At 38.8% G+C, this 72089-nt stretch overlaps 1 protein-coding gene across 1 annotated transcript; it reads right to left on the bottom strand.

The window, feature by feature from the left end:
• Positions 1-37659: 37659 nt before the first annotated feature.
• On the bottom strand, positions 37660-62742 carry mlt (tubulin folding cofactor E like protein mlt). The gene is made up of 6 exons (XM_067155927.2): positions 62686-62742; positions 53364-53619; positions 50840-51018; positions 47436-47889; positions 43047-43216; positions 37660-38775 (listed from the first exon to the last, which is right to left on the bottom strand). Exons 2-6 carry the CDS (start codon positions 53607-53609, stop codon positions 38439-38441), a joined length of 1386 nt encoding a protein of 461 aa, XP_067012028.1. The 5' UTR covers positions 53610-53619; positions 62686-62742; the 3' UTR covers positions 37660-38438.
• Between the last annotated feature and the right edge of the window lie 9347 nt (positions 62743-72089).

Genomic DNA, 72089 nt, shown 5'->3' with positions numbered 1-72089 from the left:
TATCCCTATGAAGGTTGGCGATCGAATTAATTGATTACGATTTCTTGTGAAACAGCAGCTCAAAATATTTCATACCAGCAGAAGTCGTTATGCCAGGAAATGCAAGCAGCCTTTGAAACCAAAAGCAAAAAGCTTAATTTCCTGGAGAATCAGAGTTACAAACTAAATGACCTTTCTTGATTCAAACAGAATTTTCAGTCCACATGCTGGGCTATGTTTTGCGACAGGACTAATATTTGCCTATTATGATGATCTGCATAACATCAGAGGGAGTAATTGGATATTTGTGTTCTGTCTGTTCTCACATGCGATGCTGAGACATGGCCCACAATTAAAAAACAACACAACCAACTTCCAGTCTGTCAGTGAAGGATGAAAAGAAGGTTACTGGGTATTTTGCTGACGGATTGTCTCTGTAATACTGTTGTATGACAAGCCCAAGAAGTGGAGCTGGGCTGGGAATATAGGAAGATGTAAAAGCAAAGCCATATCAGTGCAGGCCAAGGTGGCCCTTGGAGGAGTGGAAGGAAAAAGCTCCCACCATCCATAACCTTGGCACTGAGTGGAATTAACTTGGTACTCATTTTTTAATTTAGGTTGCATGGGCTTTACGAGCCATGTGCTTCTCCAGAAGTTGAATTCTTGTTTCTGAATTCTTTTAACTTCCTGATAGGAAATTGAACCCACATACAGGGTGTGACAATTAGGTATGCGCAGACTTTCACAACACATTCCTCACATGTAGCAGAAGAAAATATGTTGTATGCGCATGGCTCTGGAAATGCACATTAACAGAACATACCAACATACCAGATGAAACTCTCTCTTACATGAAATGTACAAAACACCCTCCATTAGCATTGATACATGCATCAACCCACCATTGCATTGAATCTCGGATGTGCTGATGTATCTCTCGACTACTTTGTTTGCATGGATCGGTGTTAGCGGGAACATTTCATATATAACAAATGCCAACTTGTGCGTTTGGGAAGTTCCACCTTTCCACCACTTTAAAATCTTACGATGTTCTTATATTACAATAACATGAATTTATTTTTAAAATTTTTGTTGGTACATGTTTCATTTTCCATGGAAAACATCTTCAGCCATGATCTTGAATGATAGTTAAAATATACACCTAAACACAAATAACATAAGTAAAATGCGATATTAAAAGCAACTTGTCCATAACTACATAAAAGGTTTAAATGTCTAAAGAGTCAATGGTTTTCTCTTTGTTGTTACTGTTTGGCACCTCTTGATGTAAAGGATGTGTTCATGAAAAACTACTACAAACAATCCGAAAACAAAGGGATCTTGAAATTTCTTAATAAATAATTAAAACAGTAATGTGTAGCTATGCAAGTTCTTGTACCATTCAACCTTTTACAGACTATGAATCTCATAATTGTGGAAAACAACTCTTTGTGATATTTAAAGTTAAAAACTTCATGATCGTTCCGTATTGAATAGAGAAATAAGAAGATGTACAATATTAGAAGGATCCACCTTTCAATACTTCGTTGTAAGTTGAACTAAAAAGAAGTCACAACTTGTTTATTGGGACCGGTTTCGACACATTACAAGTGTCATCATCAGCCAAATAGTAAAGTAGGGCAAGATATAAAGATCTTAAAACAACTAATACATTGAACACAGGCAAAAAATTAACATTGATTCATATCATAGCAATTCAGTTAATGTCCAAAACACAATAATCACCACCACCACCACCACCCTCTAATAAACGTTCCCCAACCTTTTCTTTATCATCTCCCATTCATCTATCAATTACTACGGCAAGTTGTTTCGAGCTGAACCTCACATTGCAATTTTCTTTTATTATTTCTTCCTATTTTTAATATATTTTAATTTGGCTTTATTCTTTTTAATGTTTTAAATTATTCTCAAACTGATATATCTACTTTGAATTTGACGAAATTAAATCCTACACTGTTTTCCTAAGACTTCAATTACGTCACCTTTTACTCTTCGGCCTGAGAAACAAATGCCTACAAGACCTGTCTAGCAACGACTCTACATAAGTGCATACTTGACCTGCTTGTGAACTTCAACTATATTTGTTTTCAGCGCAAGACAATGATGTTCTGTTTACTCTCTTGACTGCGATCATTGTGTTTTGGACATTAACTGAATTGCTACGATATGAATCAATGTTAATTTTTTGCCCGTGTTCAATGTATTAGTTGTTTTAAGATCTTTATATCTTGCCCTACTTTACTATTTGGCTGATGATGACACTTATAATGTGTCGAAACCGGTCCCAATAAACAAGTTGTGACTTCTTTTTAGTTCAACTTACAACGAAGTATTGAAAGGTGGATCCTTCTAATATTGTACATCCTCTTTGTGATATGGTTGTGTCCAAATCACCTGACACCCCTCATGACTGACTCACACTGGGCCTCCTACTGTGCTCAACGCTACTTTGAACACAATTAGGTCTAGTCCATTTCATCTGGCAAGAAAATTCCCCTTTCCATCACACCAAGGTTGAATGTTACAAGAACTTGCATAGCTACACAATACTGTTTTAGTTATTTATTAAGAAATTTTAAGATCCCTTTGTTTTAGGATAGTTTTAAAGTGGCTTTTCATGAACACATCATTTACCTCAAGAGGTGCCAAACAGTAACAACAAAGAGAAAACCACTGACTCTTTAGACAATTGAACCTTTCATCTAGTTAAGGACAAGTTTTTAATATTGTGTTTTACCTATGTTGTTTGTGTTTTTGTGTATATTTTAACTATCTTTCAAGATAACCGCTGAAGATGTTTTCCATGGAAAACGAAACATGTACCATACAAAAAAATTTAAAATAAATTAATATTATTGTAATCTAAGAAAATCTTAAGAATTTAAAGTGGTAGAAAGGTGGAACTTCCCAGATGTATAAGTTGGAATTTGTTATATACAATAACTCCACCATGGATCAAGATGAAATTTATTACTTGTAACATTTCATATAAAAAAAGAGTTTCATGTGTTATGCTGGTACGTTCTGTTCCTGTGTGTTTCCCCATGATTAATGTACGGTGTTGAGTTGTATGAAATGAGTTATGGATATAAAGTATTTCTGGACCCATGTCTATACAACATGTTCTTCTTCTACGTGTGAGAAATGTGTCCTGAAAGCTTGGTCATACCTTGTTGTTATACCCTGTATTTATCACGTCAACTTGGTGGCCCCTTTGTAGCAAGATCTAATCCCCAGAGATGGACCGCAGAGAAAAGGACATCCATTGTCAGTGGAGTCCAATATAGCGAGGCAAACAGTGGAGCCATTGCAGATGTGAATTGTCCAGGACAGAAGAACCTGGAAGATGATGAGATAGACCTTTGCTACAAAAGGCGATGATGATGTTGATGATTTATTATTCTCATGATGGAAATATAATACACAGTTGCAACAACCTTAACATTATACCATCTTAATATTGTACTATTTTGAACCAAAATTTGGCTACATTCAGTGTATCCTGTCTGGTTTGAAATAGCCCTTCTTCTGTGTGAGAAAATGGAGGCAGTGAAGACCGAAGCATATGCTTGGTGGTTGGGTTTTCTGCATATTCACTCTCGATCATGTCGTCAAATTCATTTTAGACCTAACCACTCCAGACCTCTGGCTCTTCAGAGATTTCCAAACCATTCAACTTTCCTCCCAATCAAGTGGCAAGGTTTCACCTTATGTCTGCCAAAATGAAAGTTGGGGGAACTTTGTCTTCCTCAGCCAGAATCTAACCCTTTCACTGGGACTTTTAGTCGTGTAGATCTTTGAAGGTAATTCTTCCTAAACTTCTCTGCAAAGAAGGTTAATGTCTGACTAGCAAATGTTTGCAGCGACTTCCCTTTGAACACAGGGTGATGGTATTTCTGCAAGATAGTACATCCTTTCAGCTGGAGTTAACATTAAGCTCCTTAGCATGAGATGAATTGTAGCATACTGGACAGTGCTCAAATTTGAACAGTTTGTGATTCGCTCCCCCATTGCGATCCAACCATTTTTTTCAGCAGATTATTCCTCATGAAAACTTTCAGCCTGCAGATCATACAGTGCTTTTTGAAGGTGAGGGCATTGTCAAGTATAACTCCTAGTGTTTTAGTTCAGTGATGATGGTAATCCTTGTCAATACAGTCTGGCAGTCAGGTTGAATCGACTTCTCTGCATATTCATATAGGGGGAAGTGCTTATATTCACTGCTTCATTGCTTGGTAGCTATCAAGTTACACCTGATCTGATAATCATTTTCATAGCAAAACCGTCCGGCTCCATGGCTAAATGGTTGGCATGCTGGCCTTTGGTCCAGGGGGTCCCGGGTTCGATTCCCGGCCGAGTCAGGTATTTTAACCTTCATTGGTTAATTCCAGTGGTGTGGGGTGTGTGAGACACACACACACACACACACACACACACACTGTCTCTCACACTCATACACACACATTATTAGAATTAATCACATTGCCGGGCTAAGTGGCTCAGACGGTTGAGACATTGGCCTTCTGACCCCAACCTGGCAGGTTCGATCCTGGCTCAGTCCGGTGATATTTGAAGGTGCTCAAATACGTCAGCCTCATGACAGTAGATTTACTTGCACGTAAAAGAACTGCGGACTAAATTCCGGCACCTCGGCTTCTTCGAAAACCTTAAAAAGTAGTTAGTGGGACGTAAAGCAAATAACATTATTGTTATTAGAATTAATCACCATCCCCATCCTCATAGGCTCGCAGGTCGCCTACATGGCGTCAGCTGGAAAGATCTGCACCAGGCCTCTTTGGAGGCCACATGCTGCTATTATTATTGTTATGTTTGTAGCAATTCTATATGAAAAATATAACACTATTAAAACCTATTTAAAATAGTGTTAGGTCACTTTTTATAATTGAAAATTATTTATTCATACATGTTTCAGGAACATAGTACATTCTCTGTCCGGCTCCATGGCTAAATGGTTAGCGTGCTGGCCTTTGGTCACAGGGGTCCCGGGTTCGATTCCTGGCAGGGTCGAGATTTTTAGCCTTTATTGGTTAATTTCACTGACACGGGGGCTGGGTGTATGTGTCGTCCTCATCATCATTTTATCCTCATCACAACATTCAGGTCGCCTATGGGCGTCAAAGCAAAAGACCTGCATCTGGCGAGCCGAACTTGTCCTTGGACACTCCTGGCACTATAAGCCATACGCCATTTCCATTTCAGTACATTCTCTTCATCAGTGAAGTCCTCTCCTTGTTTGCAATGACTTCTCTTTGAACACAGGGTGATGATATACCTGTGAGATAGTACATTCTTTCAACTGGAGTTGACATTAAGCTCCTCGAAATGAAATGAATTGTACCATACTGCACACTGCTGAAATTGAAACAGTTTGTGATTCGCTCCCCCATTGTGATCCAACCAATTTTTGCAGCAGATTATTCTTCGTGAAAACTTTGGACTTCACTGATAAAGGGAATGTACTATACCGGTAATTATAATTACAATAATTACAATTACAATACAATTACAATTATAAAAATATGTTGACAAGGTGGACCTAAGACTTAAATTTTAAATAGGTTTTAATAGTGTTAGACAAGTCAGTACAGGATCAAATCAAATACCTATTATGGTTAAGTTTATCAACAGTGAAAAAGTAATGTAATTTTGTCATTAAAAATGTTAACATATCTCTATGAAGCAAGTAAGGAATTCAAGATATATTTGAGCTTCAGAACACGCCAATTAAATAAATAAAATAATTTAATAAAGAACCAAGGACAAATCTGTTTTACAATCAACTTTCAATTTTTTTTGTAACTTTCTAACTATTGAGAATAGGACACTGGCTCTTCTGATATATTTTGCTTAAACTGTCTTGAGAAATCAGATCCATAAGTGGCAATAACTCCTTTTGAATCACTCTGTATGTGTGTCAGGACTGAACTTGAAGTCTTGGAGTTTTACTGGGAAATACCCTCTCATCCTTTTGTTCGTTTGTCATTTCAAGATGCAAGCCAAAGGTGATGCAGGGCCTTCTATGTTTTTGAGGAGGCGAAGTGTTCCCAACACATTTTAAATTTTTTTTACAAGTTGTTTTATGTCGCACCGACACAGATAGGTCTTATGGCAACGATAGGACAGGAAAGAACTAGGTGTGGGAAGGGAGCAGGCATGGCCTGGTGTGAAAATGGGAAACCACGGAAAACCATCTTCAGGGCTGCCAAATAGTGGATACTGGCCGCACTTACGCGACTGCAGCTATCGAGCTCGGTAACACAATATTGTTTACAGTTTACAATTCTAGGTGTTTCTTAGAGAACAGTGAGCACTTCTCTTGTATAACTTGGAATCGTATACAAATGCATCCATCTCTGAACAAGCCTTCTTTTTCCTGTTTATGTCGCACCGACACAGGTCATACGGGGCTAGGGATGGGAAGGAAGTGACTATGGCCTTATTTAAGGTACAGCCCCAGCATTTGCTTGGTGTGAAAATGTGAAGCCTTGGCACTAAGTGGGGTAGAATGTTTAGCTGTAGGACCCCAGGTATCCTGGTACTCATTTCTATTATAGGCTGAGTGGCTCAGACGGTTGAGACGCTGGCCTTCTGACCCCAACTTGGCAGGTTCGATCCTGCCTCAGTCCTGTGGTATTTGAAGGTGCTCATATAGGTCAGTTCCGTGTCGTTAGATTTACTGCCACATAAAAGAACTCCTGCGGGACAAAATTCCGCCACCTCAGCGTCCCCAAAAACGGTCAAAAAGTAGTTCGTCAAATTAAAAACAATAACATTATTATTATTATTATTATTATTATTATTATTATTATTATTATTGTTGTTGTTGTTGTTGTTGTTGTTGTTGTGGTGGTGGTTGTTATTGTTGTTATTATTATTATTATTATTATTATTATTATTATTATTATTATTATTATTATTATTATTCTACAGAAGCGGAAATTTCATGTCTAAGATTTTCAACTTTCTGAGGGGAATCAGCATTTGCCTAGTGTGATAATGTACAACCATGGAAAGCTCATGGCACTAAGAGGGATGGAATGGTTATCTGTAGGACCCCAGGTTTATCCTGGTACTCATTTTTGTTATAGGCTGAGTGTCCGACTCTGTGGCTAAATGGTTAGCATGCTGGCCTTTGGTTTCAGGGGTCCCGGGTTCGATTCCTGGCAGGGTCGGGAATTTTAACCATAATTGGTTAATTTAACTGGCAAGGGGACTGTGTGTATGTGTCGTCTTCATCATCATTTCACCCTCATCATGACACGCAGGTCGCCTATGGGCGTCAAATCGAGAGACCTGCATCTGGCGAGCCGAACTTGTCCTCGGACACTCCCGGCACTAAAAGCCATACACCATTTCATTTCATTTCATAGGCTGAGTGAACCTCAGAGTCCTGTGCTTCAACAGAAGTGGAAATCGCATTTCTAATTGTTTTGGCATCCTAGTGGGGATGATATATATGTTGAGGAAAGCAACGGGAAACTACCTCACTCCTCATTTCCCTAGTATGTCTCTTCAGTGATGCCTAGGCCATCTATGACAGCTAATGGCGGAGCTGTTGAGGATCCAACCAGCCTTAAGGCTGAATACCCAACAACAACATAGGGAACTTGAATTATTTTTCCCGAATGAGCAAACCTATATTGGTGTTTCCTGGTGGGGAATCAAAATCCATGCCCTGTTCAGTGAATCAAACACACCTTTACTGGCTCGGCTAGGCAGTCCTAAAAAAAGGAATGTTACTGAAGGTAAAAAATATTGTTAACAAAGATCAGCTTAAAAAGAGAACAAGAGAAAGGAGGATTAATTTACCAATGCAAGGATGTAATAGAAATGCTTATCTTAAAATCTTCCCAACAGTCGCTTGTACTTTCGTTAACATTTTTTGTCTGGCACCTAGGCTGAATGGTCAGCATTGAAGTCTTTGGGTCCCGGGTTCAACTCCCAATGGGATCTGGGATTTTAGTCGCGTACGGTTAATACCTCTGACTCGGGGACTGCTTGTGTAAGTGTTTGTCCCAACATACTCCTCTTCACATTCACATAAAACACCACACTACACTCATTAGTGAATACATCCCTCCATATAGGGTTGGCATTAGGAAGGGCATCCAGCTGTAAAACCAGGCCAAGCTCACAAGTGCAACACTTGCTTGCTAAGCATGCGTTTGATTCTACTCATTTGTATGATTAACTGTTTTCACAATGGAATTGTGCCAAGTCAAAATACATATCCTGTTTGACTCGCACACATCTGTTGGCACTGCTAAAAAATAGTCGTTTAACTGAAATAAACACGGAGTTTAGAAATATAATTTGGAAATGTAAAAGTACAGTCATTGAAGGTAAAATCTTGTAGCGGGGCTGAATGGCTCATACGGTTGAGGTGCTGGCCTTCTCACCCCAACTTGGCAGGTTCGATCCTAGTTCAGTCCGGTGGTATTTGAAGGTGCTCAAATATGTCAGCCTAATGTCGGTAGATTTACTGGCACATAAAAGAAAGAACCCCTGTGGGACAAAATTTCAGCACCTCGGTATCGCCAGAAATCGTAATTGTAGTTAGTGGGACGTAAAGCAAATAACATTGTTGTTGATGTTATTATTGTTGTTGTTGTTGTTATTATTATTATTATTATTATTATTATTATCTTGTAATTTAAAATGTGTTTACTTAGTCTAAAGTGTATATAAACCATAAGCAGTATTTGTCTAAGAATCAGCAGCCGCCACTTATCGTCCGTTTGTGCCTCCATCCATCAGCTCGAGCCGAACTATGTGTTGGCTGACTTTGCTCATTGCTTATCTAGTGGTTCGGAATTTGCTTATACATGCATTGCTTCTTCAATCTTGACAGTAATTGGTCTTTAGTAGTTAGTCTTACTCCCCCCCCGTTTTGACGCCTGTATTTTCGTTTTAGTACAGAGCTCCACAGTAAAAAAATCTGTTTGTCCCGAAGAAGTGTACACCAGACTTCCTTTAGTAATTTTAAAAACTTTATAAAAACCAGCAACCTGTAACAGCTGGCATAAAAGGAGGAAGGTCCAAAGAATCTACCCAACTAGCTTTCAAGGTCAGATGGTGCAACAGTGAGCAGTGCACACATCTGACATTGTATGATGTATTTGGAGTTCAGGGCATGCAGGGAAAAGTTACATAATTCGGAACCACAACATGATAGCACGTATCACAAAGTTCATTCCGTCAATGTGAGATCTAAAAGAAATAATTGACAAGAGGGTCCAACTCAAAAATACAATATACTTTATCAAGTAAACAATATTACATTAATCTTAAGACTAGTTTCAGCCACTTAGTGGCCATCTTCAGCCAAAATAAAAATTAAACAGATCATGTGATAACTAAAACAAACGTATACAAGATAAAGACAATGTTGCAGGAATAATTCTAACATTAAAATACATATAACAACAAAAATTATGGTTGTCATAATATGATGTCTTTAAGTTGAGTTAGGACCTCAGGCAATGAAGTAAATCTGGAAGTGATAGCCAGAATTAGGAATGAATAAACAATATAAATACTGTATTTCACTCTAGAGGTGATTCTCATAAATAATTGTTCTCCTTTTTTTGTTTTCTGTTGTTTATTCATTCTTAATTCTTCCTATCACTTCCCAATTTACTTCATTGCCTGAAGTCCTAACTCAACTTAAAGACATCATATTATGACAACCTTAATTTTTGCTGTTATATGTATTTTAATGTTATAATTATTCCTGCAACATTGTCTTTCTCTTGTGTATGTTTGTTTTAGTTATCACATAATCTGTTTAATTTTTATTTTGGCTGAAGATAGTCACTAAGTGGCTGAAACTAGTCCCAAGACTGATGTAATATTGTTTACCTGATACAGTATATTGTATTGAAAAAGTGGACCCTCTTGTCAATTTATTTCTTATAATTGCACTTCAGTATGGAACAAAAATTAAATTTTTAGCTTATAATTATGTGAGATCTATCGGTATTTGTGAGAAACTTTACTGGGCACATGAAAAATTGTGAAATAGTTCAGAATTATGGTAAAATTTCTCAAAAATCTCAATATCTTAATTTAAAGAACATCCAGGTCTACTGCATTTGAAACAAAGAGAAAAAATTGAGTCAGAGGGAATCAAACAAGACTAAGACACTGGGTGAAAGGGAGCATATAGACAACGTAAAGAAAGCCAAGATGACCGTGAGCCGCAATCAAGCAAGTCTTAACTTACTGCTCCCATCTAGCCCATGAAAGTAGATAAGCCCATAAACGAACAATTAGACGTAATAGAGCCGATGGAGATTAGAAATAGTTTGATTTCACAACATTTGCAAGAGGAGAGTCTAGTCAGAAAAAAAAATTAAATCTCTCTAAACTTGGTGCATTCGCTTATTTCTAACACCCTCGTAATGTATTATACACCCTAAAGAACTGTAGCTGTGGCTTCAACGCAGCTTTCATACATTTTTTTCTTTTATGGTCCTTCATATTTTCTGCCCCCGACACCTAGTACTGTTTTCACTCTCTGATAGAAATAAACTAGATAGCCTTAAACCTATGCATTAAGCAATCAATCACCTGTGTCCTGGGTCTGAAATTATCCTTTAAATATATACTCAACTTTGTAGTGGTGGCCGTAGACAGCATTTTATGGCTCACAGTGTGTTCCCACATATCACTTTTATTATATTTAAAAAATTGAAGTTTGAGCGCAGTATTTAATTTTTATTATATAATTAATTTGTTTTAAATCATTTATAAACTGTTGCACTGTGTGTTAGTATCTTGATAGTGCCAATGTTGTGCAATAAAATTTATCTTTTTCTCTCCCTGTCCCACAGTGCTTGCAAGTAAATTAACAAAAGGTAATCTTGTTAATTTCTCTCGTTTTGTTCCGAAGGTTTTGTACTACTACTAATGTTAAATGTTGTGAATAAGATAAACTTTTAAATGTACAGGAGGAGGAGTAATAGGAAGCAGCACAATCTATTTATTTGTCATGGATATAATAATATGCAACTTATTGACTGTTTTTCGTAGCAGAATTTTTTTCTTAATGACTCGGTGTGTAGTGGTGTAACATTGTATGTATGCTTTAGGATGGCGAATATCAACTTACTCTTTCTATGAAAGATATTTGTAGAATGACTTTTGTATTGTCGACAATCTTCTTTAGTAAGAAGATAATGTACATAATTATACTATGTAACTTTTTTAAATGGAGCAAATAACGCAATAGTACAAAACTAATTGGGAAAAAACATATTAAAACAAGTAATTTTTAACAGCTATTTAAAAAATGTGTATTTGATTTTCTTTTTAAAACCAGTGAGAGTGTTTGATAGTAATTGTTATTCTATTACAAGAAAGAACGCATGTTTATGTGTGTGGTTTTTTTTTTTTTCAATCACCGACGCATGTTATGTAAATTGAAACATTAAAACGTGAGTGAGTGAAGAAGGTTGTGTTGTATTATTTTACTCCCTAGTCTCTTGTAAGTTGATATTGATATGTACAGGATCTTTACGGATATTTTTCTTCAACAGGTTATTTGATGATGTACCACCTGCTGTGTGACGTACCCACTCTTGCCAACAGATGTGCAACAATATGTGACACGCCAGGTCGCCTTAATTTTAATATAAATACATACCTGCTCATATACTTCTCCATAAGCAATATCCCATGGGCGCCAGCCTTCAAACTTATGACTTGAAGACAAGTTGATAAATAATAATAATAGGTAATGAGACTGTAAATACTCCCGGAGGTAGGGTGACGGAACACTAATCATTAAGTACACGTTAACTTGGAAATTAAGGATCATTAATAAGAATATCTGCAATAACCTATTAAATAACTATTTATCAGGATGAAAAACGTGACGGCGCATAATACGAACTCTGAACTTGTGGAAGCAAGAGAAAAATTGAATGAAATAAAATTTAATAAACTGAACTGTCTTGCAGTAATTTATGCCATTAGCTCACCATTTGTAGACTCTGTTATCTGGACACGATCTATGCAGCAGCTGATGTTTGATGGATCTCTCGTTGTAGGTACCAGTCCTATTTCTGATTCATGCATAGCTCACTAACTGAACAATGACTTTCCTGACTTTTAACACTGCCTACAGTACTCCTTACATAAAGTTGTAATGAGCCCTAATTTCAATAGTGAAACCATCTTGGATTACATTCATGGAGAGAATACATTTGTATTCTTCCGTATTACAGAATTGTAGCGTTACCAAATGCATAACAAAATTTCTCCTTTCCTATACCAGTCAAAACCGGTCTCTCGTTGACTTTAACTCTCGTCAGTGAGATAATCAGGTCTCAATGAGAGTAATTTTGAGTTGTGCTCTACTCAGATGCGAAGTGAACTAAGTTAAGATCTTCAGCAGTTAAGACCTTCTCTGATGTCAAGACGTACAGCCCTCCTCTGATGTAATGATAGAATAGATTAGAATTGCCTGATGGAATTGACCGATAGACCCTCTCCAGCTCTTGTTGTTGATGTATATAGGCTCCAAAATCTCCCTCCATGTACCATATCACATGGTCCACTAACATCTGATGTACTATCCCTTCTTCTATCCATCGTATATCCATCATCTTGTTCTATAACGTCCATTCACATAGGTTGAACTTTCCCGGGCAATCAAAGCGTCGTGTAGTGAACTTCGAAAAGTAGGCGTTAATAAGGCTTTAACTGTCTCTTCAGAGTATGGAAGGGGTAAGGACTCTTGCAAGCTTGATGACGTCTTTTTCTTGGTAATAGGCTAAAATTAGCATGGTGAGTCCGGTCACCCGACCTCGGCTACTGGAAATTTACTGCAAGCTATTAATACTATTGATGTTGTAATACCTTACTCAAGAAGCCGTTCGTTCAGAATATGTTATAGCCGTGATACAAAGAAATGAGATGATGATGTGACATGGATGACTGAAAACCCTATATATAAACATAATAATTAAAAATGACCTACCACCAATTAAATATATACATCTTTCCAATTAATTACACATTCGATAATTTTGTACATACTGTGATGTTCCAAACATCACAACTGTTGTACTTAAACAGTAAGATGGTAGGCTCTAACCCAATAATGTTCAGTCATGCAAATTTGTGCTCTATTTTCTCAGGGACTTGGCATGTATTTTTTTGAAATAGCCAGTGTTAATTAAATTGTGTATGTCCAGCCTACTGATCCTCAGCAGAATGATGCTTCCACTCAAAAGCCATATACAGTGGACACCCTCTTAACTGGCCTGCTCGGGACCAGGGCAGATAATGAAATGGCCTGGTAGACCAACTAGAGAAACTAGAACGGTCATTCAAATTTTTAGACACTATATTCTGTCTTAGACTATCTTACTAAGAATAGCTAAAGATGACAAATTCAATTTTTAGATGCTATGTTCTATCTCACTAAGAATAGCTAAAGATGACCATTCTGGATTGAATTCCAAACCTCTTTGTAGTGCTCATGTGAAGTTGGGGCATATGACGCTGTTGGTGATTCATCTTGGTCAGTTGTATGTAGCTTTTTTAATGACCAGGGCCACAAAGAGACTGTTTACTTTCGTGCGTATCAGTGGAGATAGTGTGCTTTCATACTGCAGAATGGAAAAAATTATTCATTTATTTTACTGAAAGCATTTTTCACTAAACGATAACTATAATGATCAGTGTACCTATGTCACCGCGGCACCCTTTGTGCTGGGCAGATACAAGTTGCAGTCTAAAGAGGTCAAGATAGTTAAAAGGTTAAGTTACAAAAATTTGATGGGCTGAAAAATTTAACCAATATTGAAGATCAAATACCATATCTTCCTTTATGTGCTCAGTGATTTGCTAGAAAATGAGTTGAAAGCAAATATTTCTATCGCTTCCACATAGTGCGAAATGCTTATTTTTGTGTTTGCTTTTCATAGGGATGAAACCAGATAAATTAATACTTAAAGTGAAACATATCATTCGGAAAGGTTTTATTATTTTATAAGACTATAAAATACAAGTAACTTAAATACTTTTCAGAATGTACAGTAGTTATATTGTAATTACTAGCTGATGTACCTGTGCTTTGCTACGGAATTCTACTTTGTATACAGAATTGTAGGTTAGGTAGAGTACACGTTGTGAGCAGGACTATTAAATTGCATAGCTCTTAACATTACCCTAGAAACGCAACGGAGAAATCACAAAACGTCTTTTCTCATCTGAAGACTGGGTTAGGTAATTTTCATTGTAATGGTAGGCCCGCTTGCATACCACCAGTCACAATCAGGTTGGGGAATTGCATTATAATGGCAGACACTCACTCTCCATCTGGCTTGTTACATCCTCAGAAAGACTGTCTTAGTTCCCAGGGCAAAAACTATCCCCATTTGCTAATCTGTTTTCTAGGAGTACCCAATAAGTCGGGAAATCTCAATTCACTACACTGGCGGCGGAAAAATCTATCTGACTTGAAGCCAGAGGAGAAACCCTCTCTTCTCTGCTAATTTTGAATAAAATGAATGTAGAAATGAATAAAAGTGAAGAAGAAGAAGAAGCTCTTTTCAGGGTTGAATTTTGAGTTAGTGAATTGTGGTGCTATAATTAGGAATATGCCTAAGTTGTAATTCTAGACCAGGTCATAGTATTACTACTGCTACTACAAAGTAAGCTTCTGCCTTAAGAGTGCACACTGGTTATTCAAAACAGCACATCAAAGTAGGGATCGAATAGCTGGAATACTATGATGAACCAGTGAGTTACGTACCAGCAGTACGGTATCAGAAAATATATGAACCAGAGGAATGGCATGCTAAAGAGGAAAGTTTTCTAACTCCCCAGCTATTTCCCGTCAATATTCAGTCAGGCTGTTATACTCAGTACGCAGCAATAATCCAATCTATCGGAGTTGAGGGGCAGCATAAGATAAAAAGAACATCACCACAAACAATGGTCAATGTAGTGTTATTGCTTTCGATATTGTAGGCTTTCACATTTAGTTTTCTTCCGACTCTGAAATACCACTCTTATCATAGTCGGTACGGTAAAATTGAATAAAACATAAATGATCGGAAATTGTATTTTCTATAACTTTTGTTATATAGTACTTTTCGATAGGACCAATAACATAGGTATTTAACAATTAAATTTTAGGCGTCTTGCCCTAAACTACAATTTCATACCAGGCGAATAAAATTGCTTGCAAGTTAGAATGTAGTTTCTTATTCCCCGACTCTATATACCGCCTTTCATTAAATTCTTTTAACCCGTTTTCTCGTGGCTCGCGTTGATATGGACTTGGCAACAAAAATACAAATTCATGAATATCTGTGTTATCAAAGCTGGTATGGTAACAATGTATGACATAAATGATTGGAAATTTAATTCTATATAACTTTAGTTATTTAGTATTTATCGACAGGACCACTGATAACAAATATTTGAGAATTAAATTGTAGTCCTTCCCCTAAACTACCATTTCACTCAGCGTGAGTAAAATGATTTATAGCCTAGATTGTAGTGGTTCATCCCCCGACTTCACATACCGATTTTCATTTTTTTTCCCTTCAGCCGTTTTCTCGTGATGCGTGTACATACATACATACAGACAGACAGACAGAAATTACAGAAAAGTCAAAAGTCCATTTCCTTGTTACTATGGACATGACCAATATAGAAATACCATTCTTTTCAAATTCTGAGCAATGTACAGACAAAACTCTTATTTTATATATATAGATAACTGTATATTAGAAACTGTTTGTTGTTGAAGAAATGATATCAAAACTAATGTAATAAGTCATAATTTTTTAATCTCACATTACCTGTATAAATAAAACAATAACATCTGTTTGTCCTTTTGATTATTTTTGCAGTAATTTTATAGTTCTCTGCATCTTTCAAACCTTTTGAAACTGAATGGCGAAAAGAGTTGTTTTGCATTTATATGTATATACGGCTAAGTCATCACTGAACACATAGTGAAAGGAGGACATGCACATGTAAAGTATATAATAGAGAATTTCCAACATAGGATAAGCTCAAGAACTTAAGACACATCTACATCATTCTGAGGGGAAGCTATGGAAGAACAAAATGTGCAGGGGTACGCTTTCACCAAGAAGGAATCTCAACCTTCCCTGGGGAAAAAGTGTCAATAATGTTACAATGCGTTTTCGCGAATTGTTGCTCTCGAAAAACACAATTTCATCCACTCGGAGGTGAGACGACACAAGTGTACAACATGCAGTAATACGTTCTCGCGAAACAAACTAGGAAATAACCAATATAATAATGCTCTTCAGGACCTGCTCACCTGATGAGTTAAAATTGAGCACTGTCCCTGCATTGCAGGAGGCCATAGCCCTTAGGGGAGTTACAAGGCTATTTATTTCATTTTTATGTTCCAAGATCACGTAGGAACCACTAAAGATATTTTGTTGAATCTGGTACTGTATTTAGACCAAGGTAGGCCACAATTAAAGTTTAGGGTACCTTTTATTTTGAACTTCGAATTTGAACACTACCTTATAAGAAAGCATGAAATACAAACTTTGAAATAATATTGGGTTTAGGAAGAAATGTTGAGGGAGAAAAAATACTCAGAAATTAATTTGCAGTAACTTTCATCATATGAAAAATGTCAATAGGATGAAACTTACTGAAATCCTGTTTCCTCCCTAACTGTCCTGCAGTGATAGCAGCCCAGATGCTTTCGGCCATTAGCGGCTATAAGTTAATTTATTGTTATTATTTCAATCAAATATCATCAATACGGATCAAAAATGATATTTATCACTTGTAATAACATTAGCGGCTAACCACACGATATATCCTAGCTACAAATCTCTCGATTTAACACATTTGTATTATGGCTTATTAAGTTGTCGCTAATCTTTTAAAATTTATTTACCCATGTGTGTTGCACAAGCTTGAACTTCAATCTCTCTAGTACATAAGCCTGTCTTTTATAGTCTAAATTCCTATCTATAAAGTAATTGGTAATTCTAAATGGACTGTTAATATATCTTATGAATAAAAGTTAAACTTTTCAGGTTTTATACATCATTTGAATGGAATTAATTTCCTTACAAATCATATTGAGTCCAGTTGTACTTTGACGTCTATGGATCTGCGTACTCTTGAGAAAGCTACCTCAGGAACGTAAGGAATTTCAAGTTACCCAATTGCAACAGTTAAGTTTTAGGGAGGAAGGGGGTCTGAGATTGTTCTTGGTAAACTGTCAGAGTGTAGTATATAAACAATTAAAATTCGGTACATTGATGGAATCTTATGAGACTGATGTGGTGATAGGAGTGGAATCGTGGTTGAGAGAAGGGGTGGGTAATAGAGAAGTATTTCCAGAAGGGTACAAGTCTATCATAGAGACCAAGGAGATAAAAAAGGGAAGGGGGGGGTGTTTATTCCAGTGAAGGAAACTTATTGTTCACATGAATTGTTTACCGATGAAAGGGATGAAATATTAGGGACAAAATTAGTTTGTGATAAAATGAAGGACGTGGGAATTATAGGAACATACAGGCCTGGAAGAGGGGAAAGAGACATGGAAATATTTGAGAAAATAATAGATTATACTCATAAAAATAATAATAATGATATGGTAATAATTGGGGGAGATCTAAACTTGCCTGAAGTTGAATGGAATGGAGCTGCAAGTGAAGCCCATGAACAGAAACTGGCAATTAAGATAATTTGGGAGGGAGGATTTACACAAGTAGTACAAGAACCGACTCGTCTCAATAACTTACTAGATGTATTCTTGGTTAAACCATGGGAAATTGTTGCTAAAACTGAGGTAATTGAAGGAATTTTTTTTTTTTTTTTGCTAGGGGCTTTACGTCGCACCGACACAGATTGGTCTTACGGCGACGATGGGATAGGAAAGGCCTAGGAGTTGGAAGGAAGCGGCCGTGGCCTTAATTAAGGTACAGCCCCAGCATTTGCCTGGTGTGAAAATGGGAAACCACGGAAAACCATCTTCAGGGCTGCCGATAGTGGGATTCGAACCTACTATCTCCCGGATGCAAGCTCACAGCCGCGCGCCTCTACGCTCACGGCCAACTCGCCTGGTAATTGAAGGAATAGGTGACCATAAGGCTGTAATAATGAATGTAGGACTAGTACCAAAAAGGCTTAATAAGAGGGTCACACAAAACAAGAAATTGTACAGAAAAACTAAAGTTGATGAATTTGGGACTTACATTAAATCACAATTCAGTTGTTGGATAAGTGAAGGGAGTAATGTGGATACACTTTGGGCTAAATTTAAAGGAATCATTTGGGAAGGAGAGAAGAGATCTGTACCTGTTAAGAAGGGTAAAATGACCTCAGACCCTGTTTATTATACAAGGGAAATAAGAAAATTAAAAAGTAAAATGTAGAATAGTAAACAGGAAAATCAAACAGGGTAGGGAGAGTAGAGAAACTAGAAAACATCTAATGAGGGAACTGAATAGAGTGAAAAAGGAAGCAAAAGAGAATTATATGAATGGCATACTTAAAGACGGTAATGACCACAAAGGGAAATTGAAAAGGCTGTATTCATATATCAGGAATCAAAAAGGAAAAGGAATCCAAATTCTTACAATGGTGGGAGAAGGCGGTGAACACTATTTAACAGATACTGAGAAAGCAAACCTATTTAGAAGGGAATTCAGAGATTCAGTAGATGATTGTCAGAAGTTGGAAACCAAAACAGAAGATAAGGAGAGACACAGAGAGAAACAAGAAGCTTCTCATTCACAAATGAAGATATTTTCAGAGAAATCCAACTGCTTCAGCAAGAAAAAGCAGCAGGAAGTGATCAAATTACTGGGGAGGTATTAAAGACAATGGGGTGGTACATAGTGCCTTATTTAAAATTTCTCTTTGACTATGTCATAAATAATAGTGTAATACCAAAAGAATGGAAGGAATCTATAATAATACAAATTTATAAAGGAAAGGGTGATAAAAGGAAACCAGAGAACTACAGACCAATCAGCCTGACCAGTATAGTTTGTAAAATACTGGAGAGTTTTATAGCAAAGTACATCAGAGGGATATGTGATGATAAAAATTGGTTCATGAGGAGCCAGCATGGATTTAGAAAGAAATTTTCTTGTGAGGCACAACTGGTGGGATTTCAGCAGGACATATCAGATCAATTGGATTCAGGAGGCCAGTTAGATTGCATAGCCATAGATCATTCCAAAGCCTTTGATAGAGCGGAACATGGAATATTATTTAAGAAATTGGAGGGAATAGGATTGGATGTAAGGGTTACACGTTGGATAAAAACATTTCTAAATTCAAGGATTCAGAAAGTCAAAGTAGGAAATAATGTATCGCAGGAAGAGGAAGTTTGGAAGGGAATTGCACAGGGTAGTATAATCGGTCCGTTACTTTTCTTAATATGCGTAAATGATTTAGGGAATAATATAACATCAAAAATAAGGTTGTATGCAGATGACATAATTGTTTATAAGGAAATAAGTAACATTAAGGATTGTTCAGAATTACAAAGGGACCTTGAGAGTATCCAAGAATGGGTTGAAGAGAACAATATGAAGGTTAATGGAGGCAAATCAACTGTTACAATATTTACAAGTCCGCCTCTGTGATGTAGTGGTTAGCGTGATTAGCTGCCACCCCCGGAGGCCCGGGTTTGATTCCCGGCTCTGCCACGAAATTTGAAAAGTGATACGAGGGCTGGAACGGGGTCCACTCAGCCTCGGGAGGTCAACTGAGTAGAGGTGGGTTCGATTCCCACCTCAGCCATACTCGAAGTGGTTTTCCGTGGTTTCCCACTTCTCCCCCAGGCGCATGCCGGGATGGTACCTAACTTAAGGCCACGGCCGCTTCCTTCCCTCTTCCTTGCCTATCCCTTCCAATCTTCCCATCCCTCCACAAGGCCCCTGTTCAGCATAGCAGGTGAGGCCGCCTGGGCGAGGTACTGGTCATACTCCCCAGTTGTATACCCCGACCCAGAGTCTGAAGCTCCAGGACACTGCCCTTGAGGCGGTAGAGGTGGGATCCCTCGCTAAGTCCAAGGGAAAAACCGAACCTGGAGGGTAAACAGATGATGATGATGATGACAATATTTACAAACAGGAGTTTTAAAACTGAATTTGAATATACTTTGGATGAGGTAGTTATCCCAAAAGATGGCAAGTGCAAATATTTAGGTGTGAGATTTGAAAGTAATTTGCACTGGAAGGGTCATGTGGATGACATTGTTGGGAAAGCATACAGATCGTTTCATTTCAATTCATTTCATTTCATTTCATGAGGCTACTTAAAGGATGCAACAAAGAATTAAAAGAGAAAAGTTACTTAAGTATGGTTCGTCCATTATTGGAATATGCAAACAGTGTTTGGGATCCTCACCAAGAATACCTAATAAAAGAAATAGATAGTGTGCAGAGGAAAGCAGCAAGATTTGTAAAAGGGAGTTCAGGAGAAAGAGTAGTGTATCAGAAATGTTAAAGGAACTTGGGTGGGAAACTTTAAGTAAGAAAAGGGAGAAAACTAGACTTATAGGATTATATAGAGCCATGGGTGCCCATATGGCAGTTTGTAGAAGGGGACGCAGACCTGGGGGTACGTAGTATTTTTAATATTTTGGAAGACAAATGGCGACTTGTATTCTGCGGTAGAATAACCCATGGTATCCGCTGCCTGTTGGTGGGGGATGGTACTACCACTTCTACGCAATACTGACTTTTAAATCATTTTCTTGAAAGGGAAACACCTGACTACACTAGATTTTTGCCTTTCCCTGAGAGCTAGAGGGGGGCCGCGGCCTCACCTTGCCCCCGGATATGGGCGCCCTTGTATAGAGCCTATACAGGAGAAGAAGCATGGGGAGATATCCGTGAGAGGCTTCAGTTGGAAAATAATTATATCGGCAGGACTGACCACAAATATAAAATTAGAAGGAATTTTATTTCCTACATCACCTGCCTTCGTTCGACTGCACTCCATTACTTTTGTTTTGGACTTATTTATTTTCATCTTGTACTCCTTACCCAAGACTTCATCCATACCATTCAGCAACTTCTCGAGATCTTCTGCAGTCTCCGATAAAATAATATAATCAGCAAATCTCAGGGTTTTGATTTCCTCTCCTTGGATTGTGATTCCCTTTCTAAATTCCCATTTCCTGTACTGCCTGTTCTATATAAATGTTGAAAAGTAGGGGGTACAAACTGCAACTTTGCCTCACTCCTTTCTGGATTGCTGCTTCTTTTTCAAAGCCCTCAATCTTATCACTGCTGACTGATTTGTATACAGATTGTAGATAATTCGTCGTTCTTGGTATCTGATTCCGATCACCTTCAGAATCTCAAATAGCTTGTTCCAATCAACATTATCAAATGCCTTTTCAAGCTTTATGAACGCCATGTATGTGTGCTTGTTCTTCTAATTCGATCATCTAAGATCAGACATGAAGTCAGGATTGCTTTACGTGTTCCTATGTTTCTTCTGAAGCCAAATTGATCTTCTCCCAACTCAGTTTCAACTTGTCTTTCCATTAATACGTGTTGATATTTTGCAGGCGTGAGATACTAAACTAATGGTGCAGTAGTTTTCACACTTGTCAGCACTGACTTTCTTGGGAATAAATATACTAACATTTTGCCAAAAATTGGATGGCACTTCTCCTGTCTCATATATCTTACACATTAAATGGAATAATCTTACCATGCTGGTTTCTCCTAAGGCAGTCAGAAATTCAGAGAGAATGTCATCAATTCCAGGTGCCTTGTTCCTACTTGGGTCTCTTAAAACTCTGTCAAATTCTGACCTCAAAATTGTGCCCCCCCCCCCCATTTAATCAGCAACAACAGCCTCTTCTTGTTCCAGAACCATATCATCTACATCTTTACACTGATACAGCTGTTGAATATGTTAGTGCCATCTTCCTGCCTTGTCTTCTTTCCCTAGAAGTGGTTTTCCATCTGAGCTCTTAATATTCATACACCTAGTTTTCCTTCCTCCAAAAGAACTTTCCTGTATGTGGCATATACCTTTCCTAGGATCATACAACCTTCAACATCTTTGCACTTCTCCTTCAGCCATTCTTCCTTAGCTGTCCTGCACTTTCTATCCACTTCAGTCTTTAATCGCCTGTATTCCTCCTTGCCCTCTTCATTTTTTGCAATCTTGTAGTTTCATCGTTCATCAATCAGGTCTAGTATCTCTAGTATCTTAAGTGAACTTTCTTTTCTTCCTGTCATTTCTTCAGCAGCCCTAGAGACCTCATTCTTCACGACTGTCCATTCTTCCTCTATTATGTTTCCTTCAGCCTTTTAATTTAATCCTTGTACAACATGTTCCTTGAAACAGTCCCTCACACTATTTTCTTTCAACTTGTCTAGATCCCATCTCCTTGGATTCCTGCCCTTCTTCAATTTCTTCAACCAGCCAACTTCCTCTTTCATTCCTTTGTCCCAATCCAAATTCTCCTACTGTATTACCTTCTTTTCCTTGGCCTACCACTGCATATCAGTCTCCCATCATAATTAGATTCTCGTCACCTTTTACATTTTGTATCAAATTTTCTATCTTTTCATATATTCTTTTGATTTCTTCATCATCTGCTGAACTAGTAGGCATATAGACCTGCACTATTGTGATGGGCATTGGTTTGGTGTCTATCTTGACAACAATAATCCTTTCACTATGTTCATAGTAGCTCATCCACTGCCCTATTTTCTTATTCATTATTAAACCAACTCCTGCATTTCCCCTGTTTGATTTTGTGTTGATAATTCTGTAGTCACCTGACCAAAAATCCTGCTCTTCCTGCCAACGTACTTCACTTACACCGACTACATCTAACTTTAGCCTATCCATCTCCCTTTTCAGATTCTCTAATCTACCACAACGATTCAAACTTCCAACATTCCATACTCCAACTCACAGAATGTCAGTATTCATCTTCCTGATGATTGCCCCCTCTCGTGTAGTCCCCACCCGGAGATGCAAATGGGGGACTATTTTACCTCTGGAATATTTTACCCAGGAGGAAGCCATCATCAGTACATCATTCAGCTGCTTATCTTCGGGAGTTAGTTTCGACTGTAGTTTCCCGTTGCTTTCAGCCATGTAACAGTATCAACACAGCTAAGCCATGTCAAGTATTATTACAAGGCCGCATCAGTCAATCACCGCACTGCCGCCTTGCAACTTCCGAAAGGCTGCTACCCCCCTTTCTATGAAACATTCGTTAGTCTGGTCTCTCAACAGATACCCATTCGATATGGTTGCACCTGCAGATCGGCTATCTGCTTCATTGTTACACGTAAGCCTCCCCACCGTGGCATGGTCACATGGTTCGCAGGGGAGGCAGAGGTAATTACACTAACCAAATAGGAGAATTCTGTGACTTGTTCTATCGGTGTGTTATTTAATTTTAAGTGTTTTATTCTTGTAGGCTTCTTTGTGTCTACTATCATGAATTTTTTCTTTATATTTATTTTTAGTTTAAATTTTTCTAATGATTTGTGAAATGTTCTTAGCATCTTACTCGTATCCTTTACATTATTAGCTAAGATAGCAATATCATCTGAAAAGCAGATACTGTGCACCTGAATACCATTAAAATTCACTCCTTTAGTATGCTCTTTCATTTCTCTAACTGCATTTTCTATGAACAGATTAAAGAGATATGGTGACAGTGGACAGCTTTAACATACTCCTCTTCTAATTTTTGCTTCTCTTGTAGTACCATTAATATTACCTTCCGTGGTTTGAGCTTTATAGATTCATAATAAAGCACCTGTCTTTCCAGTCAAGTCCTATATTCCTCATTACTTGAAAAAGCAATTTCCACGCAACATTATCGAAGGCTTTTTCCAAGTCACTAAATGCTACATAAGTTTTCTTGTTGACTTCCATCCTTTCCAAAATTTGATGTAATGCTTATATAGCCTCCCTAGTTCCTTTATGTGTTCTAAAGCCATATTGATTGTTATCCAGTTGTTGTTGTTCTATTATACTTCTAATTCTGTTTTTAATGATGATAAGTAAAATCTTCGAAACGTGAGAAAGGATCGCTATAATGTTCTATCATTCGAACAATTGCATGCTTTTTTTTTTTTTTTTTTTTTTTTTTTTTGAGAAGTGTAGTTGTTCTACTTTTAATAAAATCAGTTGGTAATGTTCCTTGTTTGTAGCATTGAATAATTACTTCAAACATACTGCTTTTCTTGGTATCATCACAGTTTTTCAAGAGTTTTGCTGGAATGGCATCCACACCAGTGGCTTTGTTCTGTTTTAGTTCAGAGAGTGCTGCATTGTACTCTGCTGTAGTGATGGGCAGTCCTCTGTCGACTTCTTGAACTGATTCCACATCCTTCAAACACTTATAAGATTAAAAGCACATTAGCATATAGATGTATGAAACGATTTTAACATAAATACATTTGAAAGAAAGATCATGAATGCAGTATTGGTACTTGAGACAATTCAAAACAATCTATATGCTTTTAATCTTATTTAAGTGTTTATGTGTTGAAGATGGCTCCATGAACCAAAACATGCCCACTTTTGTTCCATAAATAATCTTTTTTAGATTATAATATTGTGTATTGATTAGTTGGTTAAACTATATATATTTTTATTTTTCTCAAGTTTCTATACTTACACCATGAATCAGGGGTGGAGTACGGTGGAAGAAAGGTGGCCTATACTGATTTTTTTTCTCCCCAATCTGCAAATTTCCATAATACTCCCTAATGGTGTTCCCGAAATATTCTTGCAGTTTGTTGATAATTCTTTTGATCAACCTGTACTTCACAGAATTGCTATTAAAAAAATTGTTCCACAACCAACTAGCTATATTTTTGCACATAAATATAGCCTTTGTTTAGAAATTCAAGTCCTGTTCTGCTACCAAGATGCACACCGAAAGCTTCACCAATATATGAAGCATAAATTCCTCTCCAAAACAAAACCTCAACAGAACCAGACATTTTATAATTGAGTAAAAGGGTGCAGAATAATATTTGAGGATAACACCCACCACCACCATCACAAATTGATTTTCAGCCCAAAGGCCTGCAGATTATGAGGTGATGCATGGTCAGCGCATCAAATCCTCTCTGCAGTTATTCTTGGCTTTCAAGACCAGGGCTGCTATCATACCATCAACCATCTCAATTGTTTTTGTGTAGGCTGAGAGGACCTTGAATCAGCCCTCAGATCCAGGTAAAAGTCCATGACCTGGACAGGAATCAAATGCATAGCTTTACAGTAAGAGGCAGGCTTGTTAATCCTATACCGTGGGGCCGGCTGTTTATAAAACATTATAATAAATATTTTATGGACTTATAATTGGAGGACAGTAAGGTGGTGATTATTGTTTTAAGAGGAAGTACAACTAGGCAACCATCCTCTATCTAACACTAATCAGAGGGAAAATATGGAAGGGGTCCGACACTTCAAAAAATGAAGATATCGGCCAAAGGCAGACAAGGGCCACGAAGGGCGTGAAAATGAAAGACTCTAGCCCTCGCAAACCTAATAGCGTCGGGGTCGGAAAAGAACAAGAATTGACCAAGAGAGGTCGGATAGATTGGAGGACAGTAACAAGTAGTACATAGGAATGTTCAGAAATCAATGTACAGGGTGACCCAAAAGCCCGTTAACATTTGACAAGGGCATACTTAACAGGATATTTGATGTATAGAAGTATAAATTGACACACATCCTTGACATGACATGGGGTTCTATTGACACCGAGTGCGCAAACAGGCCAACAAATGGTAATGGACAGCAACATGTCATTGATGCCTCACGAGACCTTTGTATGCTATAAAAGGAGCTGTCATGAAAGAGGGCGTCAGATGCGCCTGCAATCGCGGCATGTCGTGCCTGGCCTCCCCAGTTCCCCGACCTCAATCCGTGTGATTATTGGTTGTGGGGTTGTCGGAAGTCTACCGTGATCATCCAACCTCCTTAAGGATGTTAAAAGACAACATTCGACAGCAATTTCTCACCATACCTGCGGATATGCTGTACAGTGCTGTTTACAACATTGTCCCTCGACTACAGGTATTGTTGATGAATGACGGATGACATGTTGAGCACGTTTTATAAAGAACATCATCTTTGCTAAACCTCGATTGTTATCCTAATTATTGCTTGTGTATCGTATGAGGCGCCATCTGTTGGTCATTTTGTGTACTTTATCTTGGTGTCAATAAAACCCCATGTCATGCCAATCATGTGTGTCAATTATTACCTCTCTACTTCCAATATTCCATGTATTGCCTCAAAAAATGTTAATGGACTTTTGGGTCAACCTGTACTATTTGAAAATGAAAACCTACAACCTGTTTTCCAGTCTTTGACCGGGTCAGGGATGTAATGAATTTAATCTTTTGTTGGAGAAATCTACCAATCATTTAGATAAGTCTTGGTTTCTCATCAGCAAGTCTTATCCACATGTGCGTACATCCTGCTACTCTTTGATTCTGCAAATAAATGGAACAGCATAGGTTGCTGCAGCATCATATACCTAGACATAGAATTTTACTGTGCTTACTCAACTTTTCCATTTTTCAGAGGTTATCCACTACCTAAAATTGGTTGCTAATATTTCTAGCTGCCTTGTTGGATCAGCAGTAGAGTGGTCATCTTTCATAGCCCATCTCTACTCACCTCATTATCAAGGAGATAACTGTCACTAGCAAATGGGGGATGGGTTGTGGAAAAGGTATTTAATCTTCCAACATATTTAACAAAACAAAACAAAAACTGAAATATCAGCTTTATTGAAATGATGAAGTGCAACACACAACAATACTGTGTGCTTTCTAGTAACATCAAATAAGAAATAGAATTTGTTCAACAAATTGCATCATTAAAAGACAGGAAATTAAAACAACAGCATAGTTTGTGCTTTTAGGTTAAAACGCTGTTCATTGTGAACAGTAATATATATAGCTATTATTTAAAATAAATATATAAGGATTTAAATAAGCTAGTTAAGTATATAGAGATCATCAATTAATTCTACTAGAATAATATCTGTATAAAATAATAATAATTATTATTATGGTGAAGAACCAAGTTTGTTTTCATATCTCACTAAAACAGACTAGATTACGAGTTAGTGTTTGCCTTTGAAAGGCATCATCCTAGCTATAAAATTAGGACAACAACAATCATCCTTTATCAGCCAGATAAGATAAACCATTCACCAGGGCATAGCAAACTAGTATCTACAACAGTACAACGTAATTACAATACACATTCAAAATTCTGAACATATGAAATATATTAACATTCTTGATCCCCATTTAGGCTTCAAACTGAGGGAGAATTATATGTGTAAAATGGAAACCTTTAAATATACTGAATATTGATGCTTGAGGTAGATATTTTAAAAAGAGTGAAAACTTTTACATATCAACTACTGCACATGGGCAGAGCATAAGTGATATAAAGATCAGAATTGCCATGCCAAAATGGCATTCTAAAAGAAAAGTACCCTTCTACCAACCCATCCAAAGAAGTGGAAATTTTTTTTAAGTTACATCTGGAGTGCTGTTCTTCCTGAATCGAGACACGGACCGCTGATAAAAATTAACAGAGAAGATTACAGACATTCAAGCTATGGTATTGAAGATGACTGAAAAAGAGTATTCGTGGATGGCTTACCAAAGTTACAGATAGGAAAAGTCTTTGGAAGGAGCTATTAAAACAAAGATATGGACACTTATATGCCTTTATGGTTAATGTTTTGGGGAGAAAAGTAGAGGAGTAAAAAGAGACAGGCTAAGATTGCAATTCATTAACCAAATCACTGATGATGTGAATGCAAAATCCTATGATGGAACGATACGACTAACAGAAGAATTGCCACCCACCAATCATCAGATTGGGGAGCCAAGAATAGGTAACTTCCTAAGATAATAGCTGGCAACGGATATATGATGAGAGTAGGTTACATTTTGTAAGTGCTTCTACAATGATGTAATAAAAGGAAGACATTTTTGCCATATTTTTGGACAGAAGACTCTGTTAAGGAAGACATACAAGTTTTATGGAATCTCTTGTCAATCCTCTAAATCTACTGTTACAAAATGACTGCAGTGAAGCATTCAACAGACCAAAGTGACGATCACATAAATAAACTTCCAAAACTGATTGGAAGAATTAAACAAAGATCTGACATTTTAGTAGCAACAACAGTATAACAGACTTTGGAAGTGATTTTGAGTGAATTAGAAATTGAAATAACAGTTTTTGTGTCCAAATCCCCAAGCTTCTATCTAAAACTGTTTTAAAGTGTTCAAAATGCAAGAGTTTAATCAAATACATGAGATAAATGGAGATGAGAAAGGTTTAAAAATTTGTAAATGAGTTCTGTACAACATTATTAAACGTTCTAAAAATGTATGAGACTGCAAGCCGTGTAGTTCAGCTTGGCCCACAAAAAATGGGTGGGTACAGATCTCATTGAAATTCACTGCCCAACTGGTATTGCTCCACCTGAAATAAGCAAGAGGTTGCAGCAAGGTCCGAGAAGACAAAGGTGGGGTCACAATGGGACCCAGCATTGTTTGGACATTGTCCTCCATGTATGCGACTGAAGTCAAGGGTTTTCTCAATACTACCACTGCTCTGAATAATCGACCAACAACAGTTTGTTGGGACCAGCAGTGAGCAAGAACACACCATCTCTCAGAAGAGCATTAGAAAATCTAGGGACAATCTCAAGAAATGGGGGTATTTGGGAGTGAAGTCCCAACTCTGTGATTGCAAGTAACCACAAACTACCCCACAAACATATGAGTCTCAGCTCTGTCCAGCCAAGTGCATAGTTCAAGACCTCATCCAAGCCAGTGAAAAGGGAATTTACATTGCTCAGTTCTGGGCAGAAGACAACAAAAGTCATGAATGCTCCAACATGAAATAAGAAGAATGATAATCAATACTGTATAAATGTTCTGTTGATTATGTGCACATTCCCCAGATTGTGATGTGAATGCAACTTTCAGTACCGTAAGAAGTTTATTGTGATCTAGACAAAATAATCGGGCCACCATTTTCTAGTGTGTCCTGTTCAGTCGAGGCTAAATTAGCATAACTTTTAAAAAAGAACATGAAATCAGCCTCAATATCGAGGTGGTGCAACTCTTTTCAAGAACATCCCTAATGGAGGAGAACTGCATGTACCTATTTAACCACTTAACAGCCATCCGGCCAATCTTACATTTTTGGCAGTACCGGGAATTGAACCCGGGTCCTCGAGGATGGCAGCTAATAATAGGGCTGTTACACTATGGAAGAGGACATCTTTGAATTTAACATATCTGATATTCCAGCCTGTGAAAATGGACATATCTTCCTTAGCTGTATTGCTCGACTTTCCTGACAGGTGGTTTAAGGAGTGGTTAACGACAGACACAGAACAAAACAAAATTGTTGTGTACTAGACAGAATTATAATATGTTTAAATTTTTTTCACAACTACCTTACTACTAGGATGTAAAAGTATTTTTGGTAAAACTAATATAAAAGTATTTAAATTAGAAACTTATAACAATATTTTCAGAAAAACAAATATCATGTTAAGCCCATATTGTCAGTTATATAAGCATTATAAATCTTGAGTGAAAGATTTATAACGTTTATATTTACAACAGTTTAAAGCAAAACTGACATAAAAAAGTGACCACTTTTGCGGTCATCTACCTCAAGCATCATTGATGAAAACTATTATATGACTAATACGTAGCATAAACTTAGCTTTCTTACAAGCAGAAGGGAAATGGCTATGGAAAGAGACATAATAACATTTATAAATTAATTGTAACATTAGCTCTCATACGATCAGTTAAATGATGCAGATCTTAAGTGAAAACAAGATTATGATACACAGTAGTCAGGAGTGCTGACCTTTTCCCAAAAAATAACATTAAGTTTCAGCTTAGCTCTGTATGAAATTTAATCCAATATTGCTCTATGCTCAAAAATATAACCAGATGCTAGATCAAACAACATAAGGTTAAATAGAGAAATTATTTTATCTCCAAATCCGTCAAAGACAAAACAAAGACAATACAGTAAAAGAATAGAGAACAACTAAACAAAGCAATCACAATCTGTTAGAAACAAAAATTAGAGAGTTATTCATAAAAAGAAATATAACGTCTCAAGTGGGGAAGAGCAGAAGAAAACGAAGTGAAAGGGTAGAACAGTATACACTAAAGAGGAATAGATAAGGGGAGTTCATAGTAAGATGAAGAATAAGGGATGTTCAACGAGAAAGCTGTCAGAATATACGGGCTTCAATTTTCCCTTGATTTGATCATGAGTTGACGTTGCACTGCACTACCCAAATGGCTCACTGTCAGTAATACATGCATCATATCTATGTACATTGGTCTTGGTTTTCTGTTTCTTGCTGTCACCTAGCAATAAAATAAAAGATTCTGCTTGGGTGAGCAGCTGCGATTGGACTGGTGTAATCCATACAGACCAAGCACTCAGTTCTAAATTCTCCTATAAAGAAGACAAAGCTTGAGGAGAATTTCAATATTATATGGTCTATTTCCACATTTCAGTACCTGAATATAAGATGAGCATTTTGTTGAATTCTCAAATTCAAAAATCTGGGATGGTCTTAAAATTGCAGAAAAAGAATACCATTGCACCTAGTAAAGACCAATTTCTTTACATTGCATACTATGCAACCGCTGGGGAAAAGATCACTCATGGAAAAATGGCCATGTAGGCAGCTCGAAGTGAAATGTACAACAGCTTACAGAATATCATAAAATGTATGGACAATGAATTTAATTTTAAATGCAATCATAAGGCAGTTAGCAAGAAAATGTAGAGAATTTTACTGCAGAGTTCTCTGTGATAAAATGAATCCAAACAATCATAATTCCTCGAAAGACATGGTTTTGGCAAGTTTGCAGTTTCCAACTGGTTCTCATAAACATTTATGATCCACACTGCACTACCCTGTTCTCTTCTGCTCTTCTTGAAGTAAACGTAGTTTATATCCTCTGTCTTCCTTCAGCATGTGTTTCTTGCCTTAGTATATTGTTCTTCTTTACTCTTCGTTCTCTAACTTAATTTTCACAAACTACAACAATATCAATTTTGAAATTACAATATTTACCAGTGGACAGGAAATTTCAGGATGATCCCCAGGAAAGGTATAGGGTACAGGTCTTCAACTCTGATGTTACAGATACGATTGACCTGAAATGAACTATGACATTAATAACTAATATTGATAAGGGAAGCCAATTCAACGAGCCATTTCCCACTACCCAACAATATATATCAATTAGAGCCATCAATGAGTCAAAATACAACAAGGATGAAAAGAATTAAGCATAAATCTATTTATCACTATTCACATTACATTTACAAAAGAAAGACATTTTAAATCATTGAACCGTCAAACTCTGAGAGAGGAAATATCACTAGGAAAAGTGACTTGCAAGGCAAGGACTAAATGTCTTCAACACAAAGGGTTAAAAAGATCAACTTTTATTACGTTGCGTTGCTTTCATATCAGTGCCTGTGCAAGTCATTTGGTATTGAGAAATATAATGGTATTCCCAAAGTTTGACCATAATCTATCTCACCTGATAGAAGAGGAATACCTTTCAGGCACAAGTACTTTTTGCTATAAATATACATAGGGAGACATCACACTGAAAATATACTATTATTCAATATATGATCAATATTTAATGTACTGGGACACTGATATATATCACTGTTTTGATCCATTCTATTGCTGTAATTGATATTTCCATTCTCATTGTTCAAATTAAAAACATAGGTGGGTTTGCATCTAAACAATATTAACATAAAGATTATTGCTGCTTCTCTGACATGAAAAGAATACAGCCTGGCAAATGAAACCTATCTACTAGAAACAGAAAATATATTACATTAAGTAGTTTTGAACTGAACAATAGTTTCTACATACAAAGTAAATGTATACTAAACTGGAATGACATGGAAATAAATACAGAGAATATCTAAATTCCTTTGAGCGTTTTTAAGGAGGGTTGAGTAGATGATATTTTAAACAGGAACACATGTCCGTCTCCCTGTCACAAGCAAAACACCAACATGCATTTAAACGAGCGGAGTACATAAGTTGTTGTTACAGAGCTTTTGCATCCCCTAAAAAGAACGGCTTGACCTTCGATTCAAACAATGTACCTGCGTATCATGTTCCAGTACACTCGCTCACAAACACTTGGCAGTCGAACATCTGGCATCGCCATAACTGGCGCCGGCAGATCTTCCTTTGATTTCAGCGGGGTCTCCTCCTGTGTGTTGGGACAGTAGAATGCATCCACAGTATCCCCTACCTGCCATAAAAGAGGGCTTTCATCCTGGGAGCATGGGATGGCAATCATGGGCCTCCTAGCTGAGTCTGGTTTGCTTCCACTTACCGTATTTTCTCGCATAATTAACTCCCTTGCATAATTTACGCATCCCAATATTTTTGGGTCCAAAGTGGAGAAAAAGAAATGTTCACGTATTTGACGCACCCACTTCTTCGAACATGCATCACGCAGCTCCGGATGTGTTCTGAAATAAAGATGTCAACTACTCAAGTAGCAGCCTTCCTATTACAAAATCGGGCATTCCAAATACTGGGCAACGTGCTGTTATCAGTCGATAGGAAAAACTACAGCACTAATTCACTGAGAGAATCAGTGCAGAAGTGACTAGTGACGCTCTATTCCAGTCTGGTACAAAAATATTTTATGAGTGTTTTGGGTACGGGACATGCGTTTTCTGTGATCTCAAAATTGTTTGTTAGTCCACAGTGAGCAAGTATTCAAGTAATACTGCACCATATAAAGTTGTGATGATCAGTTACGCCGAAACATACGGGAATAGGGCAGCGGGCCGCAAGTTTTCAGTGTCCGAATACAACGTGCGTTACCGTGGTAACAGAAGTGCACTTCAAGCGACCAACAAGTCTCGCAAAGCATTTCGCAGACAAAAAAGCGCAAGTTTCCGCGAGGAGGATCTGCTTAAATATATTTTGTTACGCAATGTTCTTAAAACAATAATCACCACCACTAACAGCTGATGGCAGAAAGCTTCAACCTTACGTTGTTCTAAAACAAAAACAATGCCTAAAGTAAAATTTCTGCGTTCGTATCCAAGAAAAAGGGTGGATAGACACGTAACTCGTACAAGATTTGATATGAACAGTTCGGGAAAATCTAGCAGGGTCCCTCCTTTGATGCCTGGCCCTTTGAACAATTGTGTTTTGTTGGGTTATTTTTTTGCTGGTATGTCATTATTATGTTCTTGCATGAATTGTACTTTTATTAGTTCCAGTTTATTTCCTTCAGGTCGTATTGTCAGCACTTAACGGGAAGAATATTTTCCAGTGTTGGTACTTCAAACCCATGTGTCCAACTTACCTGATGTACCTTACTTGACTTTTCAGAAAAAATCTCACGCCGGAATTTTACGCCAAATGACGATAACCACAAATGAGTTGAACCAATTGTTTATACTTTATTTGATATATCTTTTAAATGTAAATGCATTGTAAATAATTTTTAAATATCTGAATTCCTTGAATAATTTACGCATCCAAAGATTCTGCCTGTATTTTTCGTCAGAAAAGTGCGTTAAATACGTGAGAAAATACGGTACTTGTGTTCGGTTCATCGCCTTCATCTTTCCTGTCCGATCTCCCTTGTTCAACTCTTTTTCTTTGCATACACCAACGGTATTAGGTACCGGTTTGCAAGGCCCAGGGAGTCTTCCACTTTCAGACTCTTCTTGTAAGCTCTTGTAAGTGGATGCGGAGACACTGCAACAACAATGTACATACTTTGCTTGTTGATACCAGACATTGAAATAAGTGGTGGTGTTTTCTTTGTAGCACAGGAAGATGGTACATTTCCAGACACAGGTTCCTATCATAATGTTATCCACTCTAGTCTCCCCTACAAGCCCTCCCAAGTGTGTAATAGTAATTTAGATACAACCTGTAATCATAAGAATTCTGGTCAGAGGAAGAGATAAAGGAAATCAGGTTAGTAAAAAGAGAATTTCTAGATAATATGAAGGTAATTATGGAAATAAAAGGTTATATGTTTGGAAGTAATATACATAGGAGGAGATTTAAATGTCTGTTGTTCAGGGACATTTCATGTTTTGCAAGAGCCCATGCTGGGCATCTGCAATGATGGCAGGCAGGCCTGTGTTACAGATGTGGACAAAAGCGGCAATTAGGGCTGTTGTCCGTTACAAATTGGCATGTGATATGAATGGTACAGAATCCATATACAACTTGCTGAGGTGAATAGTCCATATGTGATGTTGGAGCAAATGATCTCAGCAGTTCTATGTTCAGGTGAATGTGTATGAGGTATGACAGGCGTCTCAATGTTCATGGAAACAATTGGAAAAGTAAAAGATGTATGCCTCTCTCTACTGACACCGTATTTGATTTTCTAAATAAAAAGTCCTACACACAACACATTTGTAAAACTTATTTTTGGATTGACCCTCATAACTATGCTTGGTCAAATCACAGTATTTCTTCTTCTTCACACAGCTTTTCCCACACCTGTGGGGTCGCGGGTGCAAACTGTGTGGATTTGGCCCTGTTTTACAGCCAGATGCCCTCCCTAACGCCTCCCCTATGTGGAGGGATGTAATTACTATTGCATGTTTCTGTGGTGGTTGATAGTGTGGTGTGTTGTCTGCATTTGAAGAGGAGAGTGTTGGGACAAACACAAACACTCAGTCCCCAAGCCAGAAGAATTAATCAGACGTGATTAAAATCCCCCACCTGGCCGGTAATCAAACCTGGGACTCTCCAAAGCGAAAGCCTCAGCGCTGACCATTCAGCCAAGGAGTTGGACGGTCAGAAAACAGTACATAAAGCTTTTTTTAAAACTGTAATAGAATCTGGCAAATTTAATAAAATCAATAGATTTTGCACCATGTGGATTCGCCCGCATGTTAACGTGCTACAGCTATGGAACCAAGCTCTGCATTCAAAAGATGCGTGGGTTCGAACCACGCCATCGGCTGTCCTGAGAATGGTTTTCCGTTGTTTTCCATTTACACTTCCAGGCAAATGTCGGAACAATTCCCATTCATAGGCCACAGCAGATTCCTTTCACTTTTTTGTTATTTGCTTTACGTCTCACTAACTACTTTTACGGTCTTCGGAGACACCAAGGTGCCGGAATTTAGTCCCGCAGGAGTTCTTTTACGTGCCAGTAAATCTACCGAGACGAGGCTGTCATATTTGAGCACCTTCAAATACCACCGGACTGAGCCAGGATCGAACCTGCCAAGTTGGGGTTAAAAGGCCATCGCCTTAACCATCTGAGCCACTCAGCCCGGCCCTTCCACTTTCTTACCCAATTTCAATCACCATAATTTATTTCATCTTCATTAGCTCCTCTACTGAGGTTGGCATCAGGAAGGGCATCCAGCCAAAAAAACATGCCATATAAATTCATCTCGCCTGATCCCGACATCGTATTCATAAACGAGACTAAGAGGGAGACAAGTAATAGATTCTGCACTGCCATTACATAGCTTGTTTCTCTCCAGAAGTCCACCAATTACATTACTATTATCCAGATGTTCTTTTATACTTTAATGAATATGTGAAAGAAAAAAGCAATAAACAATGCATGGAAGGAGGAGAGAATGAACACGATCCTCCGATTCAATACAGACTTAAAATAGGGGAAGGGAAGCTTTTTAGTAACAACAAGAAGAAAGGTAGGAAGAGAACTTGGCAACTGCGGAAGTTGTCTTCTCAGAAGAGTGGTCTCAATAATGCCATAACGCAAATCTTTTAAAGAGAAATTCGAAATTTAAAGCCATCCAAGCTCTTCCATTGATATATCTAATTGATTGACAGGTTTGCAGATTACAGTTTTTAGCATGAAGCCAACTCAAAACATGATTTCAATAAATAGCAAAGCTCTAATTAAGTATATGGCTTCACTTAAAGATGATCTCCACGTCCTACAGCTTTAACAGATTTCAAAAGATGTGCAAATTATAACTGGAGTCATTGCAGTGACTCGTGCATGAAGCATGAACGACAACATCACAACTGTAACAAGCAATAATGCTATCTCTTTGTATTTTGTTAAAATGTTGACTACTAGTTATAAAATGTTACATCTTTAGAGAATGGTGTTCAGAAGTAAGTTAAAAAATTAAAAATAAATGCCATTTACTTCAAATGCTATTACTTAACACTGCTTCAGCCTTAAAACAGGCTGTGTCTAAATCACATTCATAAACAGGTCTTTATTAAGAAGTTTACAAATTAGTTTGGTGTACTAACCATTAACAGATCCATGTTAACAACTTTTCCATGTAAGATGATGAAAAAGTTCATTTGAATCTATAACTCCTTGTCTTTTGCAACCTCTTTTAATGTTAAGTAGCATGTACATGTTTCAAATTCAGGCTGTATAATATACTTCACACATAAAGTAAACTAGAAATGGTGGCATAATTCAAAGCACATGGATATTATTTACTCAAAAGCCAGCAGTACTCCTGCCTTTCTTTCTAAATTAGGCATTTTATTACCTATTATTTCTTGGACAAGGCTGATTTTAAAAGATCAAGAATTTTTATGATGCAGGTATTCATTTATTTTATATATGAAAAGCTGAAAATACAGATGATTTATAGTGATGAACAGGAAAATGTTGCTAATCAAGGCTTTCACAGTCACGGATTAAGCCATGTGTGTGAATATTAAGAATCCAGCCTACTACTGTCTGCAGCTGTCCTCGCCCTGAGGTAGTGCAGTTCTTTGCAGGCACACCAAGAATGGAAGTTAATGGAAGTTACCCACACATACTGAACCAGGCCAAAAAGGACGGCATGTAATAGTACTAACCATTATGTTACAGAAGAGAACTACTCATTATCGAGAAAGGAACAGGTCCAATTATTAGATGAATGAAACTATTAGCGAAAAAATGAACCTTCCCCAAGCTTTGTAAACGTGATAATACTGGGTTTGGAACAGAACAAGAGTTGACCATGGAAGAATGGATAGGAAAGTGAAGAGCTAGGCACAAGTCAGTGGAATTCAGTCACCAGGCTCCACAGTCATTATCCCTATGCTTCCAATTTCAAGAGCCTATGAGGGGGGTGTATTCCACTGGGAGATGGCAGAGTTTGTTTGCCAAAACTGCGGGTAATACATATTTTGTTTTTCAAATCAGTGTAGTACTATTGGCTTGTATATGAAGAATTCCTGAGGCACTAGGAGCATTAAGAAGGGTTAAAGTTTGTTTTCAATTGTGAGGATGACTTAAAACTTTTCCTCATCCACCTCTTCTCAAAAGGAAGTCAGAAGTCAACACATTGTTCTTTAAAACCTTTATAAGACTAACTGACAATATATTGCCAAACCTTGCCCTTGCAAAAAAGACTGACAATATATCGCCAATGACCACCCTAGCTAGAAAGACCAGATGACAATATTCTGTCGATGGAATGAATAAAAAACTTTGGAAAATAAAAGTTATATATAAAATTCCTGTTTTTCTTGCAATTCCTATAAAACATTTAAAGTTTGGAAAAAGAATCATATCAAACCTAACCCTATGGCCTACCAAGCGACCACTGCTCAACATGAAAGTCTGCAGATTACAAAGTGTCATGTGGTCAGTGCAACAAATCCTCTTGGCCATTATTCTTAAATAGCTCCTCGCGTAATACTCACACAGGCTGATTTAAGCTCAACCCAACCCTCAGGTCAAGGTAAAAATCCAAGGCATCCAGGTAAGAGATGGACTCGTTACCCCTAGACTGTGAGGCCAGCGAAAGAATCACATAAAAATCTTAATTACAACCCATGCTATTGATTTATGAAAGGAGAACTGCAAAATATTCCAGGGTCCTTTTCACCGCACCACCTGGTAAACAGCTGATCTTTTTACGTGCACTAGTCTTAAATATACCTGGTACTAGAAGGGTTAAGAACAGATCTTTAAAGTAAACAAGAAAAGTTTGGTCAATAAATAAAAATTAGGTTTCTGAGAATATGATACCAAAAACTTTTAAACAGCATGATTCTGAACATGTACATGCACCTTAGGCCATCTAACCTGAACCGCATCATTAACAAACAAACTCACATTCTCTATCTGTTAATTCAACAGATATAACTAACAACAATGACATTAGTCACAGGACCACAAACTATCATCACCTTTATTCCCCTCGTTAACAACACCAGTATATATCTCGTGTTAAAAGGAATACGAGAGGGCACGTGATCCAGTCGGTGATGCCCTACGGGAGACACCAGCACAGCCAACGAGGAGGGACTCCTCGTCCGTGCCTGTCGCAGCGATACAACAAGGTGAAGCAAGAGATAAAGCTCAGTTATTTCCTGCTCTCAGTTTAGAATCTATAATGATCTCGTCACCACTGCATAAATTGTAACTGTACAGCTGCTTGTTGGGGAATCTCATCTCTTCTGGCCCCATGATGGCCTTCATGTCTTGATCGACATAGAAAAGCCTCATCTTGGCCACAGGGATATTAGCAAAAGCTTCTAACTTTTGCTTCAACTCCTGGACAGTCTGGTAAACCACAATGCTCCGCACCTCAGACGTCTCGCCGCATGTCAATTTCACTTTGACACGTTTCTCAGGACTAAGGTCAATCTGAACTAAAGGATCCAACTTACCATGTATGGCAACCAGGTCATTGTACCTGAAAAAAAAAAGAATAACTGGTTAACCAACGAGCAACAGAAAATGTCACAACATACATACGTGAATACTTTTTTAATAAAGATCTAAAAATATCCACTAAACTGATATGCTAAGCTGTTGTTTTCTCCACATTACTGTATGGATCTGAAACATGGACTCTATACCGCTGTGACATCAAGAAACTGACATCAAGGACCAGAAGCTTAACATCATTACAAGTATCAAATAGGAGGATTATGTAACCATTGTTGCAGTTTTTGAAAGGGCACAGATATACAGTATAGAAGGCTCCATTATCAGTCATCAGCTCAGATGGATTGGACATGTCCAACACATGAGTGACAATAGACTACCTGTCAGTTACTGTATAGTGAACTCAGTTCTGACAGGAGGACCCTCTGAATCGCTACAAGGATCAGCTCAATAAGACTATGAAGAGCACAAACATCGAGCCCAGGACTTGGCACACACTTGCTGAAGATCGCCCTCACTGGCGTGCAACCACATCCACTGCTGTCCAGCAATTTGAAACAAAGCATCGAAGACTGCAAACAGAGGCTCGTCTTAGGAGAAAACTCAGACAAACCCAACTACATCCACCCCACTCTCTCACGTGTACCAAATGTGGTCGCATGTTCTATGCAAGGATTGGCCTGTTGAGCCATCAATGTCATCTGCCCAAAGTGGACTAAACATGAACTGCAGGTGAAACAAGTATGCTCGGATATGAGTAACGGCTGACTCGACAATGATGACTCTGTGCCATTGAATAATCCGTGCATCCTAATTTTGGGAGAGAAAATTAAAGAAAAAGTAAAACTGGCTTTAATTTGTGTTTTATTTACAAGAAATTAATCCTGCATAATTATGTAGTCCAAAATTGAATAAAATACACATTTCTTTTAAGAAACATATCATAATCTTCACATGCTGTTACAAAGCATCCGGGATTCTACCTATAATAGCTATGTACAATTTTTATCAGTTTAATGTTGTTAGGTATTTCTCTGAATACAAGATGACCCTGAATGCAAGACGACCCTCACTTTTTCCATCAAAATAATTTAATCAGGCTCAAAATGTGCTTTGTGAAATCATTTGAATGCCTTTCTTGTACAGTATGTATTTTTATAGTATCTTTGTCTCCACGCCAACACCGAACATTGGCTTTAGCTATGCTGTATTTTCTTGCGGCTGCACAATTATTCTTCATTTCTGCAAGTTTAATAACCATTAACTTAAAATTGGCATCATAATTTCAAAGAGAACCTGTTGAAAATTTGCCGAGAATACCTGTTCCACGTGTCTTTACAATACAACGATCCATCACGAAAATATTCCTGCTGTTTATAAAACTGTTAATTTTACCAAGTGTCAGGTACAGCAGACACCTTATAACTCTGCCACTGAGTAGCCATTGCTTTTCTAAGAATTTGAAGGCTCGCATGTCTTGATGCCATTCTGCGGATTTGAGAAACGTTTTTGTACAGGCTAAAGGAATGTCATTCTCTCTACGCTATTTCCCCAAGAACCAGTGACGTTACACAGAGGCACTGTACAGCTGGTTGCCGCGGCTAGTGATGTATAATAAAGACGCGGACATTGATGATCAACAAGTCTTTTTTTTTAAATCTTTCTGTGTGTGCGTGCACGCGCGGAGGTTAAGGGAAGCAGCGAGGTTACTGTGGTAGCTGCCAGTGGTGTTCATTACTGTTAGGGTGTGAACGCAAGACGACCACGGCCCTGTATTTTTCACATGAGATTTTGAGAAAAAACATTCTCTTGGATTCGGAGAAATACGGTAATGTGCGCAATAAAATTTTAAAGCAAATATTGTCGATTTAAAGCTCACGTACTTCAGTTCAGCATCACTTTCATCATCACTAGCAGAAGAATCATATTTATTTTCGCCATCTTCCTATAATCAACAAATTAATTTAAAATACCACCTAATCGATACTTTATTTCTTGCCTTTGGCAGAATTATAAAGACATTAACAAACACAGGACATGTTTTGACCACTTAGTGGTCATCTTCAGCTGTATCTAAATAGCTTAGATGAAAACATTTGGACAGTAAGCACATTAAAACCTTAATGATGTTCCCATGGGATTCTAAAAACTATTGCTCTAGTCATTAGCTATATGGCTGTTTATTTTCACTGTCATCATTTAATAGTGTTTACTTGTGTAATTGCCATTGTTGGTGTATATTTTCAATATGCTAGATTTTGGAATTTCAGATTTTTGACACCCCTGCAGATATTTTTACAACAAACAAACAAACAAACAAACAAACAAACAAACAAACAAACAAACAAACAAACAAACAAACAAACAAACAAACAAAATGCTTTTCTTGGTTCTTGTATTATGTATACATGCCCTTGCTGGTAGGACTTAGGCTATGTCTTCTGGTGTGGGCTAGAACAAATTTGTTATTTTCATTGATCTGTCTCTATTTTATCCTTGGCTTTGACAATATGAAAGTGACAGGTATGAGCGATGCTAGTAATACCATTCCTTATGCAGCCGGTCACTGCTATGAATGGTGTGAAAATATTGCTCATAGTGTCGGTTGGTACATGCATTTCAGTGGGCTTGGCAGACTGATACGCAATAGCAACTTCTGGCTGGGCGAGGAAAGCAATGGGAAACTACTTCACTCCTCATATCCCTAGTATGCCACTTCAGTGATGCCTAGGCCATCTTGACAGCTGATGGTGGAGCTACTGAGGATCCAAACAGCCTTCAAGCTGAGGACTGAACATACATAAGCATGTGGTAATAGGAATAATCAAATTTTCCAACTTCAATTTTCCTGAATAAATTATTTTTATTATCGGCTCAAGCCCGTTCGAAGTATACGTGTACGGATCTACAAAACATAAGCCAGGAGCGGTTTGACGTATACCTGTACAAACTAGGCTAGCGATGTTGTAGATATACATCTGCGTGTCATTTGTTGTTTGCCAATGTGAACTTTTCGCACAGCTCACAGCATAGGCTATTTTTCTATGCAGGGGAGCATCTTCTACCGTAATACGGCATTGTGTTGGCATAAAAAGAATTTGTTTCATCAATATTGATCAGTGTAAAAAAAAAATGGCAGCGTGTTTGCATGGTTTGTATTTATCTAAAGCAGCTCTCAAACACATATTAGGTGAAAGTAGTGATGAGAATGATATGAATGGTAATCAAAGTGTTAGTGATGATGCTTATGCACAGCAGGAAATTAAATGTTACGTAAATAATGACAGTAATATTGGTGAATGCTCACCCAAGTGGTCATGAGCACCTGTTGATTCAAATTTTCTTCCAACAAAAATTCCTTTTACGAGTAACTGTGGCCAAACTAGTGTAACTATGAGTGTTATGGATCTTCTTTATTGTATTTTGATGAAGTGTTAGTGGGCGTTATTATTAGGGTGACCAACAGATATGCAGAAAAAGAGATTCAGGAATGAAGTCCCTTGAATCAAAGGTCCCGAATGAGACAGCGGAAAGAAGTGACAAGGGAAGAAATCTGCATAGTTCTCGGCTTGTTCTTATGGGTATAATTCAGAAGCCAATGCTCAAATCATATTTTAGTAGGGATCCCTTTCTTGAAACCTCAATTTTCCCTCAGACCATAACACTGGATAGATTTGAACTAATCTTGATATTTCATGCTTCAAAAAATTCTGCACCCAACTGGATCTCTAAAGAAGGTAATTAGACATTGTTTTATTTTGCAAGCAGGGTGCCATATTTTTGTATGTAGATACTACTTCTACATGATATGAACTTCATACCCACTTAATTTGAACAAAATCAGACACGTCGTTTAGAAATTATAGCAATGTTTGTGACAGCATGTAAAATTGTGATATTTTTCTCAAATGTGTTACTGGTGTAAAGTAAAACTTGGCCAATTTTTAATACTGACTTGAAGGGTTAATTAATTAATAATGTGAGGAATAAATTTCAAATGATCTGAAAGCAATCCTGAATTTAAGTGACTATGTTTTGCACTCCCTGATTAATTTTTGCTTTCATACCTTTAAAAACAGAGGAGTTACATTTTTTTTTTTTTTTTTTTTTACCGAAAACCTACATTTTATATTAAAGAAAGCCTGGTACTATTAGACCTCATCTTTACATTTTCACCTGGCACTGAAAGGGTTAATACTTGACTAGCAATCTACAGAGGGGATGTAAATTTACAAGCCAATTACATCTTTGTGGTTCTCACCATTTCCACTAACATTTTGAAAATCATTGACTTACCTCTCAGGCCTGTCTGATTCAGGCTTGTCCATGTAGTACCTGATGAAGGCCCTCTCTGCATCCTCTCTCTCCTCCTCGTCAATGAGCCCACCACCATTCAGTGTGTGAACATTGGGGAGACGCGCAATTAGCAGCTGCCGCCTCTCGTGTTCCGTGTACTCCTGGGGGAACTGCATCAGACATGAAAATCACATAACAATGATCAAACATTTTCACATTCATGAAGTAGATTATATTTTAAACAATTATGTGAATTGCAGCAAGAAAATCAAACATAACTGAATAATAATTTCAATATTGAAAAAAATCAAGTGTCAAATAAAGTTATATAAAGAGGGATAGGAACATGGAAAGGATCACATAACAGTATGAACATGACAAGTCAGTCAGAAGAGGGACCAATATTGAAAGATCTGTCAAGATAGCCTCGCAACGAGTGTTGAAGTGCTTCCTCCTTATGAAGCTGGGAACAGTGGCAGCGATTTGGGGAAAGAATTAAATTTTTATTCCAATTTAGCTACCTGAAAATGTTTTTCAGTTTCAACTGAACGAAGAACCTAACAGTTATTTTAAACAATGCCTGAAACTAGCAGTTATTAAAAAAAAAAGTAATTTTTATAAACCCGGTTGTTTTCCAAGCCAATTCTTTCCTTTAATTTCTTTAATTATTCAGAAAAATACTTTGTGGAAATATACATGGAATGTCATTTGTCGCGGCTAACCGATTTGTACAGCACCACAACAAGTAGTGGAGACCTGAGCAGCAGTGTGTTGCACATGCTGTGAGGAAGGGTGGCAGGGGTATATTTTGGCAAAGTCATGGACATTGAGGTACGATTCACCCTCTTGCCGCACGCATTCGTCAATCTGTCAGTTTCACTCAGTCAATGAGTCTGTTCAGTTCTGTCTAGTATCAGTTACTTTGTTACTGTTTAGTCAAATACCAAATTACTTTTAATTGTATAATCATGCCGTACTTCTATTTAATTGTAATACATGTGTAATTATTGTCCTCTGGTGAAAGTTTTATTGTACAGTACTATTATTACCGCACTAAAGTTGGTAGACTGTCAACTTTTACGTCTCTACTGAAATTTGCTCAGAGAGAATCAAGAATTTACTAGTTTGTAGCAAATTTTTCAATTTTGATGTCTTATTTTCCTATAAATTTTGTGTCCCCCCAACTCCCCCACTTCTAATTCCCAATCAGCACTACTGGTAGGGAAGCAAATGAAACGGCGTATGGCTTTTAGTGCCAGGAGTGTCCAAGGACATGTTTGGCCCGTCAAGTGCAGGTCTTTTGATTTGACTCCCGTAGGCGAGCTGCGCATCGTGATGAAGATAAAATGATGATAAAGACAACACATACACCCAGCCCCCGTGCCAGCAAAATTAACCAATGATGGTTAAAATTCCCGACCCTGCCGGGAATTGAACCCGGGACGTCAGTGACTGAGGGCCAGCATGCTAACCATTTAACCATGCAGCCAGACGGCTGGGAAGCAGAAACAAGCTTGACAAGGGCTGAGAAGAAATGGATCTATAGGAACTGAGATTGATGTGGAGACAGCCCACCTATTTGAAGACAATAGTGAACAACAATTTGAAGATTGTCCTTGTCCTTTTGGATTTTCATGTTTGTCCTCGTCTCTTCTTTCTGTTGCTCCCTTTTCACACACTGACCTGTCACTGTTTTCATCCTATTATTCCCTTCCATGTTCCTATCTCTGTACATATATTACTGCTCCTTTCTATTACTCATGCATGTACACAATGTATATAATCAATCAATCAATCAATCAATCAATCAAACACCACTGATCTGCATTTAGCACTTTCGTCCAGGTGGCAGATTCCCTATCAGTTGTATATCTAATCTTTTCCTAAATGATTTCAAAGAAGCTGGAAATTTATCGAATATTTCTCTTGGTAAATTATCCTAATCTCTACTTCCTCTTCTTATAAACGAGTACTTGCCTCATTTTGTTCTGAATTCCAACTTTATCTCCATATTAATGTCCTTCCCACTTTTAAAAACTCTATTCAAGCTTACTGGTCTACTAATGTTATTACACACCACATCTCCACTGACAGCTTAATCAAGCAGGTTGTCTCCTTACTCCCAAACATACCCAGCCCAAAGTTTGTAACATTTTTGTAACACTACTCTTTTAAAGAAAGTAAGATTGGTCGAAGTTCCTCTTAATCAATACAATTTATATATAAATGTACACAGTAAAACCTCGTAAAAACGTTTCTGTAGGAGACAAGAAAAAAAAAAAAAAAAAAAAGAACGTATTAAGCAAGAAAACGTACCACTGAATATATGAATAAAAACTATCCAACAGGGGAATGCAAACACTAGATATTATTTTTTCCAACATGATGGCATTTTATGACGTGTATCCGCGGGTACAGTGAAAACCGTATCTACCATTTCTAAAGATGAGAGGAGAATATTAAAAGGTGTGAAAAACACAAGACAACAAATATGGGGATTACTATATAACAACAGTGCACTGAAAGGTGTGAAAAACACCAGACAACAAATATAAAAACATTTACATGGGGGTCAATGAAAATATCAAGTATTATTGCAAATGGCAATAGAAGCCTTTTATTTCGGACCAGTATGTTATTAAACATTATTTGCTGGTCACATTCTTAGACAATGAATTGGACGTTACATTCAACCATGTATGACTGCGAAAGTCGCTATTTTGAATGCGAAACAACTTTGATTTAATCAAATTGAATGATCGAGTCAAAACTCAAAGGTGCGAGTTTCAACATTCACGCTACCTCTGCACGCTTAAAGATGCGGGTGCCAGTCCCTTTTCTGATAGATTTTAATTTTGTCTTCATTAGTATGGAATTTCACAACTTTTTCCGAATCCATAACTAGGCTGTCTTTATCTACAACCTCGTTAATATGATTTCTATAGATTGCACCAATAGCATCTTACCCCCTACAGACTTGAAGAGTCTGGAAGCAGTGAAAGCTACCTATTTAAGAAGAGCCCTTTGCCTGCCAAGAACTGCACTAATCAGACTTGTGTACAAACTGGCCAACACTGATTTCTTTGTCAAGGAGGTAATGAAGAGAAACTACAAAATAGAGCACCATGTGAAGCTTATATCAGAGAAAGAAAGCAAGGCAGTGATCATAGATTCAGACTTTTATCAAATCATCATCATCATCTGGAGCAGTTTCCAACGATAGGCTGGGTCTGCTTGGAACATAAGCCTCTCCATCGTTTTCTGTCCATCCACCACTTCTCTTCTCTCACTGTGGTTCAGTTCCCTCCTCTAGCATCGATACTTTTCTTTACACCTTTCAGCCATCTGCCCCTCAGTCATCCTCTAGGTCTCCTTTCCTTCAACTCCATTTCTAACATTTTCTTGGTATCCTCTCTTCTCCCATTCTCGTAATACAGGGCCTCTAAAGGTGCATGCACAGTGCAAAAGACCACTTTGCTTGGTTGACCAGAGTGCAGACCCCACTCCTGGATTTGGAGCAATAGCACAGTCTCTCTCTTTCCCCACGCCTGTCTCGCTCGCTCCGCCTCTCTCCCTCTTCCTCACCTGCTCCGTAGCCCTCCAAATCAGAGCCGACTTAAGCTGAGCTTAGCCGAGTCGCCCCGAGATGACGCGCTGGTCTGGCGCCTCAGTTTGCACACGTGAGATTTTGGGCGTTTGAGGGGCCCTGTCTTAACATGTCCATACCACTGCTGCCTTGTTTTTCTCCTATCTTTTCCTGTAGGGGTACCTCATTTACCATTTCCTGAACTCTCCCATTTCTTACTCTGTCTATTCTTGTTAAACGTACTTGACACCTCCGAAACTTCATTTCCCTGGCAATACCTGTACCAAATAGAAGGGAATGAAGACAGAAGAAATATTCATATTAAAAGAATGAAGTATATGTAGGCAACAATACATAAACATGGTTGGAAACCTAAATAAACATTGTCCAATGAGGCCATAATGATGTTGGGGGAGAAAAAAAAAGGGTGGGAATGAAAGGTGGCATACTTTGCACTGAGGCATCTGTTTACAAGAACTGCAGTTCATGGCTTAAATTATAGAATCTACAACTAAGGGGGATACCACCAGGCATTAACTCAATGCTTCTGTACTCTCAGTGGATGGCACTGCCAACAGTAACCTATCCCAGTCTACCAAACAAGGACGAAATCTCTTAATGTTTTATGCAAATAGTAGGAACTTCACGTGACCATTCAATATTCCGTGTGCTGTGTGCATAATAAATATTAATAATAATATATAGAGACCAATGACATAGTCCAATCTGGATGAAGAGTATAATTTTCATACAAAAATAATGATTTACGGAAGAAAGTACAATCATGAAGATGGTCAGCTTACCTCAAAGAGTGGACAGTTTTGGATACGAAGACAATTGAGGGCTGGAAACCTGCTCAATCTGTCCACATCATCCCAGCTGGCTAACAGAGTCCCGTTGAGATTCAAGAAGCGTAAATGACGGAACCTGTTGTGTGGAGACTCTACGCGTGGACTGGATTCACACTCACTCTCTGACCGACCGCTCTGACAGTCATCGCTGTCACTGCTAGTGCTCCCGCTGCCGGACGAAACCCGCTCAAGGGATCTTAGAGGACACTTGGCTAGCACCAGAGACTCGAGGTTACAGAAAGCTGTGCCCAATTTACACACTTCCGACCAAGAGGTGATGGGATTGCCTGTGAAATGTAACTTCTTGACAGAGTTATGTTGCATTGTCTTCACCTCAGTCTCGGATACCATCTCGTCCAGATCAATTGAGTTGTAACCATTCAAGCTCAGATGAAGTTCTTCCAAACTGGAAACAGACATAACACAATATTTGGTCAATAAATGTTGAAGTGGATAAAAATGTTAACAAGAATTAAAAATATCAAGGATAAAAAAAGTTCTGTACTTTGAGGCTAGGAAGTGCTCTAATCATTTCCCCACTATCCCTTGTGATTCTGATTTGATACTGAAAATGAAGGAACCACTGTTCCTAAAGTTCTGCAGGCGATAGATCGCTCCAATCGCACCATCCAGAGGACAGATGCTGCTACAGAGGTATTACAGCTTCCACGTTGCTGGCAACGGTTTCTACACAATGCTGGACTATATCCGAGGGACTGCGGATGTTTCACACAGGTACAGTGAAACCTGGTTAGAGCATTCCTCATAAGACGTTTTCTCGCTTAGCACGTCATAAATTTGAAACCCCAATTCAAGTCAAATTAAATCTATTTCAAAATACCTCACTTATCGCATCACAAATTTTCACTATTTCCACTTAGTACAATTACATTTTTCCATCCTTGAAAATGTACTTTATCATCCCTTGTGAAAGGAACAGGATTTCCAACACCAATAACAACCCTCGCCTCAGGAGGCAGTTTGGGGAAATTGGAGTGAAAACAATAAATGGCCTTAAATTCCTGAATTTTACTGGAGTAAATTACACCTTTGGGAAGTACACTGGTAGCCTCAGGAAAGTTTGGTTGCCATTTTTTTTTTTTCAATGATGTTGCTGAATAATCCAATATGTTTGTGCTTATATTTCGCATTCCATTCATAAAAATGAATTCTATGTTGAGTAATACAGTGAGGGATAGCAAATATTTGTTGCATGATAGCCAACCTGTGGATTAGGAACACAATTTTTACAAGTTATTTTACGTTGCACCGACACAGATAGGTCTTATGGCAACAATGGGACAGGAAAGTGTTAGGAGTGGGAAGGAAGCAGCCGTGGCCTTAATTAAGCATTTGCCTGGTGTGAAAATGGGAAATCTGGAAAACCGACTTCAGGGCTGCCAGTAGTGGGGTTCAAACCCACTATCTCCCGAATACTGGACACTGTCCGCACCTAAGCGACTGCAGCTATCGAGCTCGGTGGATTAGGTACATAATCATGTGAAGATGACTATCGTGGTGCTTATTTGTCCTGTGGTAGCCCAGTTATGGATACTGAAAAAGTAGTGAAATTGCTTACTAATGAAGACAGGAAGCAGACAAGCATCTGAATCTTTCAGTGGTGGTGCGTACGTTGAAACTCACACCTTTGAGTTTTGACTCAAATTGATTGAAGCAAATTGAAGTGTTGTTGCATTCAAGATAGCTGTCAAAGTCATTCTCTTGCGCACAGCCGAGTTTAACCTCCAAATAAGTTTAGGATGAAGAGTATGACCAGAAAACAATGTTTAATAACCCAATGGTCCAAAATATGCATCATCTAACATTTGTTTTGGAAAGAATGTGATCTGCAATAATACACTGATACTTCCATGGGCACCAGTGAAAATGCTTTTGTATTTGTTGTTTGGTGTTTTACACATCTTTTAATACATTGTTGTCATTTAATAAGCCCCAGTGAAAAAATTGTTTGTATTTGTTCTCTCATCTTTTGTTTCGGTGCCTTTTAATACTCTCGTCTCCTCTTTAAAAATGGTAGATAAGCCTATATTTTTCACTGTACCCGTACATACATGATGTAAAATGCCCGCATGTCAGAAAAAAAACATATCAAGTGGATAGTTTTTATTCATGTATTCAGTAGTACGTTTTTTCACTTAACACGTTCTCTTTCTTTGCCCCCTGCAGAAATGTCTTAACGAGGTCTTACTGCATTTCCTTTGCATCTTCTTCTTATTGTAGTGCCTTCTCCATTACTGAAGGTTGGCCACAATCACAGCGAAGTCTGTACGATGTTCGGCTATCCTCATCAGTCTACTAGAATCTAGTCCTGTCCAATCCCATAAGTTCCTCAGCCAAGAGTCTTTCCTTCGACCACGTGACCTCTACATCCATCAATTTTACCCTGCATGATCAATTTTAGTAGGTTGTAATTTTCATTCCTCATAATATGCCCAAGGTAGGCTGACTTTCTTTTCTTGATTCTACACATCAACATTCATTCCCTCCTCATGCGTTTGAGTACGGCAGCATTGGAGATGTTGCCAGTCCACGAGATCCGTAACATCCTTTGGAACATCCACATCTCTTAATGGTGTTACATTTCAAAGTGTCCGACTCGTTGGCTGAATGGTCAGCGTACTGGCCTTCGGTTCAGAGGGTCCCGGGTTCGATTCCCGGCTGGGTCGGGGATTTTAACCTTCATTGGTTAATTCCAATGGTCCGGGGGCTGGGTGTTTGTACTGTCCCCAATATCCCTGCAACTCACACACCACACATAACACTATCCTCCACCACAATAACACGCAGTTACCTACACATGGCAGATGCCGCCCACCCTCATCGGAGGGTCTGCCTTACAAGGGCTGCACTCGGCTAGAAATAGCCATACGAAATTCATTAATTAACATTTCAAAGTCAATGTTTCAATGCCGTACAGAAGCAATGAATATACATAGCATCTGATAAAGTTGTGACGTCTCTCTAAGCCGAGGCTTCTGTCACACAGTGGATTCTTCGTTTTCAGAAAGCTAGTACGACCCATTTCTATTTGTACATGTATCTCTAAATCCGGCTCCAAGTCCTCAGCAATCCAGCTACCAAGGTACTTAAACTTCCACATCAGTTCTAATTAATAGCTGCCACTAATAAAGAAACAGCCTTTGTATCTTTCCTACACTGCTCTGTTTTCAGACCAACTCTGCAATATAGGAAAGTAGCACGGATGATGGCTGGTACAATGCAATGTTGGGAACAATGACAGTTCAAAATGTCAAAATTGAATCAGTTTAGGGAGAGGAATCATATGAAACAGATGAAAGATGGTCTGATCATATGCACACACAGAGCTGACTTACTTGGGGAGCAACCTCAGCAGCTTCCTAACACTGGCCCAGTCAATGTGAGTTCCATTTAGAACTAAGTTCTTCAAGAAGGGAAATGGATCAGTCTGAACAGTAGACAGTTCCTCCTGGAGATTGTTGAAACTGAGGTTCACAAACCTCACTCTGGGCATTTGCGTCAGGATTCCAAAAATCTGTGGAAAGAAACAAACATTTGGATATAGCAGTATTTGTACTGAACCACATCTCCACACTCCACTCATTATCAACTATATCACATCTATAAAATTCTGAGAAACACAGAAGTTGGTTAATATTTACTTCTCCATCACGAGTCTAAAAGATTGGCTAAGGGGAAGTATAATACAGTTTTTTCAAGAAAGGAATTGGGAGGGGGGGGGGCGGTGTATGTAATAATTATCAAGGAATTGTTAAAATAATGTAAAGAATACTTGAATGAAGAATTAGAGAAAATAAAAGAACAGTTTGTTTTCAAGAGTACAAGACTGACAGAGACACCCAATTTAATGACAAGGCAAAATACAGAACAGGACTAGGAATATGGAAGGGATATGATTATGTCAGAAATGTTAAATGAAAGATTACAGGGTGTAACTTAAAAGCTTTTCAGTCTGTTGAACATGGTTCAATATTAATATTATATAACATACCTGTAAAGAAAAAACAATAATAAACAAGGATTAAAAATACACACTATTCATTCTTAAAAGAACATCATCAGATTCTATCAAATCACACTGAATATTTAGAAATAAAATATTTATCTTCTTTTTTTGCTTTACGTGCACCGACACAGATATGTCTTACGGCGACGATGGGATAGGAAAAGCCTAGGAATTGGAAGGAAGCAGCCATGGCCTTAATTAAGGTACAGGCCCGGCATTAGCCTGGTGTGAAAATGGGAAACCACGGAAAACCATCTTCAGGGCTGCCGGCAGTGGGACTCGAACCCACTATCTCCCAATTACTGGATACTGGCCGCACTTAAGCGACTGCAGCTATCGAGCTCGCTGAAATATTTATCAGGGGTGGTGTGTGGTATTGTTGCAGTGTTGCACAACCCCTAATAATTTCACACTTCATTTATTGTCTTTTTCTATAATTTTTTAGTCTAATAAACATAACATATATTCTAAAATCTGTTAAAATCAACCACCTTTGGTCATTTGATGTGCTTTGTAATGGACCAATAACCTCTGCTGGCTTTGAATCAGACTCACAGGGTTTAATTTCCTACGGCAACCCCCAAGCAGACAGCGCGGTGCGATGTGGTTTCAGCAGGAACGAGCCTAAGCCTGTACATGGCATCAGGTAGCACACTCACCAGTAGCGGTCGTTGGGTGTTGCACGAGACCAGCAAACCCCCTATTGAAAAACACTTCCAAATGTATCCCCTTTAGATTGCACCACTCTGTGAAGATGACTTCATTCCTGTTTTCTCTCCTCACACAATGGTGATTTATTTTCCTCGCCACTAGGGTATGCCATACCGGACCACCCACAATATTACGAACATTTTGCATTAATGAAAAACAGGAGGCCTAATTTTCAATTCCAGTGAAGTAAGAATAACTGTAGTTGCACTGTATAATTAAGCTCTTATCTGCTGTGTTTTAATTGCTGGATATATCTCAGTTTTAATAGGAATGTAGTTCATTATGATTATAGAGTTTCTTGTTATTTCTGTAAGCTTCTAATATATAAATTTATAAATGTTACATCGAACATTTTGGTGCAAAATTCAACTTCAGATATCACCAGCTGCCATTAATATATATGTTTAATCATCATCATCATCAATCACTACTGATCTGCATTTAGGGCAGTCGCCCAGGTGGCAGATTCCCTATCTGTTATTTTCCTAGCCTTTTCTTAAATGACTGCAAAGTAATTGGAAATTTATTGAACATCACCCTCGGTAAGTTATTCCAATCCCTAACTCCCCTATCTATGAATGAATATTTGCCCCAATATGTCCTCTTGAATTTCAATTTTATCTTCATATTGTGTTCTTTCCTATTTTTAAAGACACCACTCAAACTTATTCCTCTACTAATGTCATTCCACGCCATCTCTCCACTGACAGCTCAGAACATACCACTTAATGCATGTAATAAATTGCTTCAAATTAACATACCACTTAGTCGAACAGCTCATCTCCTTTCTCCCAATATTTCTGTCCAAACCCCTAGGAATTTGAAATTTGGAATTTATCTTAATGAAATCCTGCTTTGTCACTACTCCAACAAACAATGCAAGGCGTTCGAGAAACTACTGCTCTTTCATTGGCTCAAATCCAACCAGCTGCCAGTCCGCTGACCCTCCATTACGTCAGAACCTCCCCCACCCCACACCCTGGTTAGGTCAATGACACTCTGCACTTCGCCTTCAGGTGCTTTACCCCTACTGTTCCCTTAGTATTAACAGATTAAACCATAAGGGGATGGTAAAAGTTGTCCATGTATATGTGGTATGACATTTGATGGCTCGGGAATCTCTGTTACATAACATCACATACCTCTCTCCATCTGGACAACTTGTTCTGAGCCAGATCCAAGTCCTCAACGCTATGACATTTGCTCTTCAACTCCTGTTCGTCTCCAGCAGACTCAATATCACAGTCATTTAGCACCAATAACGAAGGGATACAATTCCTTGGGCTCTTCTTAGGCACATAGATAGCTATAGGAAGATGATCAACGCCAAAATCATCCTCCTCATCCCTGCCATACTTCTTATCTATTGCTTCCAACAGCGAGGGCATTTCATATGATCTGCAACAGAAAATTATGAAGTATTAAATAGCATCAATATAAATTTTGAACAACAGCAAAACAGAAAGCAAATATTACATGAAGAATAAGTAAAGGCAGTTTTAACTAAAGATAACAATGTAAGTATATTACATTTCTTGATGTATTTCACCCTCTGGTAAACACAACTTGTTTTCATCAAAACCCATTACTACAACTGTAAAACCTGAACTAATGTAAGTACACATACTTAAAGTAAGAACGCAAAAGGGTGTTTGTAATTGAAAACCAAGTAATCGTGAGACGCGAGGGAATTAATCAGTAGATGAAGGGTAATATTAAAAGTCCAAGGAATGTTCTTAATCAGTAAGATAAACACAATAATAGGTGAGTATGGTGGTGGTGATTTTTTAAGGGCCAATATTTTTTCATAAATAATATTTTCAGATTGTAGTGTCATGTATTGTTTAGGTGGATAAAACATTTTATTTTACACAAGTTACATATATTCAATACGGACCAATATGAATATGACTGCTTATAACTGAAATTTTTCTCTGTACATTTTTACTTCTCCACCATTCATTTAAATGAAAAGTAAAAAATTACTTCAAAAACAAAAATACAGTAATATAAGGTGGACACCATTGTCTGCTGTGGTCAGTTGTGAAACTTGTGTCCGCTGGGTCCACGGAGGTCATGCAAGTAAATGGTAATCACTCACGCCAAGTACTTTCTATTTCCCAGTTTTTGCCTTCTGCAGGTCGAGGAAGTGAGGGGAATAGAGCGAGACATGTGAGTAAACATGTTTTAAGTGACAATTCTGGATTACAAGTTCATCCAAGTTGTATGAAAACAGTGAACTTCTCTCTTTTTTGGTTTGCGTGTTGACACCCAACCAGCTGAATTTTTAAATTCAATATTGATAGTTAGTAGTGGAAGTGTCACGTGTCTGTCACATCGGGCTGTTAACACTTCTCTCGTGACAATTTCCTGTATCTAATTTGTTTCTTGCCGGGCTGAGTGGCTCAGGCAGTTGAGGCGCTGGCCTTCTGACCCCAACTTGGCAGATTCGATCCTGGCTCAGTCCGGTGGTATTTGAAGGTGCTCAAATACGTCAGCCTCATGTCTGAAATTCTGGCACATCGGCGCCTCCAAAAACCGTAAAAGTAGTGTGTTTGTTTGTATCAATATTCTCTTTGAATTTTCAAGGGAGAGTGAAGCACAAGCAGCTGCAAACCAGAGAAAATTAATTTTCTTACATCTGAATGTATAACGTATCATGAATATTTCATTTCTTTTAAACGTCGCACTACCACATCGAAGCTTTTTGGCGACGAAAAAACTTCTAGGATTGGTAAGGTAGCAGCCATGGCCTTATTTAAGGTACAGCACAAGCATTTGCCTGGTGTGAAAATGGGAAACCACGGAAAACTATCTGCAGGGCTGCCGACAGTGGAATTCGAACCCACTACCTCTCGGATGCAAGCTCACAGCTGTGCGCTCCTAACCACACAGCCAACTCGCCCAGTAGAAATATAATTATTTTCATCCAAAACCTAAAGCTTACTCTTTAAAAAAATTGTGACTGAAACCTTAAGCATCCTTATGCATGCTATAGACACAAAAGCAAGAACCAGCCGACAGGCTTAATTATACCAATTCTGTCGAGCTTCAGTAGTCATTCTTAATTAAATTTCTTGCCTTGTACTGTCCACAGGTCTGCAACTATTCTTAGTAAAAGACTGCAAAAGGTAGCTAAACTCTAACATTTATAAAGTAATGTTCTAGTATGAAGAAAACCTATCCATATGATAACATTTGGTCTGCATGCCTGACATGATGAAGTAAGAGATTAATTCCAAGTTTTAATTCATCGGTACAACACAGATTCCAAGCAATTGTTTTCTTCCATAACTCCCATACTCCTTAAAAAATGTGTGACTGAATCTGCTACATTTAGGGATCTCTTTTCATGGTATAGATACAAAGGTAAGAGCCATTCGACAGACAAGTTTTATTTTAACGATACTGTCAAGTTTCTTTATTAAAAGTACGAAGGCCATCCGGAAAGTGGTACCCGTTTACGCAATAAAGACACAGGAGTAAATATTAACAAATATACACATTTTTATTGGAAAGAGCATACTTTCTTCACATAATCTCCAAGAAAATTTAGACATTTTTCACAACGTGGGATGAGTTTTTGTATTCCAGCGTCATAGTCCTCCGCCGCCAGCGTATTGAGATACGTAGTCATGACTCGTTTAAGTTCTTCATCGCTGTCAAATCTTTTTCCCGCCAGAAAGTCTTTAAGCTTTGTAAAGAGATGAAAATCCTAAGGGGCCAAGACCGGGCTATACAGGGGATGTTCGAAGGTTTTCCACTTGAATTGCTGCAAAAGTTGTTGTGTTATCGCAGCTGCAAGAGGCCTGGCATTGTCATGAAGGAGAATGATGCCTGTAGACAATAGACCTCACCGTCGATTTTGTATTGCCCGCCATAATTTCTTTAATGTTTCACAATACGCATTAGCATTAATTGTGTCTCCACGGGCCATAAAATCAATGAGCAGTACACCTCGGCTATCCCAGAAAACGGTTGCCATGAGTTTCCTGGTGGACAGAACTGTCTTGAAGTTTTTTGCATGATGCCCATGTTTTGTCCCCAGTAATGATGCGAGTCAGGAAAGAGTCTCCTTCATCAGAATAACATCCCACGAACATCAGTGCTGCAGCCATACGCTTGATTTTGTGCTCCTCTGTAAGCATGCGAGGGACCCACCTTGCACAGATTTTTGAATAATGCAGATGGTCTTTGACAATTTCATGAACAATTGTTCGAGACACATTAGGAAAATGTTCACAGAGTTCATCAATTGTGATGCGCCGATCATTCCTCATGCATTCGTCTACTGCGCTCAGCAGTTGGTCTGTAATGACAGATGGTCGCCCTGAATGCTCCTACTTGTGTGTATTCCCCCTCCCCAGGTTGAAGTTGCGCCACCAGCGCCGAACAGACGACTCGTCCATCACACTGCCTCCATACACCTCCGTTAATTGGCGATGAATATCACAAGGTCGAACGTTTCGTGCATTAAGAAATTTAATCACGGCCCTCACTTCACAACTGGCGGGGTTCTCAATTTGTTTAAACATTTTAAACAATCACAGACACAACACAGGCTATGCTAGCCTCACGCAACCTCGCACAGAGCAGGCAGACAAGCCACTGACGCGGTCTGACCTTGCCCAGTGGCTACCCGAGTCGTCAGCGCTTCATACGGCACTAACGGGTACTACTTTCCAGATGGCCCTCGTATCTTTCCTTGCAATGTCTGCAGGTCTATAATTATTCCAATTTTTTTTTTAAATGAGTAACCAAAATGTACAAATAACATTTACAAATTACTGTATTGCACTAAAAACCTATCCACATTATAACATTTGGTGTGAACACCTGGCATGACAGAGCATTAAATCAACATCAGTTCTTACTGCAGTGGCACAACAAAGATACAGCTTATATATATTCAACAAATGGAAAAGAAACACAAAAAACAAGTAGATTTTGCAATAATTTTCTAGTCAAAATGTCTCAGTAAGAGCAGACTCATTTTGGTTTCCCACCAAAATGGGCACGTTTTGAAACCTCCTTAATGCAAGATGGATTTTAGAAATGTTAAGTCAAGAAGCGCCTCTTACTTGAATTCTATGTAAAACTGGGGGGGGGGGGGGGGGGGGTTTACATAAAGCTATAAACCTGCTTGTGTTTTTTTTTTTTTTTTTTTATGTAGATGTTAAAAAGGTGTCAGAGTAGAGGTGGCAGAGGAGAGTAGATACATAACAAAAGGCAGCAGACACTCAACCCCAATAGGCATATGTTTCTTTATTGGCTGCTGTGAAATTCAATGCTTACTCCTTCGATTAGTTCCAGAAAATTAGCAGTGTGGTGTCAGAGTAAGATGGATTTATAATCTAAGGTCAGAGTTTAATATAATTGGAATTGATATTTCTTCTGTGCATATGTTTGTTGTTAAGTGTCTCAACTGTATTGGGTTCTTCCCAAAAATGCAGTTAGCAATGGAATCACAAATTTGTATTATCGTTTTTAACGTTGACGATTGGATGACTAATGAATCCGCAAGTTATTTCTGATTAAGAATGGGATTTTCATCATTCTTCCTAAATTATCTTTTTTCCTGATTTTCATTTTTACACTCATTTTAATCATACAGACACTTCAATACACCAAGGACAACATGAAACTAACAAGCTAAGTTTCCCATAACTAAGGAATATGTGTTTGTGAGAGAGAAAAAAAAAACAAGTGACAGTACTGCTCTGTACAATGATACAGGCTTAAAGAGTGCAGGTAACAGGACCAATACTTTTTTCCAAAGCCAGTACGTAAAGGGTTGAATATTTAACAAGATTTTTTCCTAGTGGTTTAACGTTACACTAACACACATGTGGCGATGCAAGGATGGGAAAGGGCTAGAAATGGGAAGGTATCGGCCATGGCCTTAATTAAGGAAAACCATCTTTAGCGCTGCTGATGGTGAGATTCAAAATCGCTATCAGCCAAATGCAAGATCACAGCTATGCAACCCTAACCACACAGCCAACTCTATATAACAGATTAATGACCCTAGCGAGAACAAGTAACAAAAATATGAACTTCTCTTCCAAGAAGATCTGCCTGGCCAAGGCTGTAAAGGCATACTCGGTTCATCTGGAAGGACATGGGTTTGATTCCCTGCCGGGAAGTGGAAAAATTTAAGAAACGAGATATCCACTTCCAGAGGTGCACATGGCCCTCAGGATCACTCAGCTTACACCAAAACTGAGTATCAGGTTTACTCCTGGGGGCAAAGGCGGCCGGGCGTAGAACTAACCACTTTACCCGAACAAGTGTCGAGGTTACGGATAGTGGAAGCTTGAATGTGGCTAATTATAGATGAAGGCATATTACACACATTAACAATAATAATAATAATAATAATAATAATAATAATAATAATAATAATAATAATAATAATAATAATAATGTCACACAGCTATGAGTTTGCATTCAGGAGAGAGTGGGTTCAAACCCCACTGCCGGCAGCCCTGAAGATGGTTTTCTGGGTTTCCCATTTTCACACCAGGCACATTCTGGAGCTGTACTTTAATTAATGCCATAGCTGCTTCCTTCCCCCTTCCAGCCCTTTTCTATTACATCATCAAAAGACATATCTGTGTCAGTGCGACGTACGACGTAAAGCAAAAAAAAACACTAACAACCTCTCTGGGTGGGGGCAGTAGAATAACACCCATGGTATCCCCTGCCTGTCATAAGAGATGACTAAAAAGGGGACCAGTGGCTCTCAACTCGAGAGTGTGAGTTGGCGTCAATAGATCTCCAAGCTGAGTTTGGCATTACTTCAACTTACTCGTGCTGTGCTCCTCGCTTTCATTTTTCCTACCTGACCTCCCTTGGTCAACCCTTGTTCTTTTCTGGCTCAACGGTATTAGCTTTGCAAGACCTTGGGATTCTTTCATCTTCACACCCTTCGTGGCCCGTGTCTTTCTTTGGCCAATGCCTTCATTTTTCAAAGTGCTGGACTCCTTCCATTTTTTCCCCCCCTCTGATTAAATTAGTGTTAATAGAGAATGGTTGCCTAGATGTACTTCCTCTAAAAACAATAATCACCACCATCACCTGTCACACTAACCACTACAAAGTCGCATCCCTCCACATAGGATTGAAATCAGGAAGACCGAGCTTGATAGCTGCAGTCGCTTAAGTGCGGCCAGTATCCAGTATTTGGGAGATAGTGGGTTCGAACCCCACTGTCGGCAGCCCTGAAGATGGTTTTCCGTGGTTTCCCATTTTCACACCAGCCAAATGCTGGGGCTGTACCTTAATTAAGGCCACGCCCGCTTCCTTCCCATTCCTAGGCCTTTCCTGTCCCATCGTCGCCATAAGACCTATCTGTATCGGTGTGACGTAAAGAAAAAAAATCATGAAGGAAATCTGGCCATAAAACTTGGCATACCATAAACAGGAAAAACATTATTATTTTTTCTTTCGTTCTTAATCCATTTACCCTCCAGAGTTAGTTTTTCCCTCGGACTCAGCGAGGGATCCCGCCTCTACCACCTCAAGGGCAGTGTCCTGGAGCGTGAGACTTTGGGTCAGGGATACAACCGAGAAGAAAGACCAGTACCTCGCCCAGGCGGCCTCACCTGCTATGCTGAAAAGGGGACTTGTAAGGGGGATGGAAGGGGTAGACAAGGAAGAGGCCCTAAGTTAGGTACTATCCTGGCATTTGCCTGGATGAGAAGTGAAAAACCACTTCAAGGATGGCTGAAGAGGGAATCAAAGGCCCCTCTACTCAGCTGACCTCCCGAGGAGGAGTGAACCCCGTTCCAGCCCTCGTACCACTTTTCAAATTTTGTGGCAGAGCCGGGAATCGAACCCGGACCTCCGGGGTTGGCAGCTAATTACACTAACTACTACACCATAGAGGCGGATATTATTATTATTATTATTATTATTATTATTATTATTATTATTATTATTATTTACTCTTCTTCCTGCATCTTTTTTAATTTTTTGTGGTCGGCATGCGTTTAGATTCCGCCATTTTTACGGCCGGATGTCCTTCTGACGCCAACCCTGTACAGATTGATGTAATAACTTGCGTGTTTCTATGGTGGTTAGTAGCGTGATGTATTGTGTGTAGATGGTAGTTGTATACTGAGACGATCACAAACACCCAGTCCTCAAAGCATAAGAATTAACGACACACAGTTAAAATCCCCGACCCGGCCGCGAATCGAACCCATGACCCATTAGTACAATAATAAACTAAAAGTGGAAAGGAAATAGGTGGTCACCATCACAAGCCAGTAGGACAAGAACGAATTAAACGCGGTGGAGGGTGATTATTGTTTTAAGAGGAAGTACAGCTGAGCAGCCATCCTCTATTATACCGGTAACACTAATCAGAGGAGTTACAACCTTTCGAAACCGGGCGAGTTGGCCGTGCGGTTAGGGACGCGCAGCTGTGAGCTCGCATCCGGGAGATAGTGGGTTCGAATCCCACAGTCGGCAGCCCTGAAGATGGTTTTCCGCGGTTTCCCATTTTCACACCAGGCAAATGCTGGGGCTGTACCTTAATTAAGGCCACGGCCGCTTCTTTCCCATTCCTAGGCCTTTCCTGACCCATCGTCGCCATAAGACCTAGGCCTATCTGTGTCGGTGCGACGTAAAGCAAATAGCAACCTTCCGAAGGAAAGGGGTAGTGCCAACAGAAAAGGAAGGCCCTAGAAGAGTGTAAAAGTCAAAGACTCCTGAGGCCTCGCACACTATAAATATTACCCAGGATACGAGTCCGCCTCCGTAGCGTAACGGTTAGCGCTATTAGCTGCCGTCCTCGCTGGCTCGGGTTTGATTCCCGGTACTGCCAGAGATTTAAGAATGGCAGGACGAATGGAATGTGGGTGAAATGGTACATGCAGCTCACCTCCATTGGGAGTGTGCCTGAAAAGAACTGCACCACCTCAAATCCTCGATATGTGGACACGAGTATTTTTTTTTTTTTTTTTAACCGGGATCGGATAGGAAAGATGAAAGAGGAGTACCGTTATAATTAAAAGAATGCTATGTCAAAGTAAGGATAGATTTGCAACAAATCTTTCAGCAACCTGATCACAATAGAAAGAATCTGAAGCACATAAATAATGGTGTTAACAATCGCTACAGATCGCAGCCTCTTTGGATGTGGTGGTTCGACTTCTGAAAGGCTAATGTTTTGTATCTCATCCCAAATTACGAGAGCATCTCGGATAACACCATTTCACACCCACAATATGCAACCATACAAGCCATGTCTAACGACCAGGGGTCATCAATATGCTAAAATTGAAATGTCGATAGTCTGGTATTAATTATTAAATCTACAAACGTAAGTATATGAGAGTGCAATAGTACAACTAGGCTTTCCATCAAGAGGGCCACAGTTCAATTAAGGTGGTAATGATTGTTTTAAAGGGCGATACACTGAGATAATAAGTTACACCCTTGCGATTCGAAAAACTCTCTGCGAGTGAAATTGTCAAAAGATACACATACACGTAGTAGGGATTTGCTTAACACACTGGCTATTAACATCGAGAAATTAAGTCATAACCTTCTATGTTTTCCTGGTCATAAACATTACAACGGGCGTCAACGTCTACAGTTCGAATCACAGCGTGGGCGTGATATTTCTCGACTCTTAAGCCTGCACATAACAAAGGGGTTAGAATTGTTCTCCAAACATGCTAGGCGAATTCCTAGAATAAACTAATCTGTAACGAGATAAGAACTTTATTTTTGCCGCATTTATAGCACTTTCTTTCAATAAAAACGCTATATGACTAAGATATATATATTGTTAAAACAGTTTTGGAGATTACGACCAGGCTCTGTAATTAACGAGTGGGCATGTTTCAACGAGAACTAAACATGTGGAAACTCCTAACGCAGAAAGTGGTTCAGGAGACCACTCGACATTTAAATAATCAATACGGTGTCATAATTCTTAAAACGATACGATATTCACATTGGAGAATGCCAACACAACATCGCAACATACTGCATTACGTTCCTTTAGCAGTAGCTCGTGTTACGTACATTGTTCAGCGCGAAAACCACTTTCACCAGCAACAGCTGATAATCAGCGAACCAAGAGTGTGCATGCATATCGGAGGGGAAAGAAATCATTGGCATCCATCCAAGTATCCAAGCCTACACGCAATAAACTGCGTGTTACATACACATTCAACAACTCACTGATCGATATTTTTTTAAATCACAAAACCAGCACACGAACACTTTTATTCACTTCTGAGAGGACGAAGGTAAGAAAAAAAAGTATAAACCTGAGCTTTCACTGTTACATCAATCGAGCAAATTCACGCAAAGACAAAGAAGTGTTTCATTGCAAAGCTTCGGGTTGTTAAAGATTTCATATACGATGAGTATTCATTTCATTTCTTGATGCTGAGTAGAGGAAGGCACCATGAAGAGTGTATCGGTGAGAACAAAGGAACTTACTATTTGAGGTGACGGAGTCTGACACTTCCCGCACGGTCTAGTCCAGGCCTGTTCACGACTCGCACTGCTCCAGTGGTTTGTTTATTTACAGCAAACAGCTGGTTTAGTTCGCGACAAGTGCGCATAGGTGCCGCCACTTACATCAAGGTCATTTACCGATTTTCTTCTCCAGCCAGCTACAGCTCCCTTCTCCACAGCTTATGCATGAGTCAGGTTCGCCAATGTGATGAGCACAAACGCCCTGAATATTATTTCCCACTAATAACGAATTGTTTACCGGTACTTGCCATCGGAAACGGAGTGCTCTGCAGAATACTATTGGAGTTTCGAGAGGTATCCTTAACCTTTATCAACAACAATCAGTAACTAAGCGAAAGTAATGAATTACCATACTTGTAACGAATACTTGTAATCGTTACTTTCCACAACGTATTTACTCGTAATTTACCTTTGGAAATACAATTGTAATCGCTACATTCCAGTATTCGAAATACATCGCATGGAAGCAGAAATGGGAAAAATAATTGTTGAAGAACTTCTTCAGTTCCAATACTTCGTACAGAAGGACCCATATCATCAACAGCCAACAGATACCGTCTTACCTCTCCAATACTTCGAAAGACATCAGACTTATTCTGCAGTATCCATCAATGCTTGAGATGTGCTTAAAATTAAACCAAGTCTTCCTTCAAGTGCCCCAATAGAATGTCTTTTCAGCAAATGCTAGATGTTCTTTCCCCTAAGAAGTCGAGGCTTAGCTTAGCTATGAGAAGAACTATTGATTAAGGGAAGTAAATGGAAAACCATTTGTATTGCTTAAAGTCACTAACTAAAATAAAAATTGTGGGGAAAAATTAATTTTGAAGTTATTAGGTAACATGTTTATTAGTCTCATATGTCTCTAAGCTTGAAAAACACAAAATAAAGTGATAACTTTTCCTTGCAAACTTTGGTACCGGTATCATTCCAGTGATTTCGTTAAGACTGGAATCCTATGACCGAACTCGATAGCTGCAGTCGCTTAAGTGCGGCCAGTATCCAGTAATAGGGAGATAGTGGGTTCGAACCCCACTGTCGGCAGTCCTGAAGATGGTTTTCCGTGGTTTCCCATTTTCACACGAGGCAAATGCCGGGGCTGTACCTTAATTAAGGCCACGGCCGCTTCCTTCCACTTCCTAGGCCTTTCCTATCCCATCGTCGCCAAAGACCTGTGTCGGTGCGACGTAAAACAAATAGCAAAAAAGGAGTCCTATGAAGTAATTGTAATTGTACTGAATGCCTGTTGAAAAAAGTAATTTGTAATTGGGTAAAACATTTCTCAGGTAACTATAATTCATCTCAATTACTTTTCTTGTACTTTTGCCATCACCGACAATAATAGTTGGTGTTGACCAACCGCACTGTTATAGCTCCCTTTCAGAAACAGAAATATCACGTCATTTCATTTATTTATTTATTTATTTATTTATTTATTTATTTATTTATTTATTTATTTATTTATTTATTTATTTATTTATTTATTTATTTGTGTGTTTGCTCAGAGGGGTGGTATTTGAAGGTGTTCAAATTCGTCAGCCTCGTGTCGGTAGATTTACTAGCACGTCAAAACTCGTGAGGGACAAAATTCTGACACCTCAGCGTCTCCGAAAACCGTAAAAGTACAGTAGTTAGTTAGTATTATTTATTTATAAAACAAAAACCCTATGATGCTACATTTCTGATGGGTCTTGGCCTACCGAGCGATCGCCGCTCAGCCTGAAGACCTGCACATTCTGAAATAACGCATGGTCAGCGCGATGAATCCTCTCGGCCGTTATTATTGACTTTCTAGATCGTCAGATTGCTCCACTATTGTTCTCGCGTATGCTGAGTGGACTTCGATTCAGCCCTCAGATCCAGGTAAAAGAAGAAAAGTCCTGACCTGGTCGGGTAGCGAATCCGGGGTCTCCGCGTAAGAGGCAGGCTCGCAACTCCAAGACCGCAAAGTCGGTATTTATTTATTTATTTATTTATTTATTTATTTATTTATTTATTTATTTATTTATTTATAATTAACAATACATTTTCCTTTCCGGCTTCTTGGCTGAACGGTTAGCGTACAGGCCTTCGGGTCAGAGAGCCCCGGGTTCCATTCCCGACCGGGCCGAGGATTTAAACCGCGTCTAGTTAATTCCTCTGACTCTAGGATTGAGAGTTTGTGTTCGTCTCAATACACACCCCCTTCACATACAAGGTGCCACTCTACCAACCAAAGAAACATGCAGCAGTGAATGTGAATACATCCCTCCACATAGAGTTGAGGTCAGGAAGAGCACCCCGCGTAAAACAGAGGCAAATCCACTGCGCAATACAGTTCGCACACGAGATCTCACCACGATGTAAAGAACTGTAAGATTTAACCCTTTCCCTAGAAAGTTAAAATGCTGTAGTACTGCTAAAACTGCCAACCTAAATTAAGGTAAAGTGTAAGGTCTTATTAAAAAATTTGTACTCGCCTCGGTTTTGAAGCTATATAGATAAATTTTGTTTTTGGTGATTCATGATATATCCATGTACATGTCCAGTGATTTAATTTGTTGGCGCGTATGTCTTTATATAAAAAATAACGAATTATTAATTTCCACTTTCTTTAATTAATTTTGCAAATTTGAATTTGTATTTGATATAGTAATAATTATTTCACATACATGTTAATGTTATTGTTAGAATCACTAATCTTTGTTGTCTCAATGTTAAAAGTTTTAAAACTCTAAGTTTAAAAATGTCTAAATGATTTTAGTTTTTGAAATTGAAAAACTGAGGTTAGATTTGTCGCCAAGATGACTTGCATTTCGCTAGTTAGCATTAACGTCATTGTCATCTTCACTTTCGACAGTATTAGTAGTAGTAGTAATTTGAGGAGGGATAACACCATTAGGCCTATATCTGCCACATGAACACTTACTGTCTCTCACTGTTTTCATTACTAGAAGATCAAGATATATCACTGTCACTTCCTAACAACAAAACCTGAATGTATTTTTAACACAAGTGTTCTGAATAATATTTTACCATCTTACCCTACATAAATTCGCAGTATAATAGACTACGCAAAACCACGATAAAAACAATACCGTACCTAGCGTCAAACAAACTTCCCGCGCAAATTTCGTGGCGCACGTGACATGGCCAGCGCATGCCAACCTCTCAAAGAAATTTAAAAAAAAAGTTATATTCTCTTTGTCAAAGAGAAAATGGAATTTACTTGTAGTTAGAGATACCATGGATCACCCAACATGCATACGCGAGTTATCTGTTGCGTTAAGCCTGAACAAACAACATTTGAAAACCGGCCTTTACAGCATCGGTTCTCATCGGATCGCGACAGTTTTACGATTCAGAGAGCATCGGCTAACATAGGATCTTGGCAGCAATTAGGTTAAACACCCTCAAAGGCCGCGGACTTCATCCGAGGCTAAACTCGCTATCTTGAGAACAGAAGGACAACGACTGTGACATTGAGGTCGGCAGATTGTTTGTTTGTTTCTTAAGTTCACGAAGCCTCTAGCCATCATCTCTAGATAAGGAAATGAAAGGATTGTGATAGGCCTACCCGAAGAACTAGGAATTCAATGTATAAAAGTTGAAGACCATGAACATGAGATCGGTTCAGGTTAGTCCTCGAATTCTTGGATAGGCCCTAGTACCGATAGAGTGGGAAGAGAATATTAGCGAAGTTCGCTTGGATAGAGGTAAAAATAAGTAAAGAAAACTCTGCCAGACTGATTTGAAGCCCCGCGGTATTTAAAAAAAATCGGGTTTAGGCTGTATCGGATATAGCCGCAAGCGTTGTAGAGGTGAATGCGCTTATATTGTCTGGCGAAATAAAATGTTTCCATTCATTTTGAGCTCCGTTTATTGAAATACTGGTTTAACTCTATAGTTACAAAGCTTATGAAGGATACGTCTTTCATGAAAAATATGACTCATATGGTGAAGTTTCTACAGTCATGTTCTTTCCCGAGAGGGTCACGCACTCGACTACTATAGTCGGTCAAACCGACTGCCCACGGCAACATTCTGATATTCTTGAATGAAGCTCCCGGTTGAAGTCGATGCTGACATGAGTTTGGGAAACGAAGAAAGAGTATTTTGAACCATGCATGGCACCGACGAACAAATCTGTACCGGTTCTATATTACCTACAATTAATCTAGACAGAATTATTCTTTTTTAAGAGCACCCTTAAAACCTAAAGCTGAGTGATATACCCTCGTGTAAAGGACACCATGTATGCCCGATATACTGTAACAAAACAATCACATCCGTTAATGACGTCACAGCGCAGCGAGAGAAAACAAAATGGCGGCTATCGCAACGCCGTTATGTTTTGGTATCGTCTGTAACCTCGGACGGACTGAGTGAACATAATTATTTCAATGACCGAAGTGGCAATCGATTCACCTCAGTGTCGTCCATTATCCTGATGCCCTCCCACCAATTTCGCGTTGGCCTTTTTTTTTTTTTTTTTTTTTTTTTTTTGCAAGCTGCTTTACGTCACATCGACACAGATAGGTCTTATGGCGACGATGGGCTAGTAAAAGGGCTAGGAGTGGGAAGGAAGCGTCCGTGGCCTTAAGGTACAGCCCCAGCATTTTGCTGGTGTGAAAATAGGAAACCACGGAAAACCATCTTCAGGACTGCCGACAGTGGGGTTCGAACCCACTATCTCCCGAATGCGGGATACTGGCCGCACTTAAACGACTGCAGCTATCGAGCTCCGTGTTGGCCTTTTGAGTGACAATGTTTCGACATTTTGAAATTCTGTCGTCAAAAGTCACTTTAAACGCGCACAAATTGCTTTTTTTTTTCTATTTCAGATATCACTGTGCAGTAGTCTATTATATCTGAACTTTTTATTCCCTTTCAAATGAAACGTTGATAATCGAAATAATATCTCCACTCAGGACTCAGCTCGAAGTTACAGACGATAGGCCTAAAACATAACGACGCTGCAATCGGTGCCATTTTATTTTTCTCGCTGCGCTGTGGTGACGTCATCAGCAGAAGTGATTGTTATGTTACCTCCTGCAGAATTATGTCCTCTATGCGATGATGTACAACACTTAGCCCTAGGTTGCATAGCTTCTGTGAGATGTAGGCCCAGGCCTAAGCGTTGACGACGCGTGTTGTTTGCGTACTGCCACCCATACCTCAAACCGAAAGAATGGAGGTAAGTTTAGGCCTATTCAAGACAAAAAGTAACCTTGGAGTTGGACGTGACTATAAATTACCCAGCGAATTGGCAGCGCAGTTCAGACCGATTACCTGTCACCTTGCAGTCGGAAAATGGTAGGCTCAAACCCCGCCTTGAACATAGTTTCTCCGTGGATTTCATTTTCACTCCAAGTAAATAGATGGAAATAGAGTCCATTCAGCACTCCATATCGTGCGATGTCGACATGTAAAAGTCTTTGGCGATAGCCTACATGAGCTGCTTAGCAGACAAAATTAATTAAAACTCAGGCATAGGTCACCCAAAAGAGTTCTGGCTTCTCTGCCATTTTGTAGAGTAAAATTGATTATCAGATTTTTAAAAAATGATTGCACACTGTAGCTGAGCCCATATAATGTTATTACAGGTAGTCTCTCGATTGTCCGAGTCTCGACTAAATGAGGTTCCGTGTTATGCGAGCCCAATAAAAAACGAATGATCGCATTTCCATCGGCGCCAAACATTTCAATTGTTTCATGGCTCGAATCTAACTGCTCTCTTCTACCCTGCATCATCAGGCTGAACGCACAGCGCAACGGCTCCATTTTACTTTGCGTACGGCTTTTAGTGCTGGGAGTGTCCGAGGATGGTGCAAGTCTTTCTATTTCGCGCATGGGTGTGAGGCGATGATATGAGATAAGGAGACGGTGAAACCCAGTGTCGGCACGGAGCCCACTCCCGTCGAATAGCACTAAGGGGTCTGATCAAAACTTTCCGTCCCCATTCGACGGACGAATCACCATCAACAGCATCATATGTCCCCACTCCACATGAAAACTGCGGAGAGGTTTGGTATTGATAAATAATAATGTTATTTGCTTTACGTCCCACTAACTAATTTTACGGTTTTCGGAGATGCCGAGGTGCCGGAATTTAGTCCCACATGAGTTATTTTAGGTTCCATAAATCTACCGACACGAGGCTGACGTATTTTATCGAACCTGCCAAGTTGGGGTCAGAAGGCCAGCGTCTCAACCGTCTGAGCCACTCAGATCATATACGCTTGGCACCTTTACTATCATGACCACTAGGTGGGCTATCCAATTATTGTTTCGCAGCTTGATTTGTCAGTCTTGTAATCACTACGTCGGTTGTAGGTCAAATGAGTGAAAAAAAAGCAAACGTGAGAGTTCATATTAACTTGACTTCATTCTATTCAGTCCAATGAGTGAACGTCTAATTTCTAAACAAAACACAGTTTTTTAGTACCCATCCGTTTTATCCGAGCTTTTGCTTAACCGAGGTAGTCTTAGTTCTCATTCACTCGGATAATCGAGAAATTATTATTATTATTATTATTATTATTATTATTATTATTATTATTATTATTATTAGGTAAATTCCGAGGGTGTACACGGTCGCTTACTTCCCAGTCCTAGCCCTCCTTTATCCTAACATCACAAAAAAGTTGGTGGGTGAGAGTGGTAAAATACCACCCACGGTATCCCCTGCCTGTCGTAAGAGACGACTAAAAGGGGCCCCAGGGACTCTGATCTTGAAGCGTGGATTTGGCCACAACGGGGCCCTTAGCTGAGTCCTGGCATTGCTTTCACTTACTTGTGCCAGGTTCCTCACTTTCATCTCAACTCTTGTTCTTTTCCGACCCCGACGGTATTAGAGCATTCGAGGCCTAGGGAGTCTTGCATTTTCACGCCCTTCGTGGCGCTTGTCTTTCTATGGCCGATACCTTCTTATTTTGAAGTGTCGGATCCCTTCCATTTTCTCTCTCCTGGTTAGTCTTATGTTATAGCGGATGGTTGCCTAGTTGTACTTCCTTTTAAAACAATAATCATCACCACCACCGTCACTAAAAAGTCGGTGCGATGTCAAGCCATTAGCAGTAGGAAAAATTACCGTACTATAAATTTTAAGCCATGAGCCATTTTTATGTGTAATGGAAGGTGATTGCTTTCTCGATATTTGGTCCCAATTACTTTCAGAATCCCAAATAGCTGAGTGGAATCAACATTATCAAATGCCTTTTCTAGATCTACAAATGCCATGAACAGGGCTTGCCCTTCGTAATTCGATCGTCTTACACCAGGCGTAGAGATAGTATTGTCTCGTGCGTTGCTACTTGGTGTGTAAATTGCTATGTTGGCCAGCCTGTTATCCTTTCTTCCTTTCTCTCTTTCTCCCTAACATCCGTGTGCGATTCCGCGTTATTTTTGCGTGTTACGAAAGTTACATAACAATCTCAAAGCGATAATGTTCCTATATACTGAGAAGCTCGACATGTGCCTTTATTTTTTTTTCTGGCCTCGCAATAACCTTCTCTAAAAAGCATTAAGATTAGAGACGTGGCATTTGGCAAGCTTTCGTATGCTAGTGGATTCAAGGACCTCTTCGTATATAAGGTACAGAAAGCAAATTGGACGAGTTAGAACTTTGAAATAGGTCATAAACTGAGCATGAATATATCTCAAAAATCACATGACGTCAGGGAGGGCTTCCGGCCTTAAACCCTCGCCCTAAATCAGAAATAACCGAGTGAGTTGGCTGTGCGGTTGGGATCGCCTATATATGAGCTTGCATTCGAGAGACGGTGAGTTCGAATCCTACCGTCGGCAGCCCTGAAGATGCTTTTCCGTGGTTTCCTATTTTCACACCAGACCACGACTGCTACCTTCCCAATCCTGGCTGGCTAGCTCTTTCCCATCCTCGCGTCACTAAAAACCTTCGATATGTTAGTACGACGTTAAACACATAAATCAGAAATGCGCCTAGGTGGCTCCGTCGACCCCAGAAATACCTAGCATAAGCTGAAGACATTTTGTACGTCAGTGATCATGAGTTCGATGTCGATCCAATACAGACTTTAGGCTTGGTAGATAAGTAGAAGCCGGCGCCGTGGTGCCTGCCTCTCGCCAGGAGGCCCCGGGTTCGATTCCCGGCCAGGTCAGAGAATTTTCTCTCGACCTGGGGGCTGGTTCGAGGTCTACTCAGTCTACGTGATTAGAAAGCCCAGAATAACGGCCGAGAGAATACGTCGTGCTGACCACACGGTCCCTCGTAATCTGCAGGTCTTCGGGCTGAGCAGCGGTCGCTGGGCAGGCCAAAGTCCTTTCAAGGGCATTAAGTGCCGTGGGGTTTGGGTGGGGGAGATAAGTAGAAACCGCTTACAAATAATAATAACTGTATTATTATTATTATTATTATTATTATTATTATTATTATTATTATCACCAGGTATTCATCCTTTCGGAGTGTGCTTTCTTCCATGCATCAGAATGGACATGCTTCAGTCGAGTTGGGGCTTCTTCATGATGAACCTATCTAAGTTTGTGTTTCTTCTTCTTCTTCTTCTTCTTCTTCTTCTTCTTCTTCTTCTTCTTCTTCTTCTTCTTCTTCTTCTTCTTCTTCTTATTATTATTATTATTATTATTATTATTATTATTATATTCACGTGAAATATTTCCAAATTCAAGCTCGTACTTCCGTCCAAAACGAGAAAGCATGAGTGTATGTCTGCAAACGAATTCATCAAAAAGGAATTTAAGATATTTCTATTGTTATGTTTACTAATTGTTACATTATCTATCCTACGTCATATACTTCCTTATCACGCTGCTGATAAATTAAACGTTCAACCATCAACCTTAATGTAAATGCCCCTTCAAGTGGATCCCACAATTAACCTATCCACAGATCAGCCACTTACGACATGCTTTCTTTTATAATCTGAAATGATTCAGTTTGTTTCCTATTTTTCGAAATAATCTTGATGAATTAATGTCGAAAATCCTTTTTAGTCGATTTTCAGGGCTGCCGACAGTGGGACTCAAACCCACTATCTCCCGGATGCAAGCTCACAGCTGCGTGCCCCTAACCGCACGGCCGACTAGTCCGGTTTTCAGAGAAGTAACATGAAAGGCAGGAATTCTAGAGAGAAAGATATCAACAACTGGAAGAAAATGGACTCAAGAGGAAAAGGAACAGCATTCTCAGAAAATGAAGGAAGTTTGGAAACGAAAAAATCAAATGCAAAGAAAAGTAAGCAAAGTTGATTTATCGTACCCTCAAAAGGGGTAATAATAATAATAATAATAATAATAATAATAATAATAATAATAATAATAATAATAATAATAATAATAATAACGTATGGCTTCATCATAATAACATCGTCATAAAACCGGAGTCCATGTGT

Source organism: Anabrus simplex, chromosome 11 (genome assembly GCF_040414725.1).
Source record: "Anabrus simplex isolate iqAnaSimp1 chromosome 11, ASM4041472v1, whole genome shotgun sequence".
NCBI classification, from domain to species: Eukaryota; Metazoa; Arthropoda; class Insecta; order Orthoptera; family Tettigoniidae; genus Anabrus; species Anabrus simplex.
This window is presented reverse-complemented; position numbering and strand designations above follow the sequence as displayed.

What these genes read in the sequence shown, in the direction of transcription:
- mlt (XM_067155927.2), bottom strand. Translation starts at nt 53,609, where the DNA reads ATGCCCTCGCTGTTGGAAGCAATAGATAAGAAGTATGGCAGGGATGAG. An exon ending in CTGCTGAGGTTGCTCCCCAA is followed by an intron (nt 47,890 to 50,839) that starts GTAAGTCAGCTC and finishes GTCTGTTTCCAG; the next exon opens with TTTGGAAGAACTTCATCTGA. An exon ending in AAAACTGTCCACTCTTTGAG is followed by an intron (nt 43,217 to 47,435) that starts GTAAGCTGACCA and finishes TGTCTGATGCAG; the next exon opens with TTCCCCCAGGAGTACACGGA.